Source organism: Salmo salar, chromosome 07 (assembly GCF_965601325.2).
Source record: "Salmo salar chromosome 07, fSalSal1, whole genome shotgun sequence".
NCBI lineage: Eukaryota > Metazoa > Chordata > Actinopteri > Salmoniformes > Salmonidae > Salmo > Salmo salar.
In genome coordinates, this window is record NC_138297.1 from 28,644,531 (window position 1) to 28,706,200 (window position 61,670).

The 61,670-nt window shown below is 40.3% G+C and overlaps 1 protein-coding gene and 2 pseudogenes across 2 annotated transcripts; all 3 read left to right on the forward strand.

Moving 5' to 3' along the window:
- The first annotated feature begins 11,233 nt into the window (after positions 1–11,233).
- On the forward strand, positions 11,234–20,635 carry LOC106609007 (Fc receptor-like protein 5). 2 transcript variants are annotated; one of them, XM_014207330.3, is made up of 14 exons: positions 11,234–11,378; positions 12,260–12,301; positions 12,465–12,737; positions 12,968–13,231; positions 13,455–13,739; positions 13,971–14,087; positions 14,211–14,235; positions 14,321–14,418; positions 14,579–14,629; positions 15,028–15,108; positions 15,206–15,268; positions 15,388–15,462; positions 19,967–20,029; positions 20,199–20,635. In XM_014207330.3, exons 1-14 carry the CDS (start codon positions 11,348–11,350, stop codon positions 20,204–20,206), a joined length of 1,476 nt encoding a protein of 491 aa, XP_014062805.1. In that variant the 5' UTR covers positions 11,234–11,347; the 3' UTR covers positions 20,207–20,635. The 2 variants fall into 2 exon arrangements, with proteins under 2 accessions (XP_014062805.1, XP_045577744.1); XM_045721788.2 differs by having other exon boundaries at positions 15,391–15,462.
- Positions 20,636–21,961: 1,326 nt separating this feature from the next.
- LOC145879983 (uncharacterized) lies at positions 21,962–23,319 on the forward strand (annotated as a pseudogene).
- A 23,073-nt stretch (positions 23,320–46,392) lies between these two features.
- LOC106609009 (uncharacterized) lies at positions 46,393–50,186 on the forward strand (annotated as a pseudogene).
- The last annotated feature ends 11,484 nt before the right edge of the window (positions 50,187–61,670 follow it).

The window sequence follows — 61,670 nt, forward strand, 5'->3', positions numbered from 1 at the left end:
GAGCTTCTTTAATGTCCTGCGGTTTTCTCAGATTAGTTGTGAAATTGTTTGTTATTCTGTTTCCTTTGTTCCCAGGGGGGAAGGGGAAGGCACCTAGGGAGTGCTTAGGCAAGAGGCCCGCGGGCGTACATATACCCGTAGTAATTTATTGTCTATACACACTAGGAAAGACCTGGGCGGACCATCCCCTGTATTTTGGTTAGTGCACCAGGTGGTGCTAGTTAGGTAAGTAGTGGGTAGGCAGGTAAGGTAGGAGAGGGGGCTTTGATATTTAGTTTCTTTGCTTTGGTTCCGTCCAGCCCCTTTTCCCAACCTTACCGCGTGAAGGAATAAATTCCCTGTTAACGGTATTCTCTGCCTATTTGTCATCCTTGCTCACACCTACACTTCCATACCTTTTTCACACCACGGAGAGTTAAGTTGTAGCAGGGTGTTGCGTTCCCTCTTTCTAGAGGCGTGCGTAACAGACCATCACGCTGAAGGTCCACGGTAGGCTGTTATCACCATTTTTGCATCCTATTTTGACATCATTCTTATTTATATCCATAACCATGGCTGATGTTTACACTAACACAGGTATTGTGGTTTTCTACTGACCTTACTCACCATGCTTTGTTAAATATCCATCACATTTTCTAGTAGTTTTTCTCCTGGTGGTATGGCTATAGTAGGGTTCATTTATGGTAGGGCGGCAGGTAGCCTAGTGGTTAGAGCGTTGGACTAGTAACTGAAAGGTTGCAAGATTGAATCCCCATGCTGACAAGGTAAAAATCTGTCATTTTGCCCCTGAACAAGGCAAATCACTGTTCCTACGCAGTCATTGAAATTAAGAATTTGTTCATAACTGACTTCCCCAGTTAACCTGTTATGGATAGGGGGCAGTATTTTCACGGCCGGATAAAAAACGTACCCGATTTAATCTGATTATTACTCCTGCCCAGAAACTAGAATATGCATATAATTATTAGCTTTGGATAGAAAGCACTCCAACGTTTCTAAAACTGTTTGAATGGTGTCTGTGAGTATAACAGAACTCATTTGGCAGGCCAAAACATGAGAAGATTCTGTTCAGGAAGTACCCTGTCTGACCATTTCTTGCCATTCTTGATTATCTCTATCCATTACAAAGGATCTCTGCTGTGACGTGACACTTCCTACGGCTCCCATGGGATCTCAGAGCCCGGGAAAAAGCTGAATGACGTAATTACAAGCCCTGGCTGAAACACACGAGCGCTTTTGCTAAGTGGTCTATCAGCGGACACAGGGACTCGTGCACGAGACGACACCATGTTTTTATTCTATCGTCTCTGAACGGATTCAACGACTCCCGGTCGGAATATTATCGCTTTTTTTAAACAGCGGTTGACATGCTTCGAAGTACGGTAATGAAATATTTAGAAATCTTTTGTCACGAAATGCGCCATGCGAGTGACCCTTATTTACCATTCGGATAGTGTCTTGAACGCACGAACAAAACGCCGCTGTTGGAACATAACTATGGATTATTTTGGCGCGAAATAAAAAAACCTTAAATGGTGTAACATCAATTTCTCAAACATATGACTATTTTTCACCATTTGAAAGATAAGACTCTCGTTAATCCAACCACATTGTCCGATTTCAAAAAGGCTTTACAGCGAAAGCAAAACATTAGATTATGTCAGGAGAGTACCCAGCCAGAAATAATCACACAGCCATTTTCAAAGCAAGCATATATGTCACAAAAACCCAAACCACAGCTAAATGCAGCACTAACCTTTGATCTTCATCAGATGGCACTCCTAGGACATTATGTTATACAATACATACATGTTTTGTTCAATCAAGTTCATATTTATATCCAAAAACAGTTTTTTATATTAGCATGTGATGTTCAGAACTAGCATACCAAACGAAAACATCCGGTGAATTTACTAAATTACTCATGATAAACCTTGACAAAATACATAACAATTATTTTAAGAATTATAGATACAGAACTCCTTTATGCAATCGCGGTGTCAGATTTTAAAATAGCTTTTCGGCAAAAGCACATTTTGCAATATTCAGAGTACATAGCTCGGCCATCAAGGCTAGCTATTCAGATACCCGCCAACGTCGGGGCTCAGTAAACTCTCAGAATTACTATTAGAAAAATTGGATTACCTTTGCTGTTCTTTGTCAGAATGCACTCCCAGGACTTCTACTTCAACAACAAATGTTGTTTTGGTTCCAAATAATCCATAGTTATGTGCAAATATCTCAGTTTTGTTCGTGCATTCAGGTCACTATCCAAACGGTAACGCGCGAGCGCATTTCGTAACAAAAAAATTCAAAATGTTCCTTTACCGTACTTAGAAGCATGTCAAACGCTGTTTAAAATCAATTTTTATGCGATTTTTCTCGTAAAATAGCGATAATATTCCAACCGGACAACGTTGTATTCATTCAAGAGGGAAAGAAAAAAATGGTGATCTCTCGTGAACGAGCATTTCCATTCCCTTTGTCCTCAGGCATTCCACTAACAAACAGTGCTCCTATACTTTGCCCATAGACAGGTGACCCCCCCAGTCTACTTTCTGGAGGCTTTAGAGAGCCAATGGAAGCCTTAGAAAGTGTAACATAACCCCACAGATACTGTAGTTTCGATAGACAAGCAAAAGCAGAACTACAAAATCGCAGACAGGGCACTTGCTGCTTGTAATCTTCTCAGGTTTTTGCCTGCCATATGAGTTCTGTTATACTCAGACACCATTCAAACAGTTTTAGAAACTTTAGGGTGTTTTCTATTCAAAGCCAATAATTATATGCATATTCTAGTTACTGGGCAAGAGTAGTAACCCGTTTAAATCGGGAACGTTTTTTATCCGGCCGTGAAAATACTGCCCCCTAGCCCCAACAGGATTTATCCACCTATGAAACTGTCAATGATCTGGTTATCCCAAGATTGAACAAGGTTAGATATAAATGGTCATAATGGTAAAATGTCTGTGGTTGAATGGAAGGCTATGTAGTCTACTTTGAGAATAGTCACTACCTTTCTTGATGTTGAAACAGTTTCTTCTTGATTATCTGTCACATGTAACCGCAGAATCTGAATGACAAGATCACATTTGGACGCCCAGAATGCACCCTCCTCTCCCTGCCAGAAAGTACTGTGAGCTGAACAGGATGTGGTCATAAACTGGCAATCCATAGATATAGGACCCTCTGCATCTTACACGTGTATATTCTGTAAATAGGCCGAGATGTTACTCTTTAATTTCATCACAACCTACACTATTTGCTTACTTTTACTTCGTTGATTTTCATATATACAGTATATCATCAGGCCTTATGCCTTTCTTTGAGGGCCTAGTTACAATTAGGAGATTCTGAAATGTGTAATAGGCAGGCGTGTTGAAATAGACAAGCCTTGGTTGCGTTTTGATTGTAGATGATCTTATTTGATTTGTCCGCATGTCCAAAATGGCATTCATGTCTGTCCCAATAACCAGATGGAATTCAGTTCATTCTAAAAAAAATATGCTGTTCAGAGAAAAACAAATATTTCTACCTTATATGCATACCTTGAGTGCCTTGCATTTAGAGTGAGTTGTAATTACCACTCACAACTGTATTTGTTAACGACAGAGACGTGATTGTTTTATTGAATTGTTTTCAGCACTGTAGCCTTCACCTAGTGAATGTCTAAGTGGATATGTTATCTTTAAAATTAAACTCATTATGACAACACATTACATATATCATAAAGCCCCTGAGGGCCTAGTTATACCCTAACACACTGGTCTGAAACTCCTGGTTTTGTCAAATTATGCCGGCTTGCAAAGGGATGTGTCATTTCTATTGGAATCCAGCCAGTTAGGATATCCAACAATTTAAACTTTCAGTCACACGCAACCTGCATTCAGAATGACTGCTGGGGTAGAGAAGATTGATTTTTGAGACTACCTAAATCATATAAACTGGAACAAACATATCAGTAATGTGTGAAATAAGTCCAACTAGTAACAGATAACATACATTTCTAGAAACTAATCCTATCTGTGTTTGTGTAGCATAAGATTAATCAACAGTCATAGTACATGCAAATACACAGGTATTGAAACGAACCATTCTGAAAATCAACCTGTGAAGAGATCATGCTGGAATAATGATAATGATGATGTTTGGTGTTGTTTTGAGCAAAGATTCATTTTGAATTTTACTCAACAAGCTTGTTCAAGTACAACTGACTTCAAGCAGAGTTTATTGATTAAAGACTAACACATTGGCTTAAATTCTTGTCATGTTTAAGACCACTCAACTTGCATAATAATGCTACTTAAGCAATTGGTTAAGTTTGACTTTTTCCAGTGCAAAGTGTATGCAATTAAAAGGCTGAGGAACTTCACTTGTTTGTCATAGTTGAGGGGTCATGGTTTGCTCCCTTCGTCTTTAGCAGTGTGGGTTTGTGAAGGAAGGCACTCTGTGAAGCTGTCTTTTCCCGCTGTGATCAGAGAGAGTCAAATAGAGAAATGGTTGTAATCATATGCAAAAACCTGTGAAAACCTAGTTGCTGGGCTGATGAGTACACATGAAAAGTTGTGCAGGGATTTATGTCCATTTCAGAGAGACGAATGACAATTGTTCTTGCAGCATACATTTTCTGTAGTTCACTTATTCATTTCTCTTTTACATTCAATCGATCACTGTGATCACTACTTTCCTGGGTTATTACTTTGAGCAGTTGACAGACTGTAACTCAAGAACATCTATATGTATTTTGAATATTGTTAGATAACTATTTCCTTTATTGGACAAGAATATGTTTCATTCATAGAATATGAAGTATGTCATATATGCACAATAAATGTGGTAACTGATGATGACGTTGTTTGGTTACACTGTGTTTACCGACTGCAGAGTAATGGAGTTGTTGGTCACTACTGCTTTTAATCAGGTTGTAGCATGAGCCTGAGAAACATATAATATAAACTAATATGATGACATAGAGAGAGGAAGGAATAAGGGGACAGACCCAGTGGACTGAGGGGTTATGTTATTGCTATGTGACCAATCACATCTTAGTTTCTATGTTGTGTTCCTCAAGAATGTGGAGTAGTTACAGGTCTGTCCTGAAGGGGGCGATAAGAAACCCGAGATGTTTACTTTGTTTCTTCACACAGCGTCTCAAACTCTACACACTACAAGGTAAATAGTAAAAAAAAACAATGGATTCATGTCTTCAAAATGTAATGATGTGAAGAAAAATTAACCTGTTGGGGCTAGGGGGCAGTATTTGCACGGCCGGATAAAAAACGTACCCGATTTAAAATGGTTACTACTCTTGCCCAGAAAGGAGAATATGCATATAATATGCATATAGTAGATTTGGATAGAAAACACTCTAAAGTTTCTAAAACTTTTTGAATGGTGTCTGTGAGTATAACAGAACTCATATGGCAGGCCAAAACCTGATAAGATTCCATACAGGAAGTGCCCTGTCTGTTGTTCTCCTTCTGTGGCATCTCAATCGAAAATACAGCAGAAGAACAGCAAAGGTAATCCAATTTTTCTTATAGTAAATCTGAGTTTGATGAGGGCCAAACTTGGTGGGTGTCAAATTAGCTAGCCGTGATGGCCAGGCTATGTACTCAGAATATTGCAAAATGTGCTTTCACTGAAAAGCTATTTTAAAATCTGACACCGCGATTGCATAAAGGACTTCTGTATCTAAAACTCTTAAAATAATTGTTATGTATTTTGTGAACATTAATCGTGAGTAATTTAGTAAATTCACCGGAAGTTTTGTCATATGAGTTCTGTTATACTTCAGAGTGTTTTCTATCCAAATCTACTAATAATATGCATATTCTCGTTTCTGGGCAAGAGTAGTAACCAGTTTAAATCGGGTACGTTTTTCATCCGGCCGTGAAAATACTGCCCCCTATCCCAGACAGGTTAAATAATTGTTATGTATTTTGTCAACGTTTATGATGAGTATTTTTGTAAATTGATGTGCTCATTCAGAAGTTTTGGTGGGAATACATTTTCTGAACATCACGCGCCAATGTAAAATGTTGTTTTTTGATATGAATATGAACTTTATCGAACAAAACATACATGTATTGTGTAACATGATGTCCTAGGAGTGTCATCTGATGAAGATCGTCAAAGGTTAGTGCTTCATTTAGTTGTATTTTGGGTTTTTGTGACAAATTTCCTTGCTTGGAAAATGGCTGTGTGGTTATTTTTGTCTATGTTCTCTCCTAACATAATCTAATGTTTTGCTTCCGCTGTAAAGCCTTTTTGAAATCGGACAATGTGGTTACATTAAGGAGAATTGTATCTTTAAAATGTTATAAAATAGTCATATGTTTGAGAAATTGAAATACTCAACAGGTTTTAACTCTGCTGGTGAGAGAGAGAAGTGAATCTGCTGGGCGTCCCTGTACATCTCATTGTCTCTCTCCCAGGTATAGGTGAGGTTGGGGTAGCAGGACACGTTGCACACCAGCCGCACCGTACAGGAGTGGTTAGCCAATAGCTTAATGTCTGTCTGGAAATCGGCTCTAACCAACCAGTAGAGAGAAAGAAACATAATCAGTCATCTAAATGAACCCTACCATAGCCATACCAGCAGGAGAAAGACGACTTGAAAATGTGATGGATATTTAACAAAGCATGGTGAGTAAGGTCAGTAAGAAACCACAATACCTGTGTTATAGTGTAAAGATCATCAGCCATGGTTATGGATATAAATAAGAATGCTATCAAAATAGGATGCAAAAAAAGTGATAACAGCTTACCATGGACCTTCAGAGTGATGGTCTTACTGCCAATCTGACCTATGTCCGCTTCGCCTGTAAGTATAAAATTCCCTGAGTCTTGCATTGTCAGTTCTCTCACTGTTAAAATAGTAATGGCCTCTAAACCCTCAAACTGCATACTGGACTCTATTCCAACTAACCTACTGAAGAGCTACTTCCCGTATTTGGCCCTCCTATCTTGAACATAATAAATGGCACCCTATCCATCGGATGTGTACCAAACTCACTAAAAGTGGCAGTGATAAAGCCTCTCTTGAAAAAGCCAAACCTTGACACGGAAAATGTAAAAAACTATCAGCCTATATCGAGTCTAACATTCCACTCAAACATTTTCGAAAAAGCTGTTTGCGCAGCAACTCACTGCCTTCTTGAAGAAATATAATGTATACGAAATGCTTCAGTCTGGTTTTAGACCACATCATTGCACTGAGACTGCACTCGTGAAGGTGGTAAATGACATTTAATGGTGTCAGACCAAGGCTCTGCATCTGTCCTCGAGCTCCTAGACCTTAGTGCTGCTTTTGACTTCATCGATCACCACATTCTTTTGGAGAGATTTGAAACCCTAATTGGTCTACATCAGTGGTTGAGAAACTTTTTATCGTCTTGTACCCCCTCTAGCACCACGGTCAGCGCACTCTCAAATGTTTTTGCCATCATTGTAAGCCTGCCACACACACACAAAACAATACATATATTAAACATAAGAATGAGTGTACGTTTTGGGAAGTGGGAAGTGACAACCTCTTATAGGATAATGACACAAATAATAATATAATAATAATCAGTAATTTTGATCTTTATTTAACCATCTTACATATAAAACCTAATTTTTTCATCGAAAACTGTGAATAACTCACCACAGGTTAATGAAAAGGGTGTGCTTGAAAGGATGTAAATAATTCTTCAATATTCGGTTGTATTAAATATTTTCCCAAACACAGTCTGTGCCTATATTTAGTTTTTATGCAAGTAAGGGCCGAGAATCCACTCTCACATAGGTACGTGGATGCAAAGAGCATCAGTGTCTTAACAGCGCGATTTGCCAAGGCAGGATACTCTGAGCGCAGCCCAATCCAGAAATCTGGTTAAATAATATTTTCACAGAACCACTTGTTGCAATTTCGACGTGGCTCTCTTGTTCAGATATCGGTAAGTAGACTGGAGGCAGGGCATGAAAGGGATAATGAATCCAGTTGTTTGTGTCATCCGTTTTGGGAAAGTACCTGCGTAATTGAGCACCCAACTCACTCAGGTGCTTCGCTATATCACATTTGACATTGTCCGTAAGCTTGAGTTTATTTGCACACACAAAAGTAATACAGTGATGGAAAGACCTGTGTGTTGTCCTTGTTAATGCAGACAGAGAAGTGCTCCAACTTCTTAATCATACCCTCAATTTTGTCCCGCACATTGAATACAGTTTCGGAGAGTCCCTGTAATCCTAGGTTCAGATCATTCAGGCGAGAAAAAAACATCACCCAGATAGGCCAGTCGTGTGGGAAACTCATCATCATGCAAGCGTTCAGACAAGTGAAAATTATGGTCAGCTAAGAAAAATTTAGGCTCATCTCTCAATTAAAAAAAACATGTCAATACTTTGCCCCTTGATAACCAGCGCACTTCTGTATGTTGTGAAAGCGCTACATGGTCGCTGCCCATATCATTGAATAGTGCAGAAAATATATGATAGTTCAGGGGCCTTGCTTTACCAAAGTTAACCATTTTCACTGTAGTGTCCAAAACATATTTCAAGCTGTCAGGCATTCCCTTTGTAGCAAGAGCCTCTCGGTGGATGCTGCAGTGTACCCAAGTGGCGTCGGGAGCAACTGCTTGCACGCGCGTTACAACTCTCCTACGTCTTCCTGTCATGGCTTTTGCTCCATCAGTACAGACACCAACACATCTTGACCACCAAAGTCCGTTTGATGTCACAAAGCTGTCCAGTACTTAAAAAATATCCTCTCCTGTTGCCCTGGTTCCCAGTGTTTTGCAGAAGAGGATGTCTTCCTTAATAGACCCCCCATAAACGTAACGGACATATGCCAGGAGCTGTGCCAGGCCCGCCACGTCTGACTCATCCAGCTGTAACGCATAGATTTCACTGGCTTGTATGCGAAGCAGTAATCGTTTCAAAACATCACTTGCCATGTCACTGATGCATTGTGAAACAGTGCTGTTTCTTGAAGGCATTGTCTGTATAATTTTGTGGGCCTTTTCCCAAAGCATTGTCCCAGCCATATCCTGGCAGGAAGAATTAAGTCCTCCACAATAGTATGGGGCATGCCTGTCCTTGCCACTCGGTAGCTCACCATATAAGATGCTTCTAGCCCCTTCTTATTAATGGTATCTGTTGCTTTTATACATGTCTTACTACTCGAAAGTCGTCTTAATTCTCGCTCAAAAAACTCCTGTGGCTTATTTTTCAAATTGGCATGTTTTGTTTCTAAATGTCTGCGCAAGAGTGAAGGTTTCATCGAGTTGTGAGATAGTACTTTTGCACATATAACATACTGTGGCTGAGGAAAGGCACTACTCCCAATATAAATGAACCTCAAATCAATGTAATTCTCATCATTTTTGCGCCTCTTCGATGGTCCAATGTCCCTGTCTGTTGTTCGGTGCTTTCCCAGGTAAGGAGGCAGTAGCTCTTCTGCTGCATCAGATTCACAACTGTCAGTGTCCATGCTATCTGGTCTAACAACAAGTAGAATTACTGATGCTAGCATTGGATGTGCTCGTGGAAGCAGAACAACTTGTGTCATTGACAGGTGCAGGTGTAGTACTGCTGGTAGTATTAGTACTACCAGTACAGCTGGTATGTGTCTCTATGGATGCGGGCCTTACTTTTTTTAAGCACTAATTCTCTCTCTCCATCTCCACCCCTCCCCCCTCCCCCAGGAGGAACTGAGCCCTGGGATAATGCCTCAGGACTACCTGGCCTGATGACTCTTGCCTGTCCCCTGTCCACCTGGTCGTGCTGCTGCTCCAGTTTCAACTGTTCTGCCTGCGGCTATAGAACCTTGACCAGTTCACTACCTTGTCCCAGACCTGCCGTTTTCAACTCTCTCTCTACCGCACCTGCTGTCTCTACCTCTGAGTGCTCGGCTATGAAAAGCCAACTGACATTTACTCCTGTGGTACTGACATGTTGCACCCTCTACAACGACGGTCCTTATTATTTGACCCTGCTGGTCATCTATGAACGTTTGAACATCTTGAAGAACAGTCTGGCCTTAATGGCCATGTACTTTTATAATCTCCACCCGGCACAGCCAGAAGAGGACTGGTCACCCCTCAGAGCCTGGTTCCTCTCTAGAGTTTTTCCTAGCCACCGTGCTTCTACATCTGCATTGCTTGCTGTTTGGTGTTTTAGGCTGGGTTTCTGTATAGCACTTGGTGACATCTGCTGATGTAAAAAGGGCTTTATAAATACATTTGATTGATTGATTAGTTTTGATATTGTGATCCACAAGAATGGGGAGTAGTTACAGGCCTGTCCCTGAAGGGTGCGATAAGAAACCCCAGATGTTTACCATAGGATACCAACTAAAGGTGAAGTCTGTAACTGCTTTCCCCTGTAACCTTTCTCTTGGTTTCTTCACAGATGTTGTACATATGTCCCATACTCTACACTCTACGACAAACCACTTAGATAATTTTAGAGGTAAATAGTTAAAGAAAATAGATGAATGTATTCAACATGTAATGATGTGAAGCTGAATGAAACTCTAGACTTTAACCTGGAAACCCACTTCCCCAGTTACAGCTTTGAAACTCCTCCCATCTCTGGTCAGTGGTAATAAATAATGCAAATAAATCAAAAGTTATTTGTACTATGCGTCGAATACAACAGTGAAATGCTTACTTACAAGCCCTTAACCAACAATGCGGTTTTAAGAAAATACACACAAAAAATTAAAATATATATTGTATATACAAATAACTTAATAAATAAGTTACAAAAATAATTTACAAAAAGAAAAGCAAGTGAAAAAAAGTAAAAAATAATGACAAAAATAAACAATAGACAAACACAAACAAACCACACAACACAACACGCACACACACACAAACAACACACACATAATACAGTACATGAACAATAGACCTGATACACATGACATACTGTATACAGACAAATTGAAATACAACACAATAACAAACATATATATGTAGACAGTAGCTAACTAAATATATTCCTCATAACAGAACCATCTGATGTGTGGTGTGTGTGTGAGAGAGAAAGAGAGAGAGAGAGAGAGTGAGAAGTGAGGGGTGGCTGGAGATGTCCATTTCCATTGTGCCCCAACAGAGGTTAGCTGGCTTGGCTTGCCACCTTACAACTGAGCAAAGGTTTGAGGGAAGTCCTACACTTACGTATTTATCTATTTTTACAATTCTCTAGAATATTTCTCTGCTTTTCTGTGTACGGTGAAGAGGTGTGATCTTAGCATGATGTGGTGTGATCTAAGCAGACTGTCATCATATAGGAAGTAGAGGGTTTGTTAGAAGGACTGTAGTTGTAGAGAAAGTCACTTGTCTGTGGGGACAGAATGGAGCACACCTTGCTCTGTTTGCTACTATGTAAGTACTGAGTTTGTTTATGAACACTAATTATCTCATTTACTAAGAATTTAAGGGGAAAAGGAATAAGACATTAATCGATATGAAGACAGTTTCATGCTTTAGCTTTGTTTTTGGTGTTTTAGCCCTTATTGGGAAAATATTAGTAAATGGCACTCAAAGGAAATATCAGCAAATATGGTGTAGAAAGTAACCATTCTACATTGATGTTGCATCACTGTGAGAACCTGAGCTTGTATAGCCGATGCCATGCAGACCAGGTTAGTGTGGTGGTGTGCATTTAACCAGCTCATCACTCAGGAACTAAAGAGTGGTGCTAACTCAGTGGTTGCGAAATATGCTGTCAATGACAATGAATATAAAATGCAATATTTGTTGGATGTGTTGTAGTATCAAGTTGTGATTATTGTAAATGGTTGAGGGTTCCTTCGCTACAGTTATATTAAACTGAGATGAGTGGTATTTTGGTGTTTTTGGTCTCTGTACACTCTCTGTGTGCAGAACATGAGAAGTCAGCGGCCATTTAATGCTGCAGTCCGTAATTCAAACTACAACAAAATGGCCACCCTGACACTTTTTGTGGTATATGGCTGAGGGATGGGGCTAAGGAAATTCATTCATCTACATTGTTTACAATAGTTGTCATAACATAACCATATATTTTGGTTTATGATGGGATAAGACAGTTGAGGGAATTAAAAGTTATACTCTTCAAGAATAAATGCCTATAATTAATTGAAAGATCCAACATGTGTGTAGAAATCTTAGATTGCACCTTTAAAATAAATTACAGGATGGATTTGGTAATCAGTAACATGAATATGGCGTGTTGTTATTTATTTCTATCTAATATTGGAGCAATGTGACTTTCTTTGTTGTAGTGCTGAGTACACACATCTACTCTGGACACTCTGAAGATGATGGTAGATATTTGTACACTTGATCAAGCCTTCATCTCTTAATGCTTCATCAAATGTTTTATTTGTAATTTTTAAAGCTGCTTTTGGATAGACATATTTTGTGTTTTGAGTGTTTCAAAATAACATGTGTAAAGAAATTGTTTCATTCTGGTTTTATGTTTTTCAGGACAGGCAAAGGCTGTTCTGACCATACGCCCCAAATCCTCCCAGATATTCAGTGGAGAGTCTGTCACTTTCAGATGTAACATACAGAGGGGAAAAGTCACTGACTGGGAATACACATGGCGCAAGGATGTTGTAGACTTATTCAGTAGGAAGCATAAATATGAGATCAGTGAGGTTAATATTTCAAACAGTGGTAACTACTGGTGTCTGGGTAGACATATTGATCAGAAGAAGGATTCTAAGTGGAGTGATGCAGTCACACTGACGGTGACAGGTAAGTCATCTTATCTCTCATTCACATCAGTGCCTCCATACACATAACCACTTGACATTGGGCCCCATTTTAAGGATTCTATTTTGTCATTTTAGTTGCAGTTCAGATTCTTCCGTTATTTTATTCTCATTTCATGTAATAATTGAAGAAATATGTTGTACGGTACTAAGATCATACTTTTAACTGATTGGTGCACTACCTGTATTTGTCTTCTTGAACTGTTTCCACAGCTCTGCCTACAGCCTCAGTGAAGATGGTCACTACCCAGGAGACACTGTATCCCAGAGACACAGTCAAGCTGCAGTGTGACATATCAAACTACACAGGCTGGACGTACCACTGGTTAATGAATAAAGAACTGCTTTCCAGTCAGACCAGTAAAACAAGCACCATCTCTCTCTCTGACCAGGCTGGTCAGTACCAGTGTCAGGGGACAAGGACAAAACGGCCCCAAAATTCATATCTCAGCTCATCTCTCCACATTAGCGTCACAGGTGAGCTCGCTATTAACCTTCAATCACTGTCTGAAATTTCTGAAATTTAAGCGAATGAGGAAAATCTAAATATACTGTATAGACTGTAAATTCTAACTGAATGGAGTCAACATACCCCTATTTAAAATAAACTTTAATCAAAACTTAACAGTAAGTGTTAAATTATTATAAATGACCAAGCATGTATCCAGATGTTTTGATATTCTGCTCTCTGTTTTCTTAGCTCTTCCTGAAACTACACTGACCGTAAATCCAAACCCAGCATATAAAGGAGAGACAGTAACTCTGACATGTTCAGTGGGGTCTGACAGTGGCTGGAGCTATACATGGCACAAAGACAACACTAAGAAAGTAGTGACCTTGTCTGACAGACACACTACAACAGGAGCCACCTTCACCATCAGTAGAGCTGCTGAGTCTGACCAGGGTCTCTACTGGTGTCAGGGAGAGATCCAGTCCAGATCCATATCATCAATCATCAGTGATCCTGTCACTATCACTGTGAAAGGTGAGTAATTGTGTGTCTGTGTGTGTGTGTGTGTGTGTGTGTGTGTGTGTGTGTGTGTGTGTGGTGTGTGTGTGTGTGTGTGTGTGTGTGTGTGTGTGTGTGTGTGTGTGTGTGTGTGTGTGTGTGCGTGTGTGTGTAGAAATGTGTATTAATGTTTTTCTTTGTCCACTACTTTATTTATTTTCTACAACTACCTCAGAGTCTGATGGTGATTTGCTGTTCTCTCTCCAGGCGTAAATCCTGGACCCTCTACATCAGTCCTAGTAGGAGTGGTTGTGGGCCTGGTTGTTGCTGGTGTTCTACTGGCCATTCTCCTGGTACTGCTGTGTCGATATAAAAAAGCCAAAGGTGAGACTTTTATCAATTCTCATTTGTCTTTTTGGTTCATGTTTAGGAGAAAAGTGTCTAATAACAAAATAATAAAACAGTAATGACTTGATACAGTATAATAGTATGCATTTCTCATTACAGATTCCTGTTGCAACAGAATATTCTCGTGAGTACACCTGTCTTTCAACTACGTTCCTTTTCATACAGTAAAATATAATCTGTGTGTTTCATGAGTATCTCTCTCCCTGTAGGCCCCCCCAGCCCCAGAGCACCAACCTGGACCCCCAACAGGACCAAGGATCTACCCAGAGCCAGGCTCCTGATGCTGGGTATACACATCTACAGCATGGTCAGTCTCTCATCCCAGACCACTGTCACTTTCCTCTCTGTAACATCACATTCTGACTTTTCACCATTCACTTTATATATATGTTACCGTACTCTATGTCCCTAGGCAAGCTGAGGGAAAACCAACCTATTAATCTTTCTCTCTCTTCTTTGACCAACAGATGGCGCTAACATCTATGATACAATCACACCCTCAGACAATGATGACAATGGTACTGGGAAAGGGAAAGGGGGATACCTAGTCAGTTGTAGATGAATGCCTTCAAATAAAATATGTCTTCCCCATTTAACCCAACCCCTCTGAATCAGAGAGATGCGGTTGGCTGCTTTAATCGACATCCACATCTTTGGCGCCTGGGGAACAGTGGGTTAACTGCTTTGCTCAGGGGCCGAACGATAGATTTTTAGCTTGTCAACTCAGGGATTCGATCCAGCATCCTTTTGGTTACTGGCCCAGCAATCTTTTGGTTACTAACCACAAGGCTACCTGTATGTTAAATTTAGCATGAATACAGTATAGAGTTGTTGTTGCTGTTGTTCTTCATATGTTTAATATAACTAGCATACTAACATTAAGTAGAGATATTAGTGTATTACCTATATATTTCAGATGCTGGTACTGCTACTGCTGGATCAAGTGATGTGATGTACGCACAGATTCAACTCAAACAGTTGGACAAGAAAAAGAAAAGTAACTTTCAATTGTCACATAAATTAATATAAAATGTAGCAATGTTTTTTAGTCATCAAAATTTATAGAAACGTACAAATTCTCTCCTCCTCCTCAGAAATGACAGCTGATCCAAAAGAAAATCCAGTCTATTCTGCGGTGAAGACAGGGAAGACCACAGGTGAGACCCATTCTACAGGTTGGTGGTCAGTGAAATTTAAATGTATGATTTTGGAGTTTCAAAAAATATTCAGAATAATCTAATTCCTTAATTTGTTGACTGGAAATGTCAATTTTCAGCAGCAACTGGACTTGTTGATGTGACCTATGCTGAGGTTAACCTTAAACAGAAGGCCAAAGCCAAGAAGAAGAAAGGTAAGATTGGACATCCCTCCTTCCATATTCCCCCTGTCATGACGTTGCCCTCTTTGGGTACAGCGAGCACAGTTAACCTGTTAGGGCTAGGGGGCAGCATTTGCACGTCTGGATAAAAAAAATGTACCCGATTTAATCTGGTTACTAATCCTACCCAGTAACTAGAATATGCATATACTTATTATATATGGATAGAAAACACTCTAAAGTTTCTAAAACTGTTTGAATGGTGTCTGTGAGTATAACAGAACTCATTTGGCAGGCAAAACCCTGAGACATTTTCTGACAGGAAGTGGATACCTGATGTGTTGTATTACCTTTAAACCTATCCCATTGAAAAACACAGGGGCTGAGGAATATTTTGGCACTTCCTATTGCTTCCACTAGATGTCACCAGCCTTTACAAAGTGTTTTGAGTCTTCTGGAGGGAGATCTGACCGAACAAGGGCCATGGAACGATGATGTCCCATTAGACACCTGGCGCGCGAGTTCATGTTGGGTACCCTCGTTCCAATACGTTATAAAAGAGTATGCATTCGTCCACCTTGAATATTATTCATGTTCTGGTTAAAAAAGGCCCTAATGATTTATGCTATACAACGTTTGACATGTTTGAACGAACGTAAATATATTTTTTCCCCTCGTTCATGACGAGAAGTCCGGCTGGCTTAGATCATGTGCTAACAAGACGGAGATTTTTGGACATAAATGATGAGCTTTTTTGAACAAAACTACATTCGTTATGGACCTGTGATACCTGGAAGTGACATCTGATGAAGAGAATCAAAGGTAATGGATTATTTACATAGTATTTTCGATTTTAGATCTCCCCAACATGACGTCTAGTCTGTATCGCAACGCGTATTTTTCTGGGCGCAGTGCTCAGATTATTGCAAAGTGTGATTTCCCAGTAAGGTTATTTTTAAATCTGGCAAGTTGATTGCGTTCAAGAGATGTAAATCTATAATTCTTTAAATGACAATATAATATTTTACCAATGTTTTCTAATTTTAATTATTTAATTTGTGACGCTGACTTGACTGCCGGTTATTGGAGGGAAACGATTTCCTCAACATCAATGCCATAGTAAAACGCTGTTTTTGGATATAAATATGAACTTGATAGAACTAAAAATGCATGCATTGTCTAACATAATGTCCTAGGAGTGTCATCTGATGGAGATTGTAAAAGGTTAGTGCATCATTTTAGCTGGTTTTATGGTTTTGGTGACCCTGTCTTTGACTTGACAAAACATTACACACAACTCTTGTAAATGTACTGTCCTAACATACTCTAAATTTATGCTTTCGCCGTAAAACCTTTTTGAAATCGTAAAACGTGGTTAGATTAAGGAGATGTTTATCTTTCAAAGGGTGTAAAATAGTTGTATGTTTGAAAAATTTGAATTTTGACATTTATTTGGATTCAAATTTGCCGCTCTTGAAATGCACCTGCTGTTGATGGAGTGCACCACGGGTGGCACGCTAGCGTCCCACCTAGCCCATAGAGGTTAACCCCCTCCCCCTGCACCTCCCCCTGCACTTCTTCACCATCTCCCTCTGTCTCCTACACCCATTCTGCTGTGGTCAGAAGGGGTCGTAAATTCCTAAGAAAATGTCCTGCCTCATGGCCACAGTATAAAGAGACAGAGTGTTTTCATAGAGAGACAATGGAATTCTTCCACCTCACAAAACTGGGGAACTGAATGACATTTATGTTCTGGAGAAGGTATAAAAGATCGGTGAAGAATCCAGCTACAAACTGGTCTGTTTGGTTCAATTTTGTGAAACTCTTGAGAGACAATACGGTTATATTACCATAATAATGTTTATATACTAGACTCAGCTATGAGACTTACATCTAAATGGTTGTATAAAATTAATGAATAAGGAGAAAGCTATTTGGAATATGTTGGGATGCTTGTAAGATGTTAATGTGAGAGAATTGTATTTTCTGTTTAAAGTTTTACCAAGTCATCGGCATGCCCCCAGGGACACAGACAGGTCCTGGCATCATGTGACAGCCTTTTCTACGTTCAGTATATAAACCCCCACCCAGGGTTTCTTTCCGTAGACCAGGCCTCCACTCCATTACGAGTTGGCTAATAGGTTTGACCATGCATCCCTCTACTGAACTTTAACCATACCACGTGGTTAAACTATTAGACTATCGATACAGAATAAGATATTAATTACTAGTCTGCAGCTAGGAATTCGGTATCATTGAACGCGAAGACCGACGAAACATCCATTCTATAACGACATTAATGAATGTCACTTTGAAAGATCCATTCTAACCGAGAGAGAGAACGCGAGGACATAACTCTCCAACAGAACCAAACTTTTCAACAAAGATCCCGACGACACACTAAGCGTAAATATATATTGATTGCAATTGTTCCCGAATGAGTGAGCGTTCATTGTGCAAAGGATTAGCATTTCAATTGTTAATATTTATCAACTCTGTAGTGTCTTCTCCGCTGCCCCCACCCCCCTTTTGTTTAACCTGTTATGGCTAGGGGCAGTATTTTCACGGCTGGATAAAAAACGTACCCGATTTAATCTGGTTACTACTCCTGCCCAGTAACTAGAATATGCATATAATTATTGGCTTTGGATAGAAAACACCCTAAAGTTTCTAAAACTGTTTGAATGGTGTCTGTGAGTATAACAGAACTCATATGGCAGGCAAAAACCTGAGAAGATTTCATGCAGGAAGTGGCCTGTCTGACAAGGTGTCGTTCTTCTTGTCTCTGTTTATTGAAGAGTGAGGATCTTAGCTGTCCCGTGACACTTCCTACGGCTGCCATAGGTTCTCAGAAGGCGGCAAAACGCTGAATCGTGGCTTTGCAGGCTCTGGCTGAAACAAAGTAGCGCGTTTGGATAGTGGCTGGTTACAGTACTGTGAGACTCAGGCTCGTGCCCGCGTCGACCGAAAGCTTTGTTTTCTTTCCTCTGTTTAGTTAAATGGACATTCCCGGTCGGAATATTATCGCTTTTTTACGAGAAAAATGGCATAAAAATTGATTTTAAACAGCGGTTGACATGCTTCGAAGTACGGTAATGGAATATTTAGATTTATTTTGTCACGAATTGCGCCATGCGCGCGACCCTGATTTACCATTCGGATAGTGTCTGGGACGCACAAACAAAACGACGCTATTCGGATATAACGATGGATTATTTTGGACCAAACCAACATTTGTTATTGAAGTAGCAGTCCTGGGAGTGCATTCTGACGAAGACAACAAAAGGTAATCAAACTTTTATAATAGTAAATCTGATATTGGTGAGTGCTAAACTTGCCGGGTGTCTAAATAGCTAGCCCGTGATGGCTGGGCTATGTACTTAGAATATTGCAAAATGTGCTTTCACCAAAAAGCTATTTTAAAATCGGACATATCGAGTGCATAGAGGAGTTCTGTATCTATAATTCTTAAAATAATTGTTATGCTTTTTGTGAACGTTTATCGTGAGTAATTTAGTAAATTGTTAGCAAATTCCCCGGGAAGTTTGCGGGGGCTATGCTAGTTCTGAACGTCACATGCTAATGTAAAAAGCAGTTTTTTGATATAAATATGAACTTGATTGAACAAAACATGCATGTATTGTATAACATAATGTCCTAGGGTTGTCATCTGATGAAGATCATCAAAGGTTAGTGCTGCATTTAGCTGTCTTCTGGGTTTTTGTGACATTATATGCTTGCTTGAAAAATGGGTGTCTGATTATTTCTGGCTTGGTACTCTGCTGACATAATCTAATGTTTTGCTTTCGCTGTAAAGCCTTTTTGAAATCGGACAGTGTGGTTAGATAAAGGAGAGTCTTGTCTTTAAAATGCTGTGAAATAGTCATATGTTTGAAAAATTGAAGTTTTTGTATTTTTGAGGAATTTGTAATTCGCGCCACACCTATCATTGGATATTGGAGCAGGTGTTCCGCTAGCGGAACGTCTAGATGTAAGAGGTTAACAAGCCGCCATGCCGGTTTAGCCCACTAGGGCACATTCCTCTACCATTTCTTCGTAACGATACCTACTGTTTATATGCCTTTCTGTGAATTATTTAGTTTAGTAAATAAATGATTTTAAGACAATTGTTGCATGGATGACTCATAGTGAAGACTGGGTTCGTGCAGATAACCAACAATTTGCGACGTTTGGAATGAGACTGGCGTGAGGTAAACTAACATATCATTAATCAGGGGACTCATGGATCAGATATTATAATATCTGAAAGTTATATTAGGAAAATTATAACTTTGTAATCTGAATATTTTCCTTGGTGCCCCGACCTTCTAGTTAATTACAGTTACACGATTAATCAGTTTAATCGCGTAATAATAATTACAGAGAGTTATTTGATAAACATGTCTTCAAGTTAATGATGCCAAAGACACGACACCCCTATCATAACCTCACACCTCTGACCCCAAATTGACTCGCTGTATAATATTCTGTATATAACTGTTATATTATTCTGATGTTTTATCCTCACCCCTTACAGAAACAGCAACCCCACCTGAGGCAGATTTGGTCTATTCTCAATTGAAGCCATGTACAGCCCCAGGTAAGACTAATAGCCATAAGCTATTGATACTTAGTATGATACTAATATGGAACTAATTCTCTGATATCAAAGTATAATGTATCTATTTAAAGTATGTCTCTTTGTTTAATTCTTAAGAGTTTATTTGACTGCATGTCGAAAAACAACTTTGTGTGGTGATATGTTGCAGGTACTTGAGGGGGTAAGGGATGGAGGGATGGATGGATGGAGGGAAGGATGGAGGGACAGAAGGATGGAAGGACACACCATCAGAAGAGCAGAAGGAACCCAGAACATGGATGTTGTACGCTCAACACACACAAGCAAACACACATGCACAAACACACACGCAATAACACCTTGTACATCAAGGAGTTCTCACTTATTTTATTTACTTATTTTATTGTATTTCAACATGGTTAAATTGTGTTTCACTGTAACAGCTTTTTTTAACAATATGGTACATCGTCGTATTGTGTATTGAGTTTATTGTTGATTTATTCAGATGATAGAATAACGTATTTGTTTTTGAATTTCCCAAAAAGTACTATTCCCGTTTTCTTCTAATCACCTGTACTTTTACAATATCTTTGCGTTGTGCTTTTTTAATAAACTATTTTTCATCCACCAGATGTCATGAGTGTTTTCTTACAGTAAATGGATAATGTCATCAACTTTTCCATAAAACCTAATCTGGTCAAAACTCCTTTAAGCCTAGTATAGATCTCAGGCTCCATAATGTGTGAGTTATTTCCGCATCCATTTTTGGACTTAATTATATCTACCCATTGAATCTTGAAGAATATAACATAAATGCCCCTTGAGCAAAGTTCAAATGTCGTACCCCATCAGCTGAAGACCCATTGAGATTTTCAGAATTACTTTTTGTGGAAGAGTGTGCCTGAAAAGAACAGTTCTTCTCAGTTTTATGATGTCATACTCTGCAGGAGTTCTGAGGATCTAGTAACATACGTATGAATGACCACCAGTTCTCCCATATTGCCTCCTCATCCTACAGAAAGGTCATGAATAATGACATTAGTTGTGTATGACTCTGACTGCTATTTTTAGTGTCCCTGCATGGTCTGGAAGGTCACTGTTTTAGTTATGGCGTTTCTGTGTCTATGTGGTCAGACAGACAGCCGGCAGCCAGGTCATTGTCACTGCTCCTGAGAAACAGTCACAGGAAGTGGCATCACCACAAGATGTTACCTGAAACGTAGAAGGGGGGCTTCTATCAGTAACCTGGGACCCATTACCTTCTGAAAAATTTGGCAGGTGTTTCATGTACCTCAGCCACACTGACCTATGAGCAGGCAGAAGAAGTCATGCAAACACTTCTGCAGGCATATGAAGCCAAGATGAAACTGCACAGAACCTGTTATGACATTTTTGCTCTCTCTCGCTCGCTCTCTCCAACACCTCCCCATCACACTCTCTCTCCCCCTCGCTCTTTGTCTTTCTTTCTCTGTCTCTGTCTCTCAATCTCGCTCTCTGTCTCACTCTCTCTCTTCCGAGCCCTCTATCTCCCTCCTTTCTCTTTCTCTGCAACATTGAGTGGTCTGCTCATAAAGTAACAAAGCTACCGGTATCTGTGAAACACCATGACCATTAACCACACAACCAGCAGCAGCTAGGAAACACATGCTCCAAAACCACCACCATCAGACTGATCAACACAGTGACAGACCCCAAACACACCCACACCTCATCATCTAACTCTCTAGCTGAGTGAAGGGGTATTTTCAGAGAGCAACTATAGAATGTGACTTCCTTTTCAACTAACATACAGGAATTATTTTATAGAACAGCAGTACTCATGAAAAGGAAGGCTCTGCTTATTCTACGCTCTACTCTTTATTCTCTGTGTGTTTTGGATAGTCAACTTTTAGCTATCAGTGACAGTGATAGGTAAGGACATCAGCCAGAGGAAACAGTCAAAGCCTTAGAGAGATGTCTGATGGTCCCTTCTCCTGCTTCTCCAAACAGGGAATACTACTTCTCCTACTCTCTAACTTCCAGGATGCTAAGATTTGTAACTATTGTTATTTATTTGAACATTATAAACACAATAAAACCGCATACAAGCGATTGGCCAACAACTCCTGTACGGTGCGGCTGGTGTGCAACGTGTCCTGCTACCCCAACATTACCTACACCTGGGAGAGAGAAAATGAGATCTACGGGGACGCCCAGCAGATTTACTTCTCTCTCTCACCAGCAGAGAGACATCAGTGTAAAGTGCAACGCCTCCAACCTAGTCAGTTGGAAAACTGCCTCTACGACAGTAAAGTGTAGTGATGACATAACCACCCCAGGTACCTAGATATCATAATAATCCCTTCTATACACTTTTTATTGTGCTTATACACTTATGTTGTCAAATATAATATGTAATGCATGTGATTACATTGGATGTATATGATATAGAACCATTTAGTCTTTATCATATTGTATAGTCTAATCATGTGTGTTGTACAATATGTGACAGGACTGGTGTGGTTTACCATCTACATCAGAGTGTCAGTGGGAGACGCTGTGGTGCTGATCCTCACTGTAGCTGTGGCAGTGTGCTACTGCAGGGGCCGAAGTAACACAGGTGTGTACAGCTTAGGGCCCTCAGCTATACTTAAAGTGACATTTCAGGTGGTTCTAGAAGTATTCCTCAGCTGATTGGATTTTGGGGGGATTTGCTAGAAATTAGAAAAAGAGTGAGACCCCTCATTATTTCCTGGGAATGTTTGTTGATATTCTGTATAAAATGTTTCTGATTGGTTGATATTTTGTTCTTATAAAACACAGCAGATCAAACTGATAACGCAATATAGGCTGATATTATGGACAACACAAGAATTGGAGATGTAAATATGCATTGTTGTTATTATGTATCTGAATGTGTGGAAGCTGTATGTATTGTAATGGTCTGTATTTTGATTCCTGACAAGTTCAAGTCATGTAAACCCAATATCCATCTATGAAACTGTCAATGATCTGGTTATCCCAAGATTGAACAAGGTAAGATATAAATGGTCATAATGGTAAAATGTCTGTGATTGAATGGAAGACTATGTAGTCTACTTTGAGAATAATCACTACCTTTCTTGATGCTGAAACAGTTTCTTCTTGATTATCTGTCACATGTAGCCGCAGACTCTGTATGACAAGATCACATTTGGACTTCCAGAAGGCACGCTCCTCTCCCTACCAGAAAGTACTGTGAGCTGAGCAGGATGTGGTCATAGGCTGGGCATTCCATAGATATGTAACCCTCTGCATCCTCTGCATCTTACACGTGTATATTCTGTAGATAGGCCTAGATGTTACTGTTGAATTTCATCACAACCTACACTATTTGCTTTATTTCCTTCTCCCTTTGATTATTCTCATATATACAGTATGTCATAAGGCCTTATACCTTTATTTGAAGGCCTAGATACAATTTGAAGATTCGGAAATGTGTAATAGGCTGTAGTAGGTGTGGTGATCAGACAAGCTCATATGTCGAATTTCTATTTTGTAGATTAAACAAAATAGTTTTTGTTAACAGTATGACATTGATTAGTGAGGTTGATTTATGCCTGTGAATAGAAAGTGTACTATTTTTTGTGTTTAAGATTATGTGCTCGCCAGGTATCAATGAGGTTCAATTCAGAGTATATGCTGTAGAGCCTTGGTTGCATGTTGATTGTAGATGGTCTTATTTGATTTGTCCGCATGTCCAAAATGGCATTCATGTCTGTCCCAACAACCAGATGGAATTCAGTTCATTCTATAAAAAATATGCTGTTCAGAGAAAAACAAATAATTCTACCTTATTTGCATACCTTGAGTGCCTTGCATTTAGAGTGAATTCTAATTTCCACTCAGGACTGTATTCGTTAGCGACAGAGACATGATTGTTGTATTGAATGGTTTTCAGTACTGTAGCCTTCACCTAGTGAATGTCTAAGTGGATATGTTATCTTTAAAATGAAACTCATTATGACAACACATTACATATATCATAAAGCCCCTGAGGGCCTAGTTACACCCTAACACACTGGTCTGAAACTCCTGGTTTAGTCAAATTATGCCGGCTTGCAAAGGGATCTGTCATTTCTATTGGAATCCAGCCAAAGTTAGGATATCCAACAATTGCAACTTTCAGTCACACGCAACTTGAATTCAGAATGACTGCTGGGGTAGAGAAGATTGATTATTGAGACTACCTAAATCATATCAACTGGAACAAACATATCAGTAATGTGTGAAATAAGTCCAACTAGTAACATATAGGATTAGTTTCGAAAAATATATGTTATCTATGTTTGTGTAGCATAAGATTAATCAACCAGTCATAGTACATGCAAATACACAGGTATTGAAACAAACCATTCTGAAAATCAACCTGTGAAGAGATCATGCTGGAATAATGATAATGATGATGATTGGTGTTGTTTTGAGCAAAGATTCATTTTGTATTTTACTCAACAAGCTTGTTCAAATACAACTGACTTCAAGCAGAGTTTGTTGATTAAAGACATTAACACATTGGCTTAAATTCTTGTCATTTTTAAGTCCACTCAACTTGCATAATAATGCTAATTAAGCAATTGGTTAAGTTTGGCTTTTTCCAGTGTACAGTGAATGAAATAAAAAAGCTGAGGAACTTCATATTAGGGCACTTGTTTGTCATAGTTGAGGGGTCATTGTTTGCTCTCTCCGTCTTTAGCAGTGAGGGTTTGTGAAGGAATGCACTCTGTGAAGCTGTCTTTTCCCACCGTGATCAGAGAGAGTCACATAGAGAAATGGTTGTAATCATATGCAAAAACCTGTGAAAACCTAGTTGCTGGGCTGATGAGTACACATGAAAAGTTGTGCAGGGATTTATGTCCTTTTCAGAGGGAAGAATGACAATGTTCTTGCAGCATTTTCTGTAGTTAACTTATTCATTTCTCTTTTACATTCAATCTATCACTGTGATCACTACTTTCCTGGGTTATTACTTTGAACAGCTGACAGACTGTAACTCAAGAACATCTACATGCAGTTGACCTCCAAATAGCTACAACATAAACCAAATGATAAACATTCCATGACGTCAAACCTTTGACACCTCTCCTAGTGACATCAAAGATTGTACTGAACGTGTGAACATAACCAGGTATGATAAATGCAATATTGACTTCACTTTTTGTACAACTATGTTTTATCCACTAAGTTTCTTTCTCTGATATATACTATATTTATATCTTCCTCCCACAGAAAGACCACAGTGCTGATGTTTCCATTTACTTTTACAGTAAGAGGAAGTTGTGTAGAGATGAACATGACATCAGATGCTTTTTTTTCTGTTTCTCTTTAAGCAACTGTACCTTTCTAATTCTGTCAAAGCCCCATTCGTGTCACAGCCACAGGAACTGTAGGGGTCCGGAAGACTTGCCAGAGGCTCAGAATGGAGTACACTTTATGTGCAACTCTGCGATGATGATGATTCATGTATTTCTCTGTATTTTGAATATTGTTAGCTAACTATTTCCTTTATTGGACAAGAATATGTTTCATTCATAGAATATGAAGTACGTCATATATGCACAATAAATGTGGTAACTGATGATGACGTTGTTTGGTTACACTGTGTTTACCGACTGCAGAGTAATGGAGTTTTTGGTCACTACAGCTTTTAATCAGGTTGTAGCATGAGCCTGAGAAACATATAATATAAACTAATATGATGACATAGAGAGAGGAAGGAATAAGGGCACAGACCCAGTAGACTGAGGGGTTATGTTGTTGCTATGTTACCAATCACATCTTAGTTTCTATATTGTGTTCCACAAGAATGTGGAGTAGTTACAGGTCTGTCCTGAAGGGGGCGATAAGAAACCCCAGATGTTTACCTTGATTCTTCGCACTGCGTCTCAAACTCTACACACTACAAGGTAAATAGTAAAAAAAACCGATGGATTCATGTCTTCAAAATGTAATGATGTGAAGCAAAATTAAACTACACTCTGTGTGTGTGTGGGGGGGACAACTAAGGTTAGCTGTCTAGACTTTTCTAGAATACAGTATAGAGTTGTTGTTGCTGTTGTTCTTCATATGTTTAATATTACTAACATTCTAACAGTAAGTAGAGATATTAGTGTATTACCTGTATATTTCAGATGCTGGTGCTGCTACTGCTGGATCAAGTGATGTGATGTACGCACAGATTCAACTCAAAAAGTTGGACAAGAAAAAGAAAAGTAATTCTCAACTATCACATAAATGAATACAAATTGTGGCGGTGTTTTTTCCTCATCAAATTTGATAAAAACATACAAATTCTCTCCTCCTCAGAAATGACAGCTGATCCAAAAGAAAATCCAGTCTATTCTGAGGTCAAGACAGGGAAGACCACAGGTGAAACCCATTCTACAGGTTGGCAGTCAGTGAAATCTAAATGTGTGTTTTTAGAGTTTCAAAAAAGATGCAGAATAAGCTAATTATTTAATTTGTTGACTGGAAATGTACATTTACAGCAGCAACTGGACTTGTTCATGTGCCCTATGCTGAGGTTGACCTTAAACAGAAGGCCAAAGCCAAGAAGAAGAAAGGTAAGACTGGACATCCCTCCTTCCATGTTCATAACCTCACACCTCTGACCCCATATTGACTAGCTGTATAATATTCTGTATATAACTGATATATTATGCTGATGTTTTATCCTCACTCCTTAAAGAAACAGCAACCCCATCTGAGGCAGATACGGTCTATTCTCAATTGAAGCCAGGTACAGCCCCAGGTAAGACTAATAGCCATAAGCTATTGATACTTAATATGATACTAATATGGAACTAATTCTCTGATATCAAAGTATACTGTATCTATTTAAAGTATGTCTCCTTGACTTCCCTGTAGCTCAGTTGGTAGAGCATGGTGTTTGCAACACCAGCGTTGTTGGTTCAATTCCCAAGGGGGGCCAGCACAGAAAAAAAAAATGTATGAAATGTATGCATTCACTACTGTAAGTCGCTCTGGATAAGAGCGTCTGCTAAATTACTAAAATGTAAATGTCCTAAACAACTTTGTGTGGTGATATGTTGCAGGTACTTGAGGGATGGAAGGATGGAAGGACAGACCATCAGAGGAGCAGAAGGAACCCGGAACATGGATGTTGTACACTCAACACACACATGCACACACGCAATAACACCTTGTACATTAAGGAGTTCTTATTTTATTGTATTTAAGCATGGTTTAAATGTATTTCACTGTAAAAGCTTCTTTTTTTTTTACTATATGGTGCAATGATGATGCATCTTATCTGCAGCTACAGCAATTGTATCTGCTTTGTATTGTGTATTGAGTTTTATTGTTGATTTAGAATAACATATTTGTATATGAATTTCCCAAAAAGTATTATTCACGTTTTCTTCTAACGGCCTGTACTTTTACAATAGCTTTGCATTGTGCTTCTTTAATAAACCATTTTTTATCCACCGGATGCATGAGTGCTTTCTTACAGTAAATGGATATTGTCATCGTCATCAACTTTTCCATACAACCTAATTTGATCAAAACTTCTTTCAGCCTAGTATAGATCTCAGGCTCCACAATGTGTGAGTTAAAGGGCAATCTGCTATTTCTGCATCCATTTTTGGACTTAATTATATCTACCCATTGAGTCTTGAAGAATATAACATACAATTTGTAAGTCGCTCTGGATAACAGCGTCTGCTAAATGACGTAAATGTAAATGTAAATGCCCCTTGAGCAAAGTTCAAATGTCGTACCCCATCAGCTGAAGACCCACTGAGATTTTCAGAATGACTTTTTGGGGAAGAGTGTGCCTGAAAAGAACAGTTCTTCTCAGTTTTATGATGTCATATACTATGCAGGAGTTCTGAGGATCTAGGAACCTACAAATGAATGACTACCAATTCTCCCATATTGCCTCCTCATCCTACAGACAGGTCACGACGAATAATGAAATTAGTGATGTATGACTGACTGCTTTTTTGAGTGTCCCTGCATGGTCTGGAAGGTCACTGTTCCAGTTATGGGGTTTCTGTGTCTATGTGTTTATGTCTATGTGGTCAGACAGACAGCCGGCAGCCAGCCAGGTCATTGTCACTGCTCCTGAGAAACAGTCACAGGAAGTGACATCACCACAAGATGTTACCTGAAACGTAGAAGGGGGGCCTCTGTCAGTAACCTGGGACAAACCACCTTCCAAAAAAGTTGTCAGGTGTTTCATGTCCCTCAGTCACACTGACCTATGAGCATGCAGAAGGAGTCATGCAAACACTTCTGCAGGCATATGAAGCCAAGATGAAACTGCACAGACACTGTTATGACATTTTTGCTCTCACACGCTCTCTCTCTAACCCCCCCCACACACTCTCTCCCCCCTCGCTCTTTGTCCTTCTTTCTCTCTGTCTCTGTCTCTCTCTCAATCTCCCTCCTTTCTCTTTCTCTGCAACTTTGAGTGGTCTGCTCATAAAGTAACTAAGCTACCAGTATCTGTGAAACTCCATGACCATTTACCACACAACCAGCAGCAGCTAGGAAACACATGCTCCAAAACCACCACCACTAGACTGATCAACACAGTGACAGACCGCAAACTCACCCACGTTTCATCGTCTAACGAGTGTGAAGGGTTATTTTCAGAGAGCAACTATAGAATGTGACTTCCTTTTCAGCTAACATTCAGGAATGATATATAGAACAGCAGCCCTCATCAAAAGGAGGTCTCTGCTCCTTCTCCTCTTTCTTCTCTGTGTGTTTTGGTTAGTCAACTGCTAGCTATCAGTGACAGTGATAGATAAGAACATACAGCCAGAGGAAACAGTCAAAGCCTTAAAGAGATGTCTGATGGTCCCTTCTCCTGCTTCTCCAAACAGGGAAAACTACTTCTCCTACTCTCTAACCTCCACTATGGTAAGTTTTGTAACTATTTTTATTTATTTGAACATTTTAAACACAATAAAACTGCAATACAACCATCAACGAGGATGACACAAACAAGTAAAAAAAATGTATCCCCATTGTGGTCCTCTTGAAAACAAAAAAATACACAAGGTAACATGAAAACACAATATATCTCAAATATGTCTCATTAATAGGGAGGAAACCGTAAAAGCATTGAAACAATTATTCTTTCTTGCACAGTTTCTTAAGGTTAATCATAAAACTCCCTAGCTTATTCATGGATTTTATATGGTTTGGTACACCATTCCACTGCACCAGTGTTAAGTAAAGAGCTTTTTCCAGCCATGCTCCTATTGTAACGACCGACGCTGGAGTCGAGAAGCAGGTACGGGGAGTTGAACATTTAATTAACAGACATGAATCAAGACAGGCACAGCGTCAGCACACGGGAAAACAAGGACATGACAATCAATGCTGCAGCAGGGAATAGAGCGGGGAACCAGACAGATATAGGGGAGGTAATGACGGAGGTGATTGAGTCCAGCTGAGTCCAATAATCGCTGGTTGAGGTTGAGTAATGATGGTGGCAGGAGTGCGTAATGCTGGGGAGCGGGAGCAGGCGTGACACCTATAGAGCAGTGGTCTCATATTGGCAACACTGACTCTGGTGTGATGGCTATGAGAGTCTCTAATGAAATTAAAATAACCAGACAGGTAACTGGGGGAAAGGTCATGTATCACTTTAAAAACCATCAACAGTTTGATCTGCACCACCATCAGATCAGCTGGAAGCCAGTTCAGTTCCCTGAAATGATTAGGACCAACGTGCGTCTCTATGGCTGAGCTTGAGTATAATTCTCATTAGTTTGTTTTGGGCCGTTTGAAGTTTGTCCTTCAGATTTGTTCTTATGCCACTGAACCATGAGATACAAACATAGTCATAGTGGCACTGTATCAGAGATGTTGCCAGGGTCCTCATAGTCTCTCTATCCAGGAACTTGGCTACCCTTCCCAGTAACTTTGTCTTGGAGTGAACATTCCCAATGGCCTTCAGAGCCACAAGTTCGCATGTCATGTGTTGGTCCAGTTCACATCCCAATGTATGTAACAGTGAATTTTTCCTTTATCGCTACACCATTAGAAGTTGGAGAGTTTTTCACTTTGTGTTTGGAACCAAACAGGATACATTCTGTCTTGCCTAAATGGATAACCACATACTGACTTTAGTCAGTTGGCTGCTTAGGGTCTTTCCAACGGTCTCCTTATTCTAATGTGAAAACAAGAGGGTAGAATCATCCCCAAACAGGATCTATTGCATGTGCTTGCTTGCATGATAAAGTAATGAAAACCGTCAGCTTTCTCTAACGTCATTGTTTACATTTTACATTTTAGTCATTTAGCAGACGCTCTTATCCAGAGCGACTTACAAATTGGTGCATTCACCTATAATATCCAGTGGAACAACCACTTTACAATAGTGCATCTAAATCTTTTAAGGGGGGGGGTTAGAAGGATTACTTTATCCTATCCCAGGTATTCCTTGAAGAGGTGGGGTTTCAGGTGTCTCCGGAAGGTGGTGATTGACTCCGCTGTCCTGGCGTCGTGAGGGAGCTTGTTCCACCATTGGGGTGCCAGAGCAGCGAACAGTTTTGACTGGGCTGAGCGGGAACTGTGCTTCCTCAGAGGTAGGGAGGCGAGCAGGCCAGAGGTGGATGAACGGAGTGCCCTTGTTTGGGTGTAGGGCCTGATCAGAGCCTGAAGGTACGGAGGTGCCGTTCCCCTCACAGCTCCATAGGCAAGCACCATGGTCTTGTAGCGGATGCGAGCTTCGACTGGAAGCCAGTGGAGAGAGCGGAGGAGCAGGGTGACGTGAGAGAACTTGGGAAGGTTGAACACCAGACAGGCTGCGGCGTTCTGGATGAGTTGTAGGGGTTTAATGGCACAGGCAGGGAGCCCAGCCAACAGCGAGTTGCAATAATCCAGACGGGAGATGACAAGTGCCTGGATTAGGACCTGCGCCGCTTCCTGTGTGAGGCAGGGTCGTACTCTGCGAATGTTGTAGAGCATGAACCTACAGGATCGGGTCACCGCCTTGATGTTGGTGGAGAACGACAGGGTGTTGTCCAGGGTCACGCCAAGGCTCTTAGCACTCTGGGAGGAGGACACAAGGGAGTTGTCAACCGTGATGGCGAGATCATGGAACGGGCAGTCCTTCCCCGGGAGGAAGAGCAGCTCCGTCTTGCCGAGGTTCAGCTTGAGGTGATGATCCGTCATCCACACTGATATGTCTGCCAGACATGCAGAGATGCGATTCGCCACCTGGTTGTCAGAAGGGGGAAAGGAGAAGATTAATTGTGTGTCATCTGCATAGCAATGATATGAGAGACCATGTGAGGATATGACAGAGCCAAGTGACTTGGTGTATAGCGAGAATAGGAGTGGGCCAAGAACAGAGCCCTGGGGGACACCAGTGGTGAGAGCACGTGGTGAGGAGACAGATTCTCGCCACGCCACCTGGTAGGAGCGACCTGTCAGGTAGGACGCAATCCAAGCGTGCGCGGTGCCGGAGATGCCCAGCTCGGAGAGGGTGGAGAGGAGGATCTGATGGTTCACGGTATCAAAGGCAGCAGATAGGTCTAGAAGGATGAGAGCAGAGGAGAGAGAGTTAGCTTTAGCAGTGCGGAGAGCCTCCGTGACACAGAGAAGAGCAGTCTCAGTTGAATGCCCAGTCTTGAAACCTGACTGATTAGGATCAAGAAGGTCATTCTGAGAGAGATAGCAAGAGAGCTGGCCAAGGACGGCGCGTTCAAGAGTTTTGGAGAGAAAGGAAAGAAGGGATACTGGTCTGTAGTTGTTGACATCGGAGGGATCGAGTGTAGGTTTTTTCAGAAGGGGTGCAACTCTCGCTCTCTTGAAGACGGAAGGGACGTAGCCAGCGGTCAAGGATGCGTTGATGAGCGAGGTGAGGTAGGGGAGAAGGTCTCCGGAAATGGTCTGGAGAAGAGAGGAGGGGATAGGGTCAAGTGGGCAGGTTGTTGGGCGGCCGGCCGTCACAAGACGCGAGATTTCATCTGGAGAGAGAGGGGAGAAAGAGGTCAAAGCACAGGGTAGGGCAGTGTGAGCAGGACCAGCAGTGTCGTTTGACTTAGCAAACGAGGATCGGATGTCGTCAACCTTCTTTTCAAAATGGTTGACGAAGTCATCCGCAGAGAGGGAGGAGGGGGGGGGGGGAGGGGGAGGAGGATTCAGGAGGGAGGAGAAGGTAGCAAAGAGCTTCCTAGGGTTAGAGGCAGATGCTTGGAGTTTAGAGTGGTAGAAAGTGGCTTTTGCAGCAGAGACAGAAGAGGAAAATGTAGAGAGGAGGGAGTGAAAGGATGCCAGGTCCGCAGGGAGGCGAGTTTTCCTCCATTTCCGCTCGGCTGCCCGGAGCCCTGTTCTGTGAGCTCGCAGTGAGTCGTCGAGCAACGGAGCAGGAGGGGAGGACCGAGCCGGCCTGGAGGATAGGGGACAGAGGAAATCAAAGGATGCAGAGAGGGAGGAGAGGAGGGTTGAGGAGGCAGAATCAGGAGATAGGTTGGAGAAGGTTTGAGCAGGGGGAAGAGATGATAGGATGGAAGAGGAGAGAGTAGCGGGAGAGAGAGAGCGAAGGTTGGGACGGCGCAATACCATCCGAGTAGGGGGAGAGTGAGAAGTGTTGGATGAGAGCGAGAGGGAAAAGGATACAAGGTAGTGGTCGGAGACTTGGAGGGGAGTTGCAATGAGATTAGTGGAAGAACAGCATCTAGTAAAGATGAGGTCAAGCGTATTGCCTGCCTTGTGAGTAGGGGGGGAAGGTGAGAGGGTGAGGTCGAAAGAGGAGAGGAGTGGAAAGAAGGAGGCAGAGAGGAATGAGTCGAAGGTAGACGTGGGGAGGTTAAAGTCACCCAGAACTGTGAGAGGTGAGCCATCCTCAGGAAAGGAACTTATCAAGGCGTCAAGCTCATTGATGAACTCTCCAAGGGAACCTGGAGGGCGATAAATGATAAGGATGTTAAGCTTGAAAGGGCTGGTAACTGTGACAGCATGGAATTCAAATGAGGAGATAGACAGATGGGTCAGGGGAGAAAGAGAGAATGTCCACTTGGGAGAGATGAGAATTCCAGTGCCACCACCCCGCTGGCTCGATGCTCTAGGGGTATGCGAGAACACGTAGTCAGACGAGGAGAGAGCAGTAGGAGTAGCAGTGTTATCTGTGGTGATCCATGTTTCCGTCAGCACCAGGAAGTCTAGGGACTGGAGGGTAGCATAGGCTGAGATGAACTCAGCCTTGTTGGCCGCAGAACGGCAGTTCCAGAGGCTGCCGGAGACCTGGAACTCCACGTGGGTCGTGCGCGCTGGGACCACCAGGTTAGAGTGGCAGCGGCCACGCGGTGTGGAGCGTTTGTATGGCCTGTGCAGAGGAGAGAGAACAGGGATAGGCAGACACATAGTAGACAAGCTACAGAAGAGGCTACGCTAATGCAAGTGAGATTGGAGTGACAAGTGGACTACACGTCTCGAATGTTCAGGAAGTTAAGCTTACGTTGCAAAAATGTTATTGACTAAAATGATACAGTACTGCTGGCTGGTGGAGTAGGCTAGCTAGCAGTGGCTGCGTTGTTGACTTTGAACGTGTAGCTGGCTAGGTAACCTCGGTAGTTTCAGTACTACACCTTGTCATGATACAAAGCAACTTTGTAGCTAGCTAGCTAACATAACACTAATCAAGACGTTCCTTGTAGTGTATTTAGTTTCAACAATGCTGCTCGTCGGTAATAGTTGGCTAGGTTAGGAAAAATGGCGTCGCGGGGGACGGAAATAGCTGGCTAGCTAACCTCGATGGCTGGCTAGCTAACAATTATCAATTAACAATTATCAAGCTATGACAAAGACAACTAGGTAGCTAGCTAGGTAACACTGCACTAGTCAAATCGTTCCGTTGTAAAGTATTAGTAACTACAGCGCTGCAAGTCGGTAACGGTTGGCTAGCTGGCAGTGGGTTAATGTTGGTCTCTACATGGTGTGTGTTGACTGTAGAATGCCAAGTCATCAGTGATTGGTTGGATATTTAGAATCTTTTGCTTTATTACTGTTTGCTAACACCTACATAATACCTATATTCAGGAACATATCATGATGTATGTTTTCTGCAGTTTTGAGTGAGTGCCAATGGTGTGGTTGGGTCAGCAGCTGTTGCAGTACTTCTAGAACGCAACAGATCTTAAGACCCTGTGCCTAATGGCTGTCATTCATTAAACTTAAGGCGATATGGGACTGTATCAAATTACTGTTTCTATTACATAATATGATACATTGCCAGACTAGGATAACTGCAGTTACGTCTTTAATACATCAATGAACTGTAACTGTATTTTTTTCTTAATTCATTGACCTTTTTTAGTGTAAGGGTTTATAAAACATTACTTCAGACTGATATGTAATTATAATGTTGCCCCTGCAGTATATGATGCATTTCTGGTGAATAATTACACAGCAAACACATTGGTATTTGTTCTTGTGAGCTGAGGAGGGGTTATCAGATCCACCTCCACTTCTCTTTTCCTGTCATCTCATCCTGTTCTACTGAATGTGGGGGTGGAGGGGACTTTAATGAAGTCAAAAAGGACCCACACACTCAGATACATAAAGATATAATGTGAAAATATGTAAAGTGCCACGTACAGCATAAATTAAACCTGGAAATGTGCTATATAAATCCAATCCATTATAATCTATTATTGATTAGGAAGGACTTTGCATTGTAGTTTATTATTGTGTAAGTATTCATGTAGACACACTGCAGCAAGTATTACAGTCACACTGTAACAAGTATTACAGTGTAACAATGAGTAACTACAACACTTGCTACATCGTACTACATGAATAATTACACAGTAATAAGATCACTGTAACATAGTGTGCAACCGTTGATTGATGTCAGAATAACGTGTGTATTTGTGTGTTTCATGTGTAGGTGTTCCTCTGATCATCAACAAGAGAGTGGGGGACTCCGTGGAGCTGCTGGCAGGCTTAGAGAGAGGACATTTCAAATCCTTGGAGTGGAAGTATATGGGAAAGGATATTGCAGAATTCAACTCAGAAGTTGTATATTCACCTGGATCCCAGTTTTAGGGGAGACTAAAGATGAACACCAAAAACATCAGTTTAACAGTCAGAGAACTGACACTGCAAGACTCAGGGGATTTTATACTGACAGGAGAAGGGGACAAAGGTCAGATTGACAGTAAGACCATCACTCTGAAGGTCCACGGTAGGCTGTTATCACCATTTTTGCATCCTATTTTGACATCATTCTTATTTATATCCATAACCATGGCTGATGATCTTTACACTATAACACAGGTATTGTGGTTTTGTACTGACCTTACTCACCATGCTTTGTTAAATATCAATCACATTTTCAAGTCGTCTTTCTCCTGGTGGTATGGCTATGGTAGGGTTCATTTACGGTAGGGCGGCAGGTAGCCTAGTGGTTAGAGTGTTGGACTAGTAACCGAAAAGTTGCAAGATTGAATCCCCGAGCTGACAACGTAAAAATCTGTCGTTCTGCCCCTGAACAAGGCAGTTAACCCAATGTTCCTAGGCCGTCATTGCAATTAAGAATTTGTTCTTAACTGACTTCCCTAGTTACAATTAGGAGATTCTGAAATGTGTAATAGGCAGTAGTAGGCGTGGTGATATAGACAAGCTCATACGTCGAATTTCTATTTTCTAGATTAAAGAAAATTGTTGTAGTTAATAGTATTACATTGATTAGTGAGGTTGATTTATGCCTGTGAATAGAAAGTGTACTATTTTGCATTAGGATTATGTGCTCGCCAGGCATCAATGAGGTTGTAATCAGAGAGTATTTGTTGTAGAGCCTTTGTTAAATGTGGATTGTAGTTGTTCTTATTTGATTTGTCCGCATGTCCAACATGGTATTGATGTCTGTCCCAATAACCAGATAGAATTCAATTAATTCCCAAAAATATGCCGTTCACAGATTAAAAAAATGTTTATACCTTTAATATGTTGAGTGCCTTGCATTTAGAGTGAATTGTAATTACCACCCATGACTGTATTTGTTAGTGACAGAGACATGATTGTTGCATTGAATGGTTTTCAGTACTATAGCCTTTACCAAGAGAGTGTCTAAGTGAATATGTTATCTTTAAATTAAACTCATTACAAATACCTTAAAGCCTTTGAGGGCCTCGTTACACCCTAACACACTGGTCTGAAACTCCTGGTTTACAGGCCACATCCAGCCTGCAAGTCACATAATGTTGGCTTGCAAAGTGATGTTTAATTTCTATTGGAATCCAGCCAGAGCAGTATATCCAACAATTGGAACTTTTAATCAAACGCAACCTGAATTCAGAATGACTGCTGGGGTAGGGAAGATTAATTATTGAGTCTGCCTAAATCATATTAACTGTATCAATCATATCAGTAATGTGTGAAATAAGTCGAACGACTAACAGACTATGTTTGTGTAGCATAAGATTAGTCAACCAGTCAAAGTACATGAAAATACACAGGTATTGAAACAAACCATTCTGAAAATCAACCTGCAGGAGAGCATGCTGGAATAATGATAATGATATTGATTTGTGTGGTTTTGAGTTATTTTTAGCAAACATAACTTTTTTAACACATTGGCTCAAATTGTTGTTCGTTTTAAGTTAACTCAACTTGCATGATAATGCAAATTAAGCAATTGTTTAAGTTAGGTTTTTTCCAGTGCACAGTGTATGAAGTTAAAAGGCAGAGGAACTTTACATTTGGTCACTTGTTCGTGATATTTTAGTGGTCCTGGTTTGCTCTCTTCCTCTTTAGCAGTGTGGGTTTGTGAAGCAAGGCGCAGTGGGAAGCTGTCAAAAAGAGAAGTGGTTGTAGTCATGTAAAAAGATACGAAAACCTAGTTGCTGGGCTGATGAGTACACATGAAAAGGTGTACAGGGATGTACGTCCTTTTCAGAGAGAAGAATGACAATGTTCTTTCAGCATACATATTCTGTAGTTTACTTTTAAATGTATCTTTTACATTCGATCGATCACTACTTTCCTGGGTTATTACTTTGAACAGTTGACAGACTGTAACTCAAGAACATCTACATGCAGTTGACCTCCAAATAGCTACAACATAAACCAAATGATAAATATGCCATGACGTCAAACCTTTGACACCTCTCCTAGTGACATCAAAGATTGTACTGAACATGTGAACATGACCAGGTATGATAAAGGCAATATTGACTTTACTTTTTGCACAAATATGTTTTCTTCCACTAAACTCCTTCCTTAGATCTTTACTATGGTTTATTTCTCTCTTCCACCCACAGAAAGACCACAGTGTTGATGTGTCCATTCCTTTTATAGTAAGAGGAAGAACATGACATCATATGCTATTTTTTCTGTTTCTCTTTAAGCATCTGTACCTTTCTAATTCTGTCAAAGCCCTATTTGTGTCACAGCCGCTTTAACTGTAGGGGTCCAAAAGGACACGCTGGTGTCGGCAGTCACTTACCAGCGGCTCATAATGGAGCACACTTCACTATGTGATACTCTTTGAGTATGATTAATGTTTTTATCTGTATTTTGAATATTGTCAACTAGCTATTTCCTTTATTGGATGAGAAAATGTTTCATTCATAGAATATGAAATATGTCATACAGATGATGACATTGTTTGGTTACACTGTGTTTACCAACTTCAGAGAAATGGAGTTGTTGGTCATTGGTGCTTTTAATCAGGTTGTAGCATGAGCCTGAGAGACATTAGGAATCTATATAGTGTAGTTTTATACCATACACGGTCAGGTGCAAAATAACTGGCATCCTTGATAAATATGAGCAAAAAAGACTGTATTAAATTAATAATGCAAATTCTGAGCTATATTGTACGATTTTTTGTGTGAGTCAAAATTAAGTAATTTTTTACTAATAAAATTGCTTAGAGAAAGAGATTTTGTTAAACAATTTATTTTAATCTATTTTTTTAAACAATTATTGGCACCCCTGTATTTAATACCTTCCAATACCTCACTTTGCAAGAATAACGGCACTGAGATTTCCTCCAAAAAGTTTAAAAATAAACATTTTGGGTGGGCACTTATATTTTTTATATTTTACACATGTACCAGTGTGTATTATACACATTTCTTAATGTGATTTTTTTTTGCATATCCCAAATCCCGCTGAGACAACCTCGGAGAGTGGGGACTGAGATTCAACGTTGTCAAGCGCCCCTGGAGAAATTAGGGTTAAGTGCCTTGCACCTTAACAGATTTTTCACTAGGGATTTGAATTATCGACTTTACGATTGCTGGCCCACTAGCTTTCTCTCTCACTCTGTCTTTCTTCCCCTCTCTCTCTCTCTCTCCTGCTCTGTGTTTTAGTGCTGAGTGCATTATTCATCTGTGTACATACTCAAAGTGAACAAATCAGAATGTATTTTTCTGCATTTCTCCACTGGAAATCATCATTCTAATAATCAGTCTAACCCTATACAACCACAGAAATGGTTCAAATACTCCATCACTAACATAATTTTCTTCATTGTGAGTAAAACTTTTATTTGCCTTTGAAGAGTAATTTGATATAGCTACTCATGTATCCAGTTTAGGTAATTGATGTGTCTAATCTGTGTTTTCATAGCCCTGCCCAAAGCTACACTGACCATAATGCCAAAGCCGGTGTACACTGCAGAGAAAGTAACTCTGACTTGTTCACCAGGATCTGACAGTAGCTGGAGCTATCATTGGTACAGCAGTGAGATTAGTTTGTCCCAATATAAATACACTATAACAGGAGACACTCTCACCATCAGTAGAGCTGCTGTGTCTGACCAGGGTCAGTACTGGTGTGAAGGACACAGATTCTCTAGAACCCCATCTTCACAACCAAGTGATGCTATTTCTCTCACTGCTGTAGGTGAGTTATTTTGTTATGTCTCTTTTTTGACAAACACTATTTATATTGAGTCCATCATGTAGACATGGTCTGTGTGTAAGTATGTTTTAAATAATAGTGACTGTATTACCCACAGTATAAAAAAAATCTTAAGTATGAATAATCTAATTGAATTTGTGTTTCCACACCTCTGCCCATGACCACAGTGAGTATCTCTCCTTAGGGTCCCCTCTACTCTGAAGAGAAAGTCACTGCTGTGTGAATCAAACTACACAGACTGGACGTACCGCTGGTTCTAAAACAGCCAACAGAGTTCTGGTACACGTGGTAAAACCATCACCAGAATGTCTAACCAGGCTGGTCAGTAGAAAGGTCGGCCCCAGCAGTCTCAACTCAGTGGAAGCATCCTCATCAGATCAACTGGTGAGCTTGAGACTGATTACATACACCTAAAAATGACTTTTATCAAAACTCTCCAATAACAGATCAAATGTGGAAATGTATTCAAATAAAGTTCAAATAATTGATTAATAATAATTCTAAAAAAAATGCCCTGCCCAACAGCTACACTGACTACGAAGCAAAATCCTGCGGCTATTTCTGAAGATGGAGAATCACCAGAAAGCTTGGTGACAGAGAGGTGCGAAGAGCTGTGTGTGTGTGTGTGTGTGTCTAGATGGTAAAACATTTGTTACGCTAGTCCCTCCAGGTTCTGTTGTCTCCATCTCTCTGCTGCCCAGGCTGCTGTGTGGTCTGCTGGCGGTGTCTCCCTTTCTACTGGTGTCCATCATGCTTATGGTGAAACGTTGCAGGGCTCGAGGTGACCACTTTATTTCAGTGTGTATCTACAATCAACTTATCCAGCTTGATATTCTCCTTCTTTATGTCATTCTCTTATATCCTTGTCATCAAGTAATGTTGACTCAAATGGTTCATTTCAAATGTAAATAGACAAATTGCCCAGGGCCAACTTTTTCTGATAAATGTCTTCTATAGAAATCTTCTACCCTCAAAAAGGCAAACTAACCTTCATTACTTCTGAGGGATTACATGTTAGAGCAAAATCTGCTAATTTCAGAGCCAAATCTGCTCAAGACGATGATACAAAATATTACACTTACCTCTCTTTGATTTCAGTTTGTCAATTAAACAAGAGTGTATCGTCTGTTATTGTTTAAAGACCCAGGTCAGTAAAAAACGTGATGCTGCTGTGTTTTATATACAGTACCAGTCAAAAGTTAGGACACACCTACTCATTCCAGGGTTTTTCTTTATTTTTGCTATTTTCTACACTGTAGAATAATAGTTAAGATGTCAAAACTATGAAATAACGCATATGGAATTATGTAGTAACCACAAAAGTGTTAAACAAATATAAATATATTTTATATTTGAGATGAAAGCATTGCACACTCTTGGCATTCTCTCAACCAGCTTCATGAAGTAGTCACTTGGAATGCATTTCAAGTAACAGGTTAGCATTGTTAAAAGTTATTTTGTAGAATTACTTTCCTTCTTAATGTGTTTGAGCCAATCTGTTGTGTTGTGACAAGGTAGGGGTGGTATACAGAAGATAGCCCTATTTGGTAAAAGACCAAGTCCATATTACGGCAAGAACAGCTCTCAAATAAGCAAAGAGAAACAACAGTCCATCAATACTTTAAGACATGAAGGTCAGTCAATCCAGAACATTTCAAGAACTTACAAAGTTTCTTCAAGTGCAGTCACAAAGCCAACAAGCATTATGATGAAACTGGCTCTCGTGAGGACCGCCGCAGGAAAGGAAGACCCAGAGTTACCTCTGCTGCAAATAAATGCTTCACAGAGTTCAAGTAACAGACACATCTCAACATCAACTGTTCCGAGGAATCAGAGTGAATCAGGCCTTCATGGTCGAATTGCTGCAAAGAAACCACTACTAAAGGACACCGATAAGAAGAAGAGACTTGCTTCGGCCAAGAAACACGAGAAATTGACATTAGACCAGTGGAAATCTGTCCTTTGGTCTGAGCTGTCGAAACTTGAGATTTTTGGTTCCAATCGCCGTGTCTTTTGTGAGACGAAGAATAGGTGAACGGATGATCTCCGCATGTGTGGTTCCCACCGTGAAGCATGGAGGAGGAGGTGTAGGGGTGATTTTCTGGTGACGCTGTCAGTGATTTATTTAGAATTCAAGGCGCACTTGGCCAGCACGGCAACCAAAGCATTCTGCAGTGATACGCCATCCCAACTGGTTTGCTCTTAGCGGGACAATGACCCAAAACACACCTCCAGGATGTGTAAGGACTATTTGACCAAGAAGGAGAGTGATGAAGTACTGTGTCAGATGACCTTGCCTCCACAATCACCTGACCTCAACCCAGTTGAGATGGTTTGGGATGAGTTGGACCGCAGAGTGAAGGAAAAGCAGCCAAAAAGTGCTCAGCATGTGTTGGAACTTCTTCAAGACTGTTGGAAAAGCAATCTTAATGAAGCTTGTTGAGAGAATGCCAAGAGTGTGCAAAGCTGTCATCAAGGGAAAAGATGGCTACGTTGAAGCATCTAAAATATAAAATATATTTTGATTTGTTTAAGTAACACTTTTTTGGTTACTAGCTGATTCCATATGAGTTATTTCATAGTTCAGATGTCTTCACTATTATTCTATGTAGAAAAAAGTAAAATTCAAACCCTGGAATGAGTAGATGTGTCCAAACTTTTGACTGGTACTGTATATGTGGAGGGGGGGGGGGGGGTTGTATTGCGTGTTGTATATATTGCGGGTTGTATTAATTCTCATATGTCAAGTAAAAAGTGTTGATTCCCCACATCATTGTATATCTTTAAAATATAATTTCATTTAAGGACATATTCCGTTTACGGTCTGTATTACTGAGTTGAAACAATGCATTTACATCTTGAAAATTCCTATACACTCATTATTCTGTAAAGCAACACTTTCTAACAAAATCTCTATGCACCATATTGCTGTCAGTCTTCTGTAAACCACATTAAGATTTGATTTCTACTGATATGAACCCATACAGAAGTGGTCCATGTCTGTACTAATATGATGACAGAGAGAGAGGAAGGAATAAGAGGGCAGACCCAGTAGACTGAGGGGTTATGTTGTTGCTATGTGACCAATGACCCCCTCCCAGTTGCGGGGAGTGATGAGCTCTACAGCAGAGTCTCACAACTCAATCGCTGGTTGAAAACCAAAAGATAGAATTTTGCCTGTTAAGGATTGACAGATTCCATTTTAGCTGGAGGGGTGCTTTCATCTTATCTATTAACATAGACATTGCTCTAACTCCTCTAGCTTAACAATGAGATAGGGTGCAGGCCAGGCAGCAGGCTGTTAGCCAGCCTGCCAGCTTAGTGGAGTCTGCCGCTAGCACAGTCATTGTGTTCAGCTCAGCTATCCCCATTGAGACCGTGTCTGTGCCTCAGTCTAGGTTGAGCAAAACTAAACATGGCAGTGTTCCCATTAGCAATCTCACTGGAATAAAGACCTCCTCCATTCCTGTCATTATTGAAAGAGATTGTAATATCTCACATTTCAAAATAGGGATACTTAATGTTAGATCCCTCACTTCCAAGGCAGTCATGGTCAATTAACTAATCACTGATCATAATCTTGATGTGATTGGCCTGACTGAAACATGGCTCAAGTCTGATGAATTTACTGTGTTAAATGAGGCCTCTCCTCCTGGATACAATAGTGACCATATCCCCGCGCATCCCGTAAAGGTGGAGGTGATGCTAACATTTACAACAGCAAATTTCAATAAATAATAATAACTGCATTGTTGTCTTTTCAGCTTCTAGTGATGAAATCTATGGAACATACTCAATCATTTTTTATAGCTACTGTCTCCAGGACTCCTGGGCCATAAACATCATTCCTCACAGAGTTCCCTGAATTCCTATCGGACCTTGTAGTCATGGCAGATAATATTCACATTTTTAGTGATTTTAATATTCACATGGAAAAGTCCACAGACCCACTCCAAAAGGCTTTCGGAGCCATCATCGACTCAGTTTTGTCCAACATGTCTCCGGACCTACTCATTGCCACAGTTATATCCTGGATCTAGTTTTGTCCTGTGGAATAAATATTGTGGGTCTAAATAATCCTGGACTATCGGACCACCATCTTATTACATTTGCAATAGCAACAAATAATCTGCTCAGACCCCAACCAAGGATCATCAAAAGCCGTGCAATAAATTCTCTGACAACCACAACTTTCCTAGATGCCCTTCCAGACTCCCTCCACCTACCCAAGGACGTCAGAATACAAAAATCAGTTAACCACCTAACTGAGGATCTAAATTTAACCTTGCGTAATACCCGAGATGTTGTCGCACCCTAAAAACTATAAACATTTGTGGAAAAAAATTTGCTCCCTGGTATACAGAAAATACCCGAGCCCTGAAGCAAGCTTCCAGAAAATTGGAACAGAATTGGTGCTCCACAAAACGTCTTCCGACTAGATTGGAAAGACAGTACCGTGCAATATCACTACTGCTCGATCATCCTATTTTTCCAACCTAATTGAGGAGAATAAGAACAATCCAAAATGTGTTTTAAACACTGTCGCAAAGCTAACTAAAAATCAGCATTCAACAAGAGAGGATGGTTTTCGCTTCAGCAGTGATGAATTCATGAACTTCTTCGATGAAAAGATGATGATCATCAGAAAGCAAATTACGGACTCTTTGAATCTGCATATTTCTCCAAAGCTCAGTTGTCCTGAGTCTGCACAGAACTGCCAGGACCTAGGATCAATAGAAACAATCAAGTTTTTTAATCCTATCTCTTGACACATTTATTAAAATAGTCATGGCCCATAAACCTGCAAGCTGCATACTGGACCCTATTCCAACTAAACTACTGAAAGAGCTACTTCCCGTGCTTGGCCCTCCTATGTTGAACATAATAAATGGCACCCTATCCAACAGATGTGTACCAAACTCACTAAAAGTGGCAGTGATAAAGCCTCTCTTGAAAAAGCCTAACCTTGACCCTGAAAATGTAAAAAACTATCAGCCGATATCGAGTCTAACATTCCACTCGTACATTTTAGAAAAAGCTGGTGCACAGCAACTCACTGCCTACTTGAAGAAATATAATGTATACGAAATGCTTCAGTCTGGTTTTAGACCCCATCATAGCACTGAGACTGCACTCGTGAAGGTGGTAAATGACATTTTAATGGTGTCAGACCAAGGCTCTGCATCTGTCCTCGTGCTCCTAGACCTGAGTGCTGCTTTTGACATCATCGATCACCACATTATTTTGGAGAGATTGGAAACCCTAATTGGTCTACACCAGTGGTTCCCAAACTTTTTATAGTCCCGTACCCCTTCAAACATTCAAACTCCAGCTGCGTACCCCCTCTAGCACCAGGGTCAGCACACTCTCAAATGTTGTTTTTTTGCCATCATTGTAAGCCTGCCACACACACACACAATATGATACATTTATTAAACATAAGAATAAGAGTGAGTTTTTGTCAAAACCCAGCTCATGGGAAGTGACAAAGAGCTCATATAGGGCAATGGCACCAAATAATAATACAATAATAATCAATCATTTTGCTCTTTATTTAACCATCTTACAAATAAAACCTTATTTGTTCATCAAAAATGTTGAATAACTCACCACAGGTTAATGAGAAGGGTGTGCTTGAAAGGATGCACATAACTCTGCAATGTTGGGTTGTTTTGGAGAGTCTCAGTCTTAAATCATTTTCCACACACAGTCTGTGGCTATATTGAGTTGTCATGCTAGTAAGGGCCGAGAATACACTCTCACATAGGTACGTGGTTGCAAAGGTCATCAGTGTCTTAACAGCGCGATTTGCTAAGGCAGGATACTCTGAGAGCAGCCCAATCCAGAAATCTGGCAGTGGCTTCTGATTAAATAAAATTTTCACAGAACTGCTTGTTGAAATTTCAATGAGGCTCTCTTGTTCAGTAAGTGGACTGGAGGCAGGGCATGAAAGGGATAATAAATCTAGCTGTTTGTGTTATCTGTTTCGGGAAAATACCTGCGTAATTGCGCACCCAAGTCACTCAGGTGCTTCGCTATATCACATTTGGCATTGTCCGTAAGCTTGAGTTTATTTGCACACAAAAAATCATACAATGATGGAAAGACATGTGTGTTGTCCTTGTTAATGCAGACAGAAAGGAGCTCCAACTTCTTAATCATAGGCTCAATTTTGTCCCGCACATTGAACATTTTTGCGGAGAGTCCCTGTAATCCTAGATTCAGATCATTCAGGCGAGAAAAAACATCACCCAGATAGGCCAGTCGTGTGAGAAACTCGTCATCATGCAAGCGGTCAGACAAGTGAAAATTATGGTCAGTAAAGAAAACTTTGAGCTTGTCTCTCAATTTAAAAAAACGTGTCAATACTTTGCCCCTTGATAACTAGCGCACTTCTATATGTTGTAAAAGCGTTACAAGTGGCGTCGGGAGCAACTGCTTGCACACGCGTTAACACTCCACTATGTCTCCCTGTCATGGCTTTTACCCCATCAGTACAGGCACCAACACGTCTTGACCACCAAAGTCCATTTGATGTCACAAAGCTGTCCATTACTTTAAAAATATCCTCTCCTGTTGTCCTGGTTTCCAGTGGATTGCAGAAGAGAATGTCTTCCTTAATTGACCCAACATAAACGTAATGGACATATACCAGGAACTGTGCCAGGCCCGCCACATTTGTTGACTCATCCAGCTGTAACGCATAGAATTCACTGGCTTGTATGCAAAGCAGTAATTGTTTCAAAGCATCTCTTGCCATGACACTGATGCGTCATGAAACAGTATTGTTTGATGAAGACATTGTCTGTATAGTTTTTTGGGTCTTTTCCCCCAGCATTGTCCCAGCCATATCCACGGCAGCAGGCAGAATTAAGTGCTCCACAATAGTATGGGGCTTGCCTGTCCTAGCCATTCGGTAGCTCAACATATAAGACGCTTCTAGACTATTTGAAAACGTTTTTTATAAATATGTGAATTCAATTTTTTGGGGCGCATTGCGCATGCCCCTAATCACCCCCCCCACCCCCCCTTTTCTGCCTCCGGCTATGGAACCCTGACCTGTTCACCTGACGTGCTACCTTGTCCTGGACCTGCTGTTTCGACTCTCTCTCTACCGTACCTGCTGTCTCGACTTCGAAATGCTCAGCTATGAAAAGCCAACTGACATTTACTTCTGAGGTACAGACCTGTTTCACCCTCTACAACCACTGTCATTTGACCCTGCTGGTAATCTATGAACGTTTGAACATCTTGAAGAACAATCTGGCCTTAATGGCCATGTACTCTTATAATTTCCACCCGGCACAGCCAGAAGAGGACTGGCCACCCCTCAAAGACTGGTTCCTCTCTAGAGTTTTTCCTAGCCACCGTGCTTCTACATCTGCATTGCTTGCTGTTTGGTGTTTTAGGCTGGGTTTCTGTATAGCTTGACATCTGCTGATGTAAAAAGGGCTTTATAAATACATTTGGATTGCTTGATTGATTTGTTTCGATATTGTGATCCACAAGAATGTGGAGTAGTTACAGGCCTGTCCCTGAAGGGGGCGATAAGAAACCCCAGATGTTTACCATAGCATACCAACTAAAGGTGAAGTCTGTAACTGCTTTCCCCTGTAACCTTCTCTCCCCATGTTGGTTTCTTCACACATGTTGTACATGTGTCCCACACTCTACACTTTACTTACAAGCCCTTAACCAACAATGCAGTTTTTAGAAAATACCCCCCAAAATGTATAAAAATCATGTACATAAAAATAAATACTCTGAAGATGATGATGGTAGATATTTGGTAGATATTTGAACACTTGATCAAGCCTCCATCTCTTAATGCTTCATCAAACGTTTTATTTGTGATTTTTAAAGCTTCTTTTGACTAGACATATTTTTAGTTTTGAGTGTCTCAAAAAAACAATTGTATCATGCTGGTTTTATGTTGTGCACGAAAGGCAAAGGCTGTTCTGACCATACACTCCAAATCCTCCCAGATATTCAGAGGAGAGTCTGTCACTTTCAGATGTAGCATACAGAGGGGAGAAGTCACTGACTGGAAATACACATGGCGAAAGGATGATTCCAACTCAATCAATAGGAATCATGAATATGAGATCAGTGTGGTTAAGATCTCAGATAATGGGGACTACAGGTGTCTGGGTACACATATTGATCAGAAGAAGCATTCTGAGTGGAGTGATGCAGTCAGACTGACGGTAACAGGTATATCATCTTATCTCTCATTCTCATCAGTGCCTCCATGCCCATAACCACTTGACATAGGGCCCCATCTCTCTACATTAGTGTCACTGGTGAGCTTGCTATTAATCTCCAATCACTATCTGGACTTTATGAATTTTGTCACACTCAGTTGGACATACCAGGGGGGAGAAGAGATTGAGTATTATGTTTATAACAGTGGGAAGTAAATCTCCACCAAAACAGAGCCTGGGTACAGAATCAGTGCTGCAAATAATGGTCTATATACCTGTGAAGGTCTTCAGAAAAGAAATGGCTTAAAACACTCCCAGACAAGTAATGCTATACAATTGACCGTGTTAGGTAAGTCTGTTTTTATGGGATTGAAAGAGAAAGACAGAAGGGATGAGGTCAAATAGCAGACAGTGAGATCAATGATGGAACAAAACTGTAGTTTGATTTTGGGGTAAGGTACAATACCATAATAACAAAATGGGTAAACATTTTAAAGACTGAACATTTGATTTGTGTAATTTCCTTCATAACAGATCAACCCCAAGCTGTCCTGAGTGTCTCTCCTCAGTGGCTGAACCCTGGAGACTCAGTTACTCTGTGGGGTTAAAGAGTCATCTACAGGCTGGAGGTTCTTCTGGTACCAAACTGTTGCCTTCAGAGCTGTGTTACCCTCCCTATCAGATAGGTCTTACTCTGTAGAGCCTCTATCTGGCAGTGGGACTAGTGAAGACTCCTACACTCTGATCACTACTGGTCCAAGTCACACAGGAGGATATGTGTGTAGAGCTGGGAGAGGAGACCCACTCTATGACACACTCTACAGTGAACCTCAGTTTTTATGGTCAGGAGGTAACTAACTGCATTGAAACTGCATTTAATCCTATTTAAGTCACCCTCATGTGTATATATAACTACTGTATACGTTTGACTCTGTCACTCTTTGTTTCAGATCCCCAACCTTCAGTGTCTCTCAAAATATCACCTAACAGAACTCAACACTTTACATCAAAGTCTCTCTCACTAAGCTGTGAGGAAAAGAGGAACTCTACTGGATGGAGACTGAAGAGATACAGAGAGAAAGCAGTGGAATCAGAGTGTGGCTCTAAATGGGGATCAATACCAGGGTCCACATGTACCATCAGGTCCACACGTAAAAAGTACAGTTGAGTGTACTGGTGTGAGTCTGGATCAGGAGAGTACAGTAATGCTGTCAACATCACAGTGGATAGTATATCTGTTGTACAACATTCACTAACCTTTTTTTACATTATAATGTATGTTAACAAAGATGGAGTTCTCATCAGCAATGAGACCACAGGAGAGATGACCATCCCTGTAGTGTCCAAATCAGATGAAGGCGTCTATAAGTGTAAATCTAATGAAGGAGAATCACCAGAGACCTGGGTGACAGAAAAAGGTGAAAAAACAGTTATGATCACATGACCTTTTCATAACATCTGTGGTCATCAGTCATTCATAGTGTTAAAAAGCTTCCTGTATGTTTGCAGTTTAAAGCTCCACTACTTTATTTATTTTCTTCAACAACCTCAGAACCTGATGGTGATTTGCTGTTCTCTCTCCAGGCGTAACTCCTGGACCCTCTACATCAGTCCTAGTAGAAGTGGTTGTGGGCCTGGTTGTTGCTGGTGTTCTACTGGCCATTCTCCTGGTACTGCTGTGTCGATATAAAAACGCCAAAGGCGAGACTTTTCTCATTTAACTTTTTCATTCATGTTTAGGATAGAAATGTCTAATTACAAAAGTTTATAACAATATTATAATATGTAGTTCTCATTACAGATTCTAATTGTAACAGAATATTCTCACGAGTACACCTGTCTTTCAACTACGTTCCTTATCATACAGTAAAATATAATCTGTGTGTTTCATGAGTATCTCTCTCCCTGTAGGCCCCTCAGCCCCAGAGGACCAACCTGGACACCCAACAGGACCAGCGATCTACCCAGGGCCAGGCTCCTGATGCTGGGTATACACATCTGCAGCAAGGTCATTCTCTTACTCCAGACCACTGTCACTTTCCTCTCTGTAACATCACATACTGACTTATCACCATCCACTATGTTTAAAACATGTTACCTAGGCAAGCTGAGGGAAAACCATCCTATTCATCTTTCTCTCTCTTCTTTGATCAACAGGTGGCGCTAACATCTATGATACAATCACTCCCTCAGATAATAATGACAGTGGTACTGTACACTTTGTGAAATTTAGCATGAATACAGTATAGAGTTGTTGTTGCCGTTGTTCTTCATATGGTTAATTTTACTAACATACGTAAGTAGAGATATTAGTGTATTACCTGTATATTTCAGATGCTGATGCTGCTGGATCAAGTGATGTGACACGCCCAGATTCAAGTCAAAAAGTTGGACAAGAAAAAGAAAAGTAACTCTCAACTGTCACATAAATTCGTATAAAATGTAGCAGGGTTTTTTACTCATCAAATATGAATAAAACGTACAAATTCTCTCCTCCTCCTCTTCCTCCTCAGAAATGCAAGCTGATCCAAAAGAAAATCCAGTCTATTCTGAGGTCATGACAGGGAAGACCACAGGTGAGACCCATTCTACAGGTTGGCAGTCAGTGAAATCTAAATGTGTGATTTTTGAGTATCAATGAAGATGCAGAATATGCAATTAGCTAATTCCTTCATTTGTTGACTGGAAATGTCAATTTCCAGCAGCAACTGGACTTGTTCATGTGACCTATCCTGAGGTTGACCTTAAACAGAAGGCCAACGCCAAGAAGAAGAAAGGTAAGACTGGACATCCCTCCTTCCATGTTCCCCCAATCATAACCTCACACCTCTGACCCCATATTGACTAGCTGCATAATACTCTGTATATAACTGTTATATTATGCTGATTTTTTATCCACACCCCTTACAGAAATATCCACCCCACCTGAGGCAGATTCAGTCTATTCTCAAGTGAAGCCAGGCACATCCCCAGGTAAGACTAATAGCCATATGCTATTAATACTTAATGTGATACTAATATGGAACTAATGCTCTGATATCAAAGTATAATGTATCTATTTAAAGTATGTGTCTTTGTTTGATTCTAAAGATTTTGTTTGACTGCATGTCCTAAACAACTTTATGTGGAAAAAGGTTGCAGGTCCTTGAGGGGGGAAGGGATGGAGTGATGGGGAGGGATGGAGGGATAGAAGGATGGAAGGATAAAAGGATGGAGGAATGGAAATATGGAGGGTTGGAGGGATGGTGGTATGGAAGGATGGAGTGATGGAAGGATGGAATGATGGAATGTTGGAAAGATGGACGGATGGAACGAAGGAGGGATGGAGGGACACACCATCAGAGAGGCAGCAGAAGGAACCCAGCAACATGGATTATGCAAGCTCAACATCACAAGCAAACACACACACACACACACAATAACATCTTGTACATTAAGGATTTTCCTCTTATTTTCCTCACCAATAGATATATTGTATGTAAGCATGGTTTATTTGTGTTTTACTGTAACAGCTGTTTTATTATAAGGTGTAATGATAATGGATCGTATCTGCAGCTACAGTAATTGTATCTGCTTTGTATTGTGTATCGAATTGTATTGTTGATTTATATCTGCAATTCAGATGATAGAATAACATATTTGTATATGAATTTCCCAACAAGTATTATTGACGTTTTCTTCTAACGGCCTGTACTTTTACAATATCTTTGCATTGTGCTTTTTTAATAAACATTTTTTATCCACCAGATGGTATGACTGTTTTCTTACAGTAAATGGATATTGTCATCTTCAACTTTTTCATACAACCTAATTTGGTCAAAACTCATTTAAGCCTAGGAGATCTCAGTCTCCACAAAGTGTGAGTTAAAGGGGCAATCTGCTATTTCTACATCAATTGTTGGATTTAATTATATCTACCCATTGCATCTTGAGAAATATAACATAAATGCCCCATGAGCAAAGTTCAAAAGCCGTACCCCATCAGCTGAAGACCCATTGAGCTTTTCAGAATAACTTTTTTGAAAAGAGTGTGCCTGAAAAGAACAGTTCTTCTCAGTTTTATGATGTCATATACTCTGCAGGAGTTCTAAGGAGCTAGTAACCTACGTATGAATGACTACCAGTTCTCCCATATTACCTGCTCATCCTACAGACAGGTCATGGCGAATAATGACATTAGTGGTGTATGACTCTGACTGCTATTTTCAGTGTACCACATGGTCTGGAAGGTCATTGTTCCAGTTAGGGGGTTTCTGTGTCTATGTGTTTATGTCTATGTGGTCAGACAGACAGCCGGCAGCCAGGTCATTGTCCCTGCTCCTGAGAAACAGTCACAGGAAGTGGCATCACCAAGAGATGTTACCTGAAATGTAGAAGGGGGGCCTCTATCAGTAACCTGGGACCCATTACCTTCGGAAAAAAGTTTCCAGGTGTTTCATGTAACTCAGCCACACTGACCTATGAGCAGGCAGAAGAAGTCATGCAAACACCTCTGCAGGCATATAAAGCCAAGATGAAACTGCACAGACAGTGTTATCCTGTTAGGGATAGGGGGCAGTATTTACACGGCCGGATAAAAAACGTACCCAATTTAATCTGGTTATTACTACTGCCCAGAAACTAGAATATGCATATAATTATTGGCTTTGGATAGAAAACACCCTAAAGTTTCTAAAACTGTTTGAATGGTGTCTGTGAGTATAACAGAACTCATATGGCAGGCAAAAACCTGAGAAGATTCCTTACAGGAAGTGGCCTGTCTGACAATTTTTTGGGCTACTTCACTCTCTTTATTGAAAACTGAGGATCTCTGCTGTAACGTGACACTTCCTACTGCTCCCATAGGCTCTCAGAAGGCGGCAAAAAGCTGAATGATGTCTTTGGAGCCCCTGGCAGAAAAACAGCGCATTTGGTAAGTGGTCGATCAGAGGACACTGAGACTGGGGCGCGTGCACGAGGCGACACCATGTTTTTATTTCCTCGTCTTTGAACTTAAACAGGGTTTCCCGGTCGGAATATTATCGCTTTTTTACGAGAAAAATGGCATCAAAATTGATTTTAAACAGCGGTTGACATGCTTCGAAGTACGGTAATGGAATATTTAGAATTTTTTTGTCACGAAACGCGTCGGGCGCGTCACCCTTCTTTACCCTTCGGATAGTGTCTTGAACGCACGAACAAAACAGAGGATATTTGAACATAACTATGGATTATTTTGAACCAAACCAACATTTGTTATTGAAGTAGAAGTCCTGGGAGTGCATTCTGACGAAGAACAGCAAAGGTAATAACATTTTTCTTATAGTAAATCTGACTTTGGTGAGGGCTAAACTTGGTGGGTGTCTAAATAGCTAGCCCGTGATGGCTGGGCTATCTACTCAGAATATTGCAAAATGTGCTTTCACCGAAAAGCTATTTTAAAATCGGACATAGCGATTGCATAAAGAAGTTCTGTATCTATAATTCTTAACCTCTTACATCTAGCCGTTCCGCTAGCGGAACACCTGCTCCAATATCCAATGATAGGCGTGGCGCAAATTACAAATTCCTCAAAAATACAAAAACTTCAATTTTTCTAACATATGACTATTTCACAGCATTTTAAAGACAAGACTCTCCTTTATCTAACCACACTGTCCGATTTCAAAAAGGCTTTACAGCAAAAGCAAAACATTAGATTATGTCAGCAGAGTACCAAGCCAGAAATAATCAGACACCCATTTTTCAAGCTAGCATATAATGTCACAAAAACCCAGAAGACAGCTAAATGCAGAACTAACCTTTGATGATCTTCATCAGATCACACACCTAGGACATTATGTTATTCAATACATGCATGTTTTGTTCAATCAAGTTCAAATTGATATCAAAAAACAGCTTTTTACATTAGCATGTGACGTTCAGAACTAGCATACCCCCCGCAAACTTCCGGGGAATTTGCTAACAATTTACTAAATTACTCACGATAAACGTTCACAAAAAGCATAACAATTATTTTAAGAATTATAGATACAGAACTCCTCTATGCACTCGATATGTCCGATTTTAAAATAGCTTTTTGGTGAAAGCACATTTTGCAATATTCTAAGTACATAGCCCAGCCATCACGGGCTAGCTATTTAGACACCCGGCAAGTTTTATCTAACCACACTGTCCGATTTCAAAAAGGCTTTACAGCGAAAGCAAAACATTAGATTATGTCAGCAGAGTACCAAGCCAGAAATAATCAGACACCCATTTTTCAAGCTAGCATATAATGTCACAAAAAGCCAGAAGACAGCTAATTGCAGCACTAACCTTTGATGATCTTCATCAGATGACACACCTAGGACATTATGTTATACAATACATGCATGTTTTGTTCAATCAAGTTCATATTTATATCAAAAAACAGCTTTTTACATTAGCATGTGACGTTCAGAACTAGCATACCCCCCGCAAACTTCCGGGGAATTTACTAACAATTTACTAAATTACTCACGATAAACGTTCACAAAAAGCATAACAATTATTTTAAGAAATATAGATACAGAACTCCTCTATGCACTCGATATGTCCGATTTTAAAATAGCTTTTTGGTGAAAGCACATTTTGCAATATTCTAAGTACATAGCCCAGCCATCACAGGGCTAGCTATTTAGACACCCGGCAAGTTTAGCCTTCACCAAAATCAGATTTACTATTATAAAAGTTTGATTACCTTTTGTTTTCTTCGTCAGAATGCACTCCCAGGACTGCTACTTCAATAACAAATGTTGGTTTGGTCCAAAATAATCCATCGTTATATCCGAATAGCGGCGTTTTGTTCGTGCGTCCCAGACACTATCCGAAATGGTAAATCAGGGTCGCGCACATGGCGCAATTCGTGACAAAAAAATTCTAAATATTCCATTACCGTACTTCGAAGCATGTCAACCGCTGTTTAAAATCAATTTTTATGCAATTTATCTCGTAAAAAAGCGATAATATTCCGACCGGGAATCTCCTTTTCGGCAAACAGAGGAAAAAACACAAAGACGGGGGCAGCCAGTGCACACGTTTAAGCCCACAGTCCCTTGATCGGCCACTTGACAAAGGCGATAATGTGTTTCAGCCTGGGGCTGAAATGATGACATTCAGGTTTTTCCCGGGCTCTGAGAGCCTATTGGAGCCGTGGGAAGTGTCACGTTAGAGCAGAGATCCTTTGTAATTGAATGAGATGTCAAAGAAAGACAATAAATGGTCAGACAGGCCACTTCCTGTAAAGGAATCTCTCAGGTTTTGACCTGCCATTTGAGTTCTGTTATACTCACAGACACCATTCAAACAGTTTTAGAAACTTTGGAGTGTTTTCTATCCAAAGCCAATTATATGCATATTCTAGTTACCGGGCAGGAGTAGTAACCAGATTAAATCGGGTACGTTTTTTATCCAGCCGTGTCAATACTGCCCCCTAGCCCTAACAGGTTAAAATCAATTTTTATGCCATTTTTCTCGTAAAAAAGCGATAATATTCTGACCGGGAATCTGCATTTAGGTAAACAGACGAAAGAAAATAAAGCATTCGGTCGACTCGGGCATGCGCCTAAGCCCATAGTACTCTGATCGGCCACTTGCCAAACGCGATAAAGTGTTTCAGCCAGAGCCTGCCTCGATATCATTCAGCTTTTTCCCGGGCTCCGAGAGCCTATGGGAGCCGTAGGAAGTGTCACGTTATTGCAAAGATCCTCAGTCTTCAATAAAAAGAGCCAAGATGAAACACAACTTTTCAGACAGGCCACTTCCTGCATGGAATCTTCTCAGGTTTTGGCCTGCCAATTGAGTTCTGTTATACTCACAGACACCATTCAAACAGTTTTAGAAACTTTAGGGTGTTTTCTATCCAAAGCCAATAATTAAATGCATATTCTAGTTACTGGGCAGGAGTAGTAACCAGATTAAATCGGGTACGTTTTTTATCCGGCCGTGTCAATACTGCCCCCTAGCCCTAACAGGTTAAACATAGTGGATAGTGATAAGTCAGTGTGTGCAGATTATTATACCCAGCATCAGGAACCCGTCCCTGGGTAGATACTTGGTCCTGTTGGGGGTCCAGGTTGGTCCTCTGGGGCTGGTGGGGCCTACAGGGAGAGAGATACTCATGAAACACACAGATCATATTTTACTGTATGATAAGCAACCTAGTTGAAAGACAGGTGTACCCGTGAATATTCTGTTACAACAATATCCTGTAATGAGAAATGCATATTATAATACTGTTTTAAACTTTTGTAATTAGACATTTTTATCCTAAACATTAATGAAAACGTTAAATGAGATATTATAAAAGTCTCACCTTCGGCGTTTTATATTAACACAGCCAGCAACAACCAGGCCCACAACCACTCCTACTAGGACTGATGTAGAGGGTCCAGGAGTTACACCTGGAGAGAGAACAGGTAGTTGTAGAAAATAAAAAAAGTAGTGGACAAAGCAAAACATTAATACACATTTCTACACAGACATGTACACACACACAACATCATTCACAGTGATAGTGACAGGATCACTGATGATTAATGATATGGATCTGGACTGGATCTCTCCTTGACACCAGTAGAGACCCTGGTCAGACTCAGCAGCTCTACTGATGGTGAAGGTGGCTCATGTTTTAGTGTGTCTGTCAGACAAGGTCACTACTGTCTTAGTGTTGTCTTTTTATCATGTATAGCTCCAGCCACTGTCAGATCCCACTGTACATGTCAGAGTTACTGTCTTTCCAGTGTATGCAGGGTTTGGATTTACGGTCAGTGTAATTTCAGGAAGAGCTAAGAAAACAAAGACCAAAATGTCAAATCTGATACATGCTTGATCATTTAAAATCATTTTTCTGTTGCAGTTAAGTTTTGTTGAAAGTTGAGTTTACATACTGTAGGGGTATGCTGACTCCATTCAGTTAGAATTTACAGTGTTTACAGTGTTTACAGTACGGTATTTACATTAACCCTCCTTGACTCAGAATTCAGAAAGTCCAGATATTAATTGAAGATAAATAATGAACTCACCAGTGACGTTGATGTGGAGAGATAAGCTGAGATATGAATATTGGGGCGGTCTTGTCATTGTCCCCTCGCACTGGTTCTGACCAGCCTGGTCAGAGAGAGAGATGGTGATGGTTCTACTGGTCTGTCCTGAAATCTGTTCTTTATTTATTAACCAGTGGTAAGTCCAGCCTGTGAAGTCTGATATGTCACAATGCAGCTTCTATTAGATACAGAGGTACCATACTCTGGAATTCTTATCTTCACATTGTCAAAACCTCATCATCCCTCAATAACTTCAAGCGCAGACTGGGGGTCAGCCTGATGAACCAAACTACCCAATAATCCCCTTCATGTAACCTAACTCTCACTCACACACACAAACAAATGTACACACATATAATCAAATATGTTTTTTCTTGTTTACTGAATATATTATGTACACTTATAATTAATATGCTTTGTTTAACTGATTGAACAAAGCATATTAACAGTGGTGTTTTTCATATCAGCCATTTTGGGCTTCTAACCTCAATAAATAAAAGATAGACAGATAGTGTAGGCCTCCCCTCAAACCGTTGCTAAGTTGTCAGGTGGCAAGCCAAGACAGCTAACCTTAGTTGTCCCCCCCCCCCCCCACACACACACACAGAGTGTAGTTTAATTTTGCTTCACATCATTACATTTTGAAGACATGAATCCAAAGTTTTTTTTTACTATTTACCTTGTAGTGTGTAGAGTTTGAGACGCTGTGTGAAGAAACAAGGTAAACATCTGGGGTTTCTTATCGCCCCCTTCAGGACAGACCTGTAACTACTCCACATTCTTGTAGAACACAATATAGAAACTAAGATGTGATTGGTCACATAGCAACAACATAACCCCTCAGTCTACTGGGTCTGTCCCCTTATTCCTTCCGCTCTCTATGTCATCATATTAGTTTATTATATATGTTTCTCAGGCTCATGCTACAACCTGATTAAAAGCTGTAGTGACCAACAGCTCCATTACTCTGCAGTCGGTAAACACAGTGTAACCAAACAACGTCATCAGTTACCACATTTATTGTGCATATATGACATACTTCATATTCTATGAATGAAACATATTCTTGTCCAATAAAGGAAATAGTTAGCTAACAATATTCAAAATCCAGAGAAATACATTAATCATCATCATCGCAGAGTTGCACATAAAGTGTACTCCATTCTGAGCCTCTGGCAAGTCCTCCGGATGTCTACAGTTCCTGCGGCTCTGATGCTTAAAGAGAAACAGAAAAAAATAGCATCTGATGTCATGTTCATCTCTACACAACTTCCTCTTACTGTAAAAGTAAATGGAAACATCAGCACTGTGGTCTTTCTGTGGGAGGAAGAGATAAATATAGTATATATCAGAGAAAGATACTTAGTGGATAAAACATAGTTGTACAAAAAGTGAAGTCAATATTGCATTTATCATACCTGGTCATGTTCACACGTTCAGTACAATCTTTAATGTCACTAAGAGAGGTGTCAAAGGTTTGACGTCATGGCATGTTTATCATTTGGTTTATGTTGTAGCTATTTGGAGGACAACTGCATGTATATGTTCTTGAGATAGAGTCTGTCAACTGTTCAAAGTAATAACCCAGGAAAGTAGTGATCACAGTGATAGTTTGAATGTAAAGGAGATAAATGAATAAGTAAACTACAGAAAATGTATGCTGCAAGAACATTGTCATTCTTCGCTCTGAAAAGGACATAAATCAATGCACAACTTTTCATGTGTACTCATCAGCCCAGCAACTAGGTTTTCACAGGTTTTTGCATATGATTACAACCATTTCTCTATTTGACTCTCTCTGATCACAGCGGAAAAAGACAGCTTCACAGAGTGCCTTCCTTCACAAACCCACACTGCTAAAGATGAAGAGAGAAAACCATGACCCCTCAACTATGACAAACAAGTGCCCTAATATGAAGTTCCTCAGCTTTTTAATTTCATTCACTGTGCACTGGAAGAAAAAAAAAACTTAACCAATTGCTTAATTAGCATTATTATGCAAGTTGAGTGGACTGAAAAATGTGAAGAATTTAAGCCAATGAGTTAGTCTTTAATCAACAAACTCTGCTTGAAGTCAGTTGTATTTGAACAAGCTTGTTGAGTAAAATACAAAATGAATCTTTGCTCAAAACAACACCAATCATTATCATTATTCCAGCATGATCTCTTGCAGGGTGATTTTCAGAATGCTTTGTTTCAATACCTGTGTATTTGCATGTACTATGACTGGTTGATTAATCTTATGCTACACAAACATAGATAACATACATTTTTCAAAACTAATCCTATCTGTTACTAGTTGGACTTATTTCACATGTTTCGAAACTAATCCTATCTGTTACTAGTTGGACTTATTTCACACATTACTGATATGTTTGTTCCAGTCGATATGATTTAGGTAGTCTCAATAATCAATCTTCTCTACCCCAGCAGTCATTCTGAATGCAGGTTGCGTGTGCCTGAAAGTTGCAATTGTTGGATATCCTAACTTTGGCTGGATTCCAATAGAAATGACAGGTCCTTTTGCAAGCCGGCATAATTTGACTAAATCAGGAGTTTCAGACCAGTGTGTTAGGGTGTAACTAGGCCCCCGGGGGCTTTATGATATATGTAATGTGTTGTCATAATGAGTTTAATTTTAAAGATGACATATCCACTTAGACATTCACTAGGTGAAGGCTACAGTACTGAAAACCATTCAATACAACAATCATGCCTCTGTCGCTAACAAATACAGTTGTGAGTGGTAATTCAAATTCATTCTAAATGCAAGGCACTCAAGGTATGCAAATAAGGTAGAATTATTTGTTTCTCTGAACAGCATATTTTTTTAGAATGAACTGAATTCCATCTGGTTATTGGGACAGACATGAATGCCATTCTGGACATGCGGACAAATCAAATAAGACCATCTACAATCAAAACGTAACCAAGGCTCTACAGCATATACTCTGAATTCAACCTCATTGATGCCCAGCGAGCACATAATCCTAACACAAAAAAATAGTACACTTTCTTTTCACAGGCATAAAGCAACCTCACTAATCAATGTCATACTGTTAACAAAAACTATTTTCTTTAATCTAGAAAATAAAAATTTGACATATGAGCTTGTCTGATCACCACGCTTTCTACTGCCTATTACCGAATCTTCTAATTGTATCTAGGCCTTCAAAGAAAGGTATAAGGCCTTATGACATACTGTATATATGAGAATCATCAAAGGGAGAAGGAAATAAAGCAAATAGTATAGGTTGTGATGAAATTCAACAGTAACATCTAGGCCTATCTACAGAATATAGAAGTGTAAGATGCAGAGCATGCAGAGGGTTCCATATCTATGGAATGCCCAGCCTATGACCACATCCTGTTCAGCTCACAGTAATTTCTGGTAGGGAGAGGAGGGTGCCTTCTGGACGTCCAAATGTGATCTTGTCATACAGAGTCTACAGCTACATGTGACAGATAATCAAGAAGAAACTGTTTCAGCATCAAGAAAGGTAGTGACTCTTCTCAAAGTAGACTACATAGTCTTCCATTCAACTGCAGACATTTTACCATTTATATCTTATCTTGTTCAATTTTGTAACGGCTGTCTGAGGAAGAAGTGGACCAAAATGCGGCGGAGTTAGGGTTCGTCATATTTAATTACACGAACACTATGCAATGTACAAAAACAACAAAACTGACAGCCAACACAGTCCTGTCAGGTGCAACCACAATGACAAGCACAATTACCCACGAAACACAAAGGAAACGTAGGCAACTTATGTGTGACTCCCAATCAACCACAACCCTCTACAGCTGTGCCTGATTGGAAGTCACACGGCCAAAATCAATGAAACAATAAAACACACACACTCCCTTCTGCCACGTCCTGACCCAACTACACCCTCTACTGGTCAGGACGTGACAAATTTTTACATTTTAGTCATTTAGCAGACACTCTTATCTTAGTAGTGAATGCATACATTGAATAGATTTTTTTTGTCTTTTTATTTTTTTTGTACTGGCCCCCCATGGGAATCAAACCCACAACCCTGGCATTGCACACACCATGCTGGCGTTGCAAACACCATGCTCTACCAACTGAGCCACAGGGAAGACTTCAATCTTGGGATAACTTTTTGTAAGTCGCTCTGGATAAGAGCGTCTGCTAAATGACTTAAATGTAAATGTAAATGTATAACCAGATCATTGACAGTTTCATAGATGGATATTGAGTTTACATTACTATTTTATCTTGACTGGAATCAAAATACAGCCCATTACAATACATACAGCTTCCACACATTCAGATAAATAATAACGACAATGCATATTTACATCTCCAATTCTTGTGTTGTCCATAATATCAGCATATATTGCGTTATCAGTTTGATCTGTTGTGTTTTATAAGAACAAAATATCAACCAAACAGAAACATTTTATACAGAATATCAACAAACATTCCCAGGAAATAATGAGGGGTCTCACTCTTTTTCTAATTTCTAGCAAATCCCCCCCAAAATCCAATCAGCTGAGGAATACTTCTAGAACCACCTGAAATGTCACTTTAAGTATAGCTGAGGGCCCTAAGCTGTACACACCTGTGTTACTTCGGCCCCTGCAGTAGCACACTGCCACAGCTACAGTGAGGATCAGCACCACAGCTCCTCCCACTGATACTCTGATGTAGATGGTAAACCACACCAGTCATGTCACATATTGTACAACACACATGATTAGACTATACAATATGATAAAGACTAAATGGCTCTATATCATATACATCCAATGTAATCACATGCATTACATATTATATTTGACAACATAAGCGTACAAGCACACTGAACGTGTATGGAAGGGATTATTATGATATCTAGGTACCTGGGGTGGTTGTGTCATTACTACACTTTACTGTCGCAAAGGCAGTTTTCCAACTGACTTGGTTGGAGGCGTTGCACTTTACACTGATGTCTCCCTCTGCTGGTGAGAGAGAGAAGTGAATCTGCTGGGCGTCCCCATAGATCTCATTGTCTCTCTCCCAGGTGTAGGTAATGTTGGAGTAGCAGGACACGTTGCACACCAGCCTCACCGTACAGGAGTGGTTGGCCAATCGCTTGTATTGCGGTTTTATTGTGTTTAAAATGTTCAAATAAATAAAAAATTGTTACAAAACTTACCATAGTGGAGGTTGGAGAGAAGGAGAAGTAGTATTCCCTGTTTGGAGAAGCAGGAGAAGGGACCACCAGACATCTCTGTAAGGTGTTGTATGACTGTTTCCTCTGGCTGTATGTCCTTATCTATCACTGTCACTGGTAGCTAGCAGTTGACTAACCAAAACACACAGAGAAGAAAGAGCAGAGACTTCCTCTTGATGAGGGCTGCTGTTCTATAAGTAATTACTGTATGTTAGCTGAAAAATAAGTCACATATTATAGTTGCTCTCTGAAAATACCCCTTCACTCAGCTTGAGAGTTAGATGATGAGGTGTGGGTGTGTTTGAGGTCTGTCACTGTGTTGATCAGTCTGATTGTGGTGGTTTTGGAGCATGTGTTT

Bases quoted from the DNA above. Each gene is read 5' to 3' on its own strand.
- LOC106609007 (XM_014207330.3), top strand. From the start codon at position 11,348: ATGGAGCACACCTTGCTCTGTTTGCTACTAT. The intron at 14,088-14,210 runs GTGAGACTTTTA...TTCTCATTACAG, and splicing joins TCGATATAAAAAAGCCAAAG to ATTCCTGTTGCAACAGAATA. The intron at 14,419-14,578 runs GTCAGTCTCTCA...TTTGACCAACAG, and splicing joins GTATACACATCTACAGCATG to ATGGCGCTAACATCTATGAT.